Consider the following 72,089-nt stretch of genomic DNA (forward strand, 5'->3'; position numbering starts at 1 on the left):
ATAGGAACAATGTTTTTTAATTATGGATTTTATAAAACTGTTAATACCATGTTGTTTTTCTTTCTTTGGGAAACATAGAACTTCTCACAAAGGAACTAGCCACAAAGTCAAATTAAATTTCCCAATGTCCAGGTGAATAAGATTTTTTTTTTTTAACTTTTAGGTGGGCATTATCATAAGAAATTCCAAAAGGACATAAATGATATAAACTTCCTACAGTTTTTCAATTGAGCAAGATATTGATTAGATACTATGTATTTGACAAGCTATATACAAACTATGTATTTGTATACATATAAGTATGCAAAACACATCCCTAAAGGAAATTTAATAAATCTTTTAAAGGTACTTACCCAATTTCTTAGCTTTCTCTATAAAATTAGCTAGAACTTTAGTTAAAACTTACAAATAATGATGAAATCTTCTAATTCCAGTTCGTAGATTAAGAGGTAAAGCTACTTGCCTTTACTGCATGTCTGAATAACTTGTCAGCATGACTTTCATTGAATTTTATACTATAATTGAAGTTTGTCAGAATACAAAAATTAGGACAAGCAATATTTTTATTTAGGGTGTTGTGTATTTCCTTATTCTCATAGTCCATTTAAATCCTCATTGTGGGGGTGCCTGGGTGGCTCAGATGGTTGAACGTCTGCCTTCGGCTCAGATCATGATCTCCAGGTCCTAGGATTGAGCCCCACGGTGGGCTCCGGGCTCAGCCAGGAGTCTGCTTCTCCCTCTCCCCCTACTTATGCTCCCCTTCTGTCTCTCTCTCTCTCTCTCAAATGAATAAATAAAATATTTTAAATTTTTAAATAAATCCTCATTGTGGAAAAGATTTCAAAAGAGCAGACTCAACCTTTGGATACTTTTATAGCCATGGTAAATTCTAGATTTTTTCTTGATACTTTAATCAGAATATAACTTATAATTTTGAAATAGAGTGAAGTTATTTTTTAACAAATATCTTACCCTCACCCATCTTTTACTTATGGGCACTGTTTTATGTTAGTTCATAGAGTTTTGAATCTTTATGCTAATCACTAATAAGAAGAATCTGTTGAGACTATAAAGCTTTACTGGTCTTTTATTTGTATTTATAGGATTTATTCTTGCTATGGATTTTGGAATTTATTATAACTAAGGTATAATTCTGTTCATTGCTGGAGATCTTATAAGAAGAGGTTCATATCTGAACCTTCTTCGTATCTTACGTGGTACCTATCATGGCACACTGCACATTGTAGGTGCTTAATTAAAATGTATTGTTAGTAATAATAATAATATGATTTTCTCCTAAGGAGCATGCTGATACATAGTTTATAAGTATCGTGAACTGAATTTGTATACTGTTAATACTTTTAAATCATTTATATAATATTACAATCTTAATGCTCCAGTTTTTAACTCTTCCATTTTTGTTACAATTAAAATAAGTTAAGTCTGGTTCAGTAAGCCTGCCTTTATCTAATTATGCAAAAATAAAATTTCACTCAACTACCTATAAACACATTTTATTCTTTTTCATTAAAAACAATGGTGACAGGGGCACCTGGGTGGCTCAGTTGGTTGAATGTCCGACTCTTGATCTCAGCTCAGGTCTAGATTTCATGGCTGTGAGCTTGACCCTGCATTGGGCTCCATGCTGGGCAGGGAGCCTACTTAAGAAATAAATAAATAAATAAAAATAAAAAAAAAACAAAACAAAAATTAAGATTAAAAAATTAAAAACAAAAACAATGGTGAAAAACTGGCACATCATTGACACTCCTTTTTCTTCTCTGGAATTTTTTTCATGGCATTTATATCATGGTGGCTGATTTTATAGTGTAGGTAGTTTGGCTGTTTCAAGTAGGAAAGGGGCATATAAAGGCAACTGAAACTAGGAATCAAATGAATGCAACTAAAAAAAGTTTCTCCAGGTTTCTTTCCTTTTAATCTAAAATGAAACTACACAAAAGCATATGTTTCCTGTATATGCCACGAGGGAGTTCACTCTAATCATTCACACAAGTTCTTAGAGCATCCGCCCATATTGGTTTGTTAAAGAGTTCTTACATTTGATTTCATCGGTGAACCCATACTAGCATTCCAGAAGATCATACAGTGTATGCAATGTTGCTTTGTAAACTGCAAATGTGTGTAATAGTGCTTCTCTAGAGTACACTGGGACCTGACTTCGTTCCTCATTCAGTGTTCATCATTTAGACACCACCATCATTTTGTCTACGAAAAAGTTGTCTCAGTTAGCCTCTCAAGTGGCCATATATCTGTATATGCCTTTAATTTTACACTGACCCTTTCTATTTTCTGTAAATTTTCATTTCCTCCTAAATATGAATGATGAAACAGAATATTTAAGGTAAACAGCAGCTTATATCTATTACATTTTTTTCCACTGGTTTACCATTGCTTAGTTTCACTATGCCTCAGTTGCCATGGATTCCAACAACTGATATTTTGGAAATTGAAGTCTAGACCTGAATTTGTACAGCTACAATATTGTTTTGTGACCCTTACATATAACACAACTTCCAGTCCAGTTATATATATTTATATTTTGCAAGTCCTTCCATTTGTAACTTCTGGTGCAGTGTCACGATCACATTTACATTATGTGTCAAAGTGTGAACACTAAGTTTTCAGAGTGTTAAAAAATAAAGTAACATGACATTACTGTTGATGTTTAAAATATGCTATTGTTTTATTTAAACTCCAGTACATGGTCATAAATGTATGAAGACAAAAATTCTGTGTAAACCATAAATATGAGATAAAGATATTTAAAAAGTTAAGCATTTCAGTGAATTGTATGTGCTTGTTTCATGTAGTTCTTCATAATAAGAAATAGTATTTAAAAATGAATATCACCACATACCAAAGTAATCTAGAAATAATCAAATAGCAATCAGACAATTTGGAAGTCAAATTATTCTAAAGTGCTTCTAAGGTTCACCCACTCATGTCTCTGACATTTCTTGTCCTGTTACTAAGTCTGACAAAAAGGAAAGATCCCAGGAATAGGGAAGAAAAAGATCTCTCTCTTCCTTTCCTTCTTTCTTTCTTTCCTTTCTTTCTTTCTTTGACATTAAACTTCAGAGCCTCAGTTTCTTCTGTCTGTAATTTGAGAATAGATGTCCAGTCATCACAGAAATCGGATGATTAAAAGCTAAGTAAAAACTGTGGAGATAAACATAATACAATATTAAAATACATGGAAAGAGAAATTTTATCTTAATATGAAACTAGTTACAGTGAAAACATGGTGGGCAATGATCACTGCATTTATCTTGCCCTACAATGAGGTTTAATTTAGATATTTTGCATATATACTCAAAGCCTCATTTGTAGAGTAACGTGATCTAGGGATTAGGACACAGAAATAGAAGGGAAAAATGCAAGTCCATTTTCCATACAGGTACTCACTATTATACTCAGTGGGGGAATTTTTGAAGCTCTATATCCATATTTTTCTAATTGCAAAATGGTTGCCACCAAATTAAAGGATGTCTGAGAATGAAAAATGTTTGCTCTTACCTCTGTGGAGAGAAACACCATAAAAATATAGCTAAATATTTAAAACATCACCAATAATACAGTATTTAAGTTGAAAGTTTCACAAAGTAAAGGGACAAGGTTGACATCCATTTCAGCTTTTCCTCTTTCCTTGAATTTTTGATTTATATAACTCAAAGGTTAATCTTCGTGAAGCACAGGAAAAAGATAGTTATCCAAGTGACATTTTTAGACATTCTGCAGGTATGATATATTAAAGCGTGCATTTAGGAGTCCAAGGAATATTAGAAAATACCACACGTAGACAGTTTTAACATTGCTGACCTCTTTTCATAGGTATAAAATGGTCAACTTGGAAAACCACCATTATAGTCAGAACTTGACTGAAAGAGACAGGAATTTTCAAGTTAGTTCTTCTAAACCCAAAGTTATTGGGCACTCATCCTGTAACTGATAACCATTTTCCAAATTGTAAATAAGTACATAGGGATGGAAAGAATCTAGTGAGGTGAGGGGGAAAAAAGTTGATTAAGATGTCTTCAAGGAGTCTAAAGTCTTGTGAGGCAGACATATTTAGACATGTAAATAGTGCAAGGCAGAATAAAGTAATTGCCATTTAGAGGTTCAAAGTGCTTTGAGAGCCCATAGGAAGAAGTAATTAATTCTGATTTGTACTGTGGGGAAAGCTCCATGGAAAAGAGCTTTTGAAAAGGGCCTTGAAAGAGATGTAGTTATTTGGTGGGTAGAGAAAGAGAGGACATTCCATGCTGAGTCAGGAACATCAGCAAAGAGGCACAAGTTTCCTTCCAGAACTGTAATAGCCAGGCAGAAAATCTGTAGCTCTATGTTTTAATTGGCAATTTCTGTAATAATAAAGTAGAAATAGGAAAACTGATTTTTGTATTTTCTTTTCCCTTATATATTCTTACCAAACAACTTATCTAGGATTTTAGGGGTTCTGGAAAAATTCTTGAGAATGCTTACTGCAAAATAGTTTGCCTTGTATTTGAATGCTTGCATGTTTCAAATTTAAATAATATTTACAGCAATTTAATTTCTAATCAATTGTGATATGTATTGAAAGAATGTACATAGCTTCATTTCTTATAAATAAGAATTTTCATGTTTCATTTGTTAGAAGGAACACATTTATGTAAAGCAGACCTTATTTTCCTATGAAATCTGAGATGCATTTCACCAGATTGCTAGAGTTGAAATGTTTGGAAAGGAAGCAGTAAAATAGACATCAACATTTTTGTGTGCATATTTAATTGAGATATAAAATTAAAGTCAAGACCAAACTTCCAGCATTTTGTAACAGTGTTCTGAACCATGAAGTCCAGAACTTTCATTCTCTTTAGTTATCCTACAGTAGAAGAAAGGGAAAAGAGAAAGCCAGTTCTGTTTTAATCTTTACAATCATTTTAAAGAATGTTTATACCAAATAAAAATTGCAATCATTATTTTAAATATTATATTAATGTTTGGAAAACAAGGAGCCAATGCTTCATTCATTTATTTTATTAATGGTTAGTTATTTTAAATGGAAAACACTGTGTTAAAATAGAGTTGGTATCTGAATAATATATTTGTCCCATGGAATAAAGGACCTCATTATTTTAAAATGTTTCTTCTTATAGCTACTACTAAAGCTACTTCTACCTACATTTTATTGGTCATTATTTTTAAAGAGGAATCATAAAGTAAATTCATTTATTTTTATTTTTCTTGTTTTACCTACAAATTTTCAGTGTATATTCTTAATATTACAATAAGCAAGGTTAATGTAATTACCGAGAACCATAAAAACATACCTATTATCCTTTATGCCTGCACAAAAGCCCATCTCTGGGCCCAGGCTGGAGTTTTAAAAGCCTGGCCTGGCAATGGGGATTGGATCCTGTACCTGACACACTGAGGGAAAACTAAGAAATCAGATTCCTGGGCCAGTCAGAACGAAACAACAAGCAGACAGGAGGCTAATGGCTCTGCTGGAGGCATCATCATATCTGTTAGCCCAGAAGGGAAAGCGGAACTCCCAAACAAGAATGAAGAGGTATTATCATCAGAAGACACAGCCTGGAGAATTTGCCTGAACCACTAGGACCCAACTGAGCACTTTTGGTAGTTGACCTAGGAATCTTTTCCTGGTCAAGGGTGGGAAGAGGTATGTCATGCACACCAGCTTGGATATTAATTTCTCCAGATTTTTCACACCAATGCCTTGAACTGACCAAAAAAAGAAAAAAAGAAAGAAAAGAAAAAAAAAAAGAGGAAAAAAACGAGTATCCTTTCTCTCTATGAGACTCATGATTCTTCACTGCCTTTTACTTCAAAATTCTGCTAAACATAAGAAGAATCTTAAGAATCAAAAGAATCCTGGTACAAATAGGATATTGATGCCTGCTTACGTTTGCTTGGGGGAGAAATAACTTGTGATAATTGACACAAGAAAGGTCCTTTGAAAATGCAAGAGAATGGGCCAAGATGAAAATTCAATCTTAAGAAAGGGCATATTTTCTTTATAAATATTGGGAAGGAGACAACAGGGGCATTTGAGGCTTGTCCCCATTTTTGGTCACTGTATATCAAACTACCTCCCCAAGGCAACAAGGATTTGTTATTCACACTTCTGTAGGTTAGCAGGGCTCACTTGCCTAGTTCTACTCCATATAAGTTGGCTAAGATCACTTATGCTACGACATCAAATTACAGAACCAAATTATAGCATATTAATGAAGTTTTAATATGCTTTCGGGTACTTTATTATTTCATGGAGAAGTTAACTCTTGATCTTAGCCAAAAGGTTGAGAAGCGATTTGTGGAGAAGTTAAAAAATATTTTATTTTAGGAATTTGGTTCCTCAATTTATGAGTGTTTATCAGAAAGCTAGATTGTTCTTATAGATTAAAATTATTTGTATGTCTCAGATCTCACAACCAAAGGATATTCTGTCAGTAACTTTGACTTTAACTTGGTTAAACTTATGGTTTTCAGTTGAATACTAGGATTGTTCAGATATCTGTGACCAGTACGTAAACCCTGAGAAGAAAGTTTCATTTTATCCATAGGCTATGTAATGCCCTTGGTGAAAAGTAAGTATTATAATCATTATCTCAATGATATTATTTTTCATTGAGAATTTGGGTTTCTTTGGTTGACTCCCTAAGACAGCAGTTCCCTAACTGTAACCTAAGAAACACATGCATTCAATTAAGAAAGTATTCCTTAATCAAATATACGTGTGGCAAATTCTGCACAGTATGACCTTTTCTAAAATTGTTATAAAGTATGTTATCATATGAAAGACATACAGAAAAAAACACTTCAGTAAAGCAATCTGATTAACTTTCTTTAACCTGGGTTTTCTCATACCTAAGCATGAAACAATTTCTTATAACATGCGTCTTGCTACCCAGACCACCAATTTGGAAAATGCTGTTTTGTGACATGCAGTGTGTACAATACTAGCTTGCTTTTTAAAGTAGAATCCCAATCTTAATCCAGGATCCAAAAATAAAGCTTAAAACGGTAAAAATAGATTTTTAAGAGAAATTTATTTGACTTACTTTTTTTTATCTCCATTAAGGTTTATAGTAAGTGTAATCCATCAGTCTATTCTTTGCAATCTCCTTTTTTCTACTTTTATTCTTACAGCAAAAGCATCAACTTTATGGGGATGAAGTATCAAATTATGTGAACAAGAGAAAAATCTTTGTTGTAGCATGTCTTCTAAAAAGTACTTTCTCAATAAAATTATAACTCACTTTTCTTATAATTGCACAAAATATTTTTAGGAGTATACTATGTAGGAGACATCCTGACTTCATATTTTTATTTTTCACAATATACATAGTTGAGGAAATGAAATCTATCATAGATAGAACCATGTGAAATTGCTAAGATTCAATTTCTTTTGATCTGCAAAAATGGAAATTTTATACTTTTCAAAGTAAGCATTAGAATCCACACTTATTCAAAGATATTTCAATGGTTTTATTCAATTTCCTTTTGTTTTTTATTTGATTTCTTCATTCTATGTTATAAAAATAAAGCATAGCTGAATATCTGTACTACTTTCGACTAAGAAGTTACCTATGCATATACTTTAGATATGATGAACCTGAAAGAATGTCATTCTGATTTCCTGCAACTCGTTGACACAACCTGGTAGCAACTGGCTCACTGTTCCCAGCTTCCACCATCCTGTGGTTGGTCTACCGTGGACAAACTTAACCAGAGTTTTGAAAATGTACAAATTTTTCTTCTATCAGTGGGGACTCTAATATATCCTTTATGTGTATTATTGATTTGCTTCATTTTATTATTTTACTAGTTAATATTAATTGAATAACTATTTATCCTGCAAAATTATCAAAGATACTCATTCGAAAGTGATTTGCAGGTAAAGATTGCTTGTATTTACAATATAATTATGAATGATCTTTCAGTAGGCCCTTTGGTTTATTTTGTTCCTTAGAATTACAGTGAAATCTGAGCCTCTTTTTAAGTCAGGTTGCCAAGATGCCACATAACTAAATCATAACTAATTTTTCTGTGTCCCACAGAGAATTCCAGTTCATCATTGTGTTCCTTTCTCCTGCTGAGGTCAAATGAAAGAAATAGTCATGTGATAACTCTCGTTGTATTTCTGTAAAAAACATCCATTTTGAGCATTGAACAATATTTTATTCAATGCTCCTTATTTTAAAAGAAAAATAAACTTGGAAAATTTACTTTCAGAACTGTGGAACAAGAATAAACTGGTTTCTTTTGATGAGTCAATATGCCTGCTTCAAGATAAAAAGAGATCTGTTGTTTGTGATATTTTCCTTTTTGCTTGGGCCACTTGGAACCCCAGAGTCATGTTTGCTTTTAATTAAAATACCTTCAACATGATTTTTGAAATATCTTCTTTTTTTCTTTGATGCTTGGTTTTAACTCCTATGTTAAGATTCTTGGTGTGTGTGTGTGTTTTGTTTAAGTTTTAAGTCCAGTTTACATATTTCCAATAGGTTGAATATAAATAAATTCATGAAATGTATCAGATGAAACAAGCCTGCAAAATCATTGTTATATTTTCAGACAGAGAAAAATAATAATGCCTATGAGGGCAAATGGATTTGAAAATACACATTTATAGTAGTTTGGCAGAAAAATAAATGATGGAAATGAGGGCATTTGGAGAGGTTTTTCAGATTATGAAGTCACATAAAATTACCGGTCTCAGGAAAATTACCAGAAATCAGTGCGAATCTATGCAGCTGCTAGCATTCCCAATTGAGGTTTTTATCAAAAGGTCTCTTTCTGGGATTCGGTAAATAGTATGTCACCGCCGTGGATAGACAGATCCTACCCAATATTAACCCTGCTAGCATTGTGTCTTCAGGGTTCAGTGCTGACCATCACTTCGGGTTATGCTAAGTGTTCACATGCCAAATCGGGTAATGCCCATTTTCACTGATAACCAACCATTGCAAACATCCCAGTCTTTTGTCAGCACAGCGGGTCCAGAGCCATCCATCAGAGCTCGTACTTCTGTCATATGCACTTAACTTCAGCATCAGCCAGCAGCTCAAAGTCTTTGTTACTGAACACTGTCATTGCTACTGTTAGGGTGGGGAAAAGTCAAAGCTAGAAGGTGTGTGTGCATGTGGGTGTGTGTGTGTGTGTGTGTGTGTGTGTGTGTGTGTTCAATGGTCTTCTTGGGCAGTTATTAAGAAAATTTTTTCTCTGTAAGATTACTGACCCCGATGTGGAGGACAGAAAACTTTTAGGGTACGGACTTTACCATACTGCTTCCTGAAATTTTATGAAGTCTTTTGATTTGGAAGTCAGGGTTGGAGTTAGTTAATCACAATTGCTGCATTGCTTGTTTTAAATTCCAAAATGGAACAATGTGCCTTCACCAGGACAATATTCATACCATATGCTTCTTAATGTTTTGATTCTCCAGGGTACAGTTGAGCAATCTGAACATCAGATAATGTGTTCTATCCTCCCCAGCACCTAGGTCATATTCTGGGAATAAATTAGGCTTAAAGAAGTTCATTGACTCTTTCAGCCCACTGGGGTACCATTTAAGGAAATCACACGTCGAGGACAAGGGGTGTTGCTGTCTTCCCAGTATCTGAAATAAAGATTTATTTCAAGCCTTGGCAGAGGAGTGGACCAGCTAATTGTCACAGTTTTAGTCTTTGGCTACAACACGCATAGACATACTTTCAGAGAAGGTGATCATACCCAGTGTGTATCAAGATGTGGTGAAGGGCAAGGGACGAATGGTTCAGACATCATGAATCAATAATGAGATCAATTCATATATTACAGCATATCACACATTTGGCTTGTTAAAATTTCTTGGTTTTATTATTTTTTTGAAGAGACAAAGTTTTAGCAAAGAGGTTATTACTTCAGATGGGCTCTAACATATACAAGGAGATGAAGTAATCGTAAGTGAAAACACATTCAATAGTTTAGGTCTATTTGAAAGAGAATATCTTTTATGAGAGAGAAAACTGCAAAGACAGAAAGAATGCCTTGAACATATATCTAATAAAAATATCTTTTCTTCAAAGGGCTCAAAGCATTTTAATAAGTTAACTTGCCCTTATAACTTCTTTGTCAGAATGTTGAAACCATAAAACAAACAGAAACTAAACCATCCTTATGTTTATTGTCTGAGAGGGGGGAAATGTCTCCGCTAGATAGAAGGATAATCTTTGAAAGATTCACTGCTATGCAACTTTCCCTCTTTCAATCCCTGATTCTGGCTTTTCACATATGAAAAAATAAATAAATGTACACATCCCTTCATTACCTAAGCTCGTGGTTCAGAATATTTTCTTTGCCCATCTAGCATGAGTTTCAGAAAACCACTTAGCGTGAAGACTACCATGTCATTGGTTAAACCTGTTACTGAGAATCAGAAAATAATTTATCATTTTAGTTGTCTCTTAAAAGTTGATCACTAGGATGGTATCTGTTTTTGCCCTTGATAATATCCTAATTATTCTGGGGGGTAAAGAGAATACTGTGTGTAGAAGCATTTTCCAATTTCTTGCACTGTATGGAGAACCCCAATGGAAAAACAAATGAGGCAAATGTTACAATGGCAAAGCAACAAGCTCAAATGACACAGCACAGATCGCATATTGAACTACAGAGGGAGCGAGTCCATAGGGTGGAATAAGCCAGGCGTCGCAGGGAGGGGAAACTGGGAGTCAAACCAGAAGGAAATGATAGTAATTTGCCAAAAAGAGTATTAACTGAGTATCAATGAGAAAAATTTACTGTACCAGGTAAAAGGCACTCATTAAAAGAAGGTATAAACATAGAACTTCACACATACAAACATGTTCTCAAAAGCAGAATATAATTTAATGTATTGGTATCACTCTACTAAGCATAGACCCGACTGGTTTCCCAACACGCTGATCTAAAATCCCACGGATCAGTAAAGAACTCAGACATTCTTACATCAAGAACTGATTGATTTACCTCAGTCTAAACCACCATTATTTCTCCCCATGATATGCTTTCTTCTGGTATTTCTGCCTTTACCCTTGAGTCCTCTGATAACATTCTCAACACAGCAGCTGAAGCGATACTATGAAAATGTTAAGAGCTGTGTCACCCTGCAGCTCCGAGCACTTCAATGGCTTTCTATCCAACTCAGAGCAAAAGCTAAATTCCTCACAGCCCGATTGGAACTGCCCTCCTCAGCTCCCATCACCTTTCTGAACAACTCTCTTACTAACTCTCCTCTTGCCTACCCTTCCCTGGCCACACTGGGCTGCTTGCTGCGCCTCAAACACACTATCTGGTCCATTAGCGCAGCTGTAGCAAAAATACCACGGAGCCGGCGGCTGAAATCCGACGTTTACATCTCACAGCTCTGGAGGCGGGGAAGCCCAAGACCAGAGCGCCGGTAGATTCCTTGTCTGGTGAGACCTCACTTCCTAGATTCATAGATGGCACTTGCTCACCGTGTCCTCACGCTGCCGAAGGGGGGAAGGGAGCTCACCTGGGTCTCTTTTATAAGAGCACTAACCCCATTCATGAGATCTCTGTCCTCATGACCTAATCACCTGTCACTGGCCCCACCTCCTAATACCACCGCATTGGGGTTTAGGTTTTAACACACGTGTTTTAGGGGGTCACATCCAGCCTGCAGCTCATACCAATATTCCCCCCTTAGGGAATTCGTGCTCGCTCTCCCCTTTATCTGCCACAATCTTCCCCCAGCAACTGAGAGCCAGTTCTTTTTCACCTCTTTCAAGTGTTTGCCTGAATGTTCAACTTCCTGATGGATTCTGCCTTCGTCAACCTATTTAAATTTACAATCCATTTATCACACCCGCCTCTGTCTCTTTATTCCTGATTTCGTCTACCATGCTCCTTATTCTCCATTTCACTTATCCCTTTCTAGAATTCCATCGTATTACATAATTTAGTTGTGTCTATTTTATGTTCCCCATCATTACTATGCAAGTTTCACAGGGCAAAAAAAAAAAAAATTTTTTTTTCTGGCTGTAACAGGGGGATGGTTGTAAACTACTGATATATTCCAATTATCTCGAAGCATTCCAGGCTCTTAGTTAGCCAGGTTATATAAGAGAAAAAAAAATGTTGCGAGAAAGAAGGCAGGGGTTATATTCTAGTCATGTTTATATTCCCTCAGGTCAGCATTTGATACATAATAGGTATTCAATATAAATCTGCTGAACTAAACTAAATCTCTAAAGATTTGTTTTTCTTTAATTGTAAGTAGCAGTGAATGACGAGAAAAGAAAATGTAACTAATATTCCAGGAATGAATGGCAGTTGAAATTTTTTTGCCCTAAACTGTGGGGAATTTTGTTGCCTATAGCCCTTTAAACACTGTTATTCCTAGGTATTTTTGTTTGCTTGTTTTTTTCTATAATCAAACCAGTAATCCAATTTACAAGCAAATAAGGGAGAAATGCTGTAAGCCCAGAATTTTGAAAGAATGTATGCTTGTTTCATTTGATTGTTTGTGTTACTCTTTGTCCCCATGGAACCGAACTCCTCAGAATTTTATCTGTGATTCTACTTGCCATTTTGTTTTGTCAGATCTGGAATTTGGCCATGAATAATTTCTTTTTGAGTCATTCTATAAATAGTAGAATCTGTGTAAGAAAATTCTTCTCTCTACATTATACTAAGAGTTACATTAGAATGTGTCAATCCTGTAGAAAATATACTATAAGCTTGTTTGGAATTGAGAAACTATAATAGCATACCTATATTTTATGAAATTAAAATTACTAGTTGTTAATAAGAAAGTAGATAATAAATAGCGTGGGAATGCTGTGGGTTTGACGGATGACTGTGTGGTGTGTGTGTGTATGTGTGCATGTGTGTGAGTGTCTGTGTGTGGGTGCACACCCTTGTTTTGATGCAAGTGTAGTGGCAGCAGTGATGATGTCCTTCTTTTAATTTTTCAGAAAGATACAAAGGGTTGGTAACATAAGTAAAGTAAAGGCAGGTACTAATCACAAATGGGGCTTCAGGCAGGAGTAGTTCCGAAGTCCTAGAGATTGAATGAAAAAGTTGAAACAGGTTGAATTTATAGAATGCTCCTTTAAATAGGATCTCCTATAAGTTATATTAAATGCTAAATTTAGGTCTGGTTTTCTATTTTGTGTTTGAATTCATTGCTACACTCTTTTAGAAGGAAAACAAAGCATATTTTTATGAACACATCTGTCTAGTTTCACTATATCTCTCTGTGTGGAAAATTCACTCTCTGTCTTTTCTAAAATACTTCCCTGAAATTTTCTGTTAATTTCATTGGATTTAAAAACCATTTGTTCTGCAGAGAATTATTTTTGCTTCTTTCAGGGAGTGAATCAAACCAGAAAAATGCTATACTGCATTCAGATCTAGACATCTTATGTCATTGAAGCACCTTTGTATGTCTGAAAGAATTGTGTCCCCTGAAGTTCTGTATCGAGAACCCAAATGTAAAAGCAATGAGAAAATAAATCTCAACTGCTAATACACATGCATTGTAAACAAAGAGCAATGTGAGTTTCTCATTCTCATCCTAACGTGGAATCTTGCTCTATTAATTTACTTAAGACTTCGGGTCAGGTGAAAAAACATCTATATGTATGCCATGTGCTTAACACTTTTCTTACTCATTTAAGCAATAGTTTTGAAAGGTAGCATAATCTGGTTCTTTCCTGATGTCCCATCATAGATATGAAGATATTAAATGATCTTACCCAGCCTCAGAGTAGCAAGTTCAAATCAAGAGTCAGAGATTATTTTTTCCCTTTAATAATTCTACATTTTACAATTAGTAATAGTATCCTATGATAATGCTTTTGTAGATAGACTTGATTAATATCAGGATGTTACAGAAGTCATGACATTATGCAATTTATAAAAAGAGATTCTCCATTAATATATAACGGGTATTAATATTTGCTAATCTGACTGCATGACTCTATCCATCTCTCCTCCCTTCAAGCAACAACAAAACAAAACAAAACAAAACAAAACAAACAAAAGACTCCATCGTGTTGGAAACTCTTGTTGTGAATAACCTTTCTTATCCTTTGATGTCTTTTGTCAACAGAACTAAAAGCAGTCCATTGCTTCTATAGTAATTTCCTCATTATTGCTGGGTCCTATACACTCATAATTTTTAAGGAATTGTCTACCTTGATATAACTTTCATTGCCGAATTCTTCTTTTAATCTTTTCAAATGTTCTTGTCTGGTCACTTTTCTCACTGCAGTAATTTTTTAAATATCTGAACTCACAGAGATTAGTTCTGAAAATTGGAAAAGCTCTAGTGATTCTATGATGGGGTTCATAGATGCCACAGTTTGATATATGAATTATGCTATAACTCTAAAAATCATAACATTTACAATTCTGAAATAGTTAGCAAGTCTGTGATTTATTCCAAAATATAATGCTGGTTTAAAGTCTTGCTTTCATGATCTTGGGATTGTGATGGGTTGATGCGATAGTCTCGTGATTCATGAGGATGGCTCATTCATTATTTTTGAGTGGGATAAAGAGAGTAGCGCTTATTTATAACGCCCTTAATTGTTTGAAGCCAGAGATGGAGACATAAAATTCTACAACTTAGTTTGCCCTATTCTTGCTTATGTTGTATCACAAGGACAAAGATTCATTAAAGAGACCTTTAAAATGTGTTAATCTAGGTACTTTAATGAAATTTGTTTGCAGGGCAACCTGTCCCACTTATTTATGCTCAGTAGTATTCATACATAATGGTAATGTGACTGTTCATCTCTAAACCATTAAGGAAAGAAATATGAGAAAAGGGTGCATGATGATTAATTTGGGGTGGACTGCTAAGAAGTTTTTTTGCCTTTTAAAGCAAACTATGCTTATCTTACTTAGCCTTTTAAAAAAACATTAAAATTTGAATTAAAATATGCAGTAGACCAGGAACACTGTAAAATTGAAAAGGTAAGTAGTATTTATCACCGTGAATAAAGTATGTGAAATAGATTTAACACGTAGTTCCTAAGAAGTTAAAGGTTTCAGTCTTCTATAAACATTATATCTAAAAATAAATTTCCTTTAAGAATATTTTATCTATTTTTCAACTGTCTTTATATTCTCAACTCTATTTCTCTCCTTTCTCAGAGAAAGAAATATCCCAGATCTTTTTTCATTAATCATCCCACTTTTGCTTTTGATCTCACATTGTCTTTTGAATTTTCACCTTTTCCCTTGTTTTTTTTTTTTTTTACTCACTTCTCTACTCTAGCTACTTCTGCAAATACTAAATACATGTTCAAACAACACTTCCTCTATGAAACACACCACTACAACATGGCTATGAATCAAAACACAGTGGCTTAAAATCCATGAAGATTTGTCTTTTGCTCATTAATTTGAAATTTGGACAGGGATCAGCGTGTGTAGCTCACCTGTAATCCTTTCAGTATCAGTTGTGATGGTTCAAAGGTTGGAAGCTGGTATCATCTGAAAGCTTGCTCATTTACATGTCAGGAGGCAGATGTGGGCTGTCAGTAGGGAATTCAACTAAAACTGTCAGCCAGAATACCTTTCCATGTGGCCTGGGTTTCCTTACAACACAATGGCTAGATTCCAAGGGAAGCATCCCAAGAGAAAGGGATCCAGGTAGAAACTGTATCACTTTAATGACCTTGCCTCCAAAATCATGCAACATCACTTCTACTGCTTTCTATTAATAGAGGCAGCCAAAAAGCCCTGTCCAATTTAAATGGAAGGGTAAATAGATTTACCTCTTGATGGAGTACTGGCAATGTTCTGAAAGAGCATGTGGGACCAGAAGCAAAGCTGTGGGCATTTTTAGAAAGTGCAATCTTCCACAGTCTTCCTACAAGAATTCACAACCCCACGTGCAGTATGCACTGTCACCCTCCTCCAAAAACACTCTAAAATCCCATTTCAGAATCAGTCTCATTCTTAAGTATCAGGCTTGCCTCCTCTAAGACAAATGCAGATACAGATGAGGCCTTTCAGGTACACTTCTTCAGGTATGGTTCTTTAAGTACAGTTTCCAGTCGAAAGACCTGAGAACTAGGGATATCTCCTCCCCCCCCCCACCCAACATATAATGTGAGAGAGACATTGATAACTACTACATACACCTTCTTCAAAAAAGTACAAGTGGGAGGCCTACAACGGTCACTAATCCACAGAAATTCTGAAAGCCAGCTGGATCACATGTTGCTAGTTTCTGGATCAAGGCTCACTGTTACTGCCTGGAGACGATCCATCACAGCTCTTGGCTCTGTTCTTGGACTCTTGGTTAGGCTTTCCAGGAAATCCTTCATTATCCATAGAAAAGTGGCAGAGGCTTGCCACTAAGTAGTTTCCTTGACTTGTTTCCTGCCAATAGTAATATGGGGATTCAAAGTCCTCCTCATTTGGTTTGTCTTTTTTAGTTCAAGCCAGCAGTGTTTCTGCTAGTGAAGTTCTCTAAAGCTTTGTGGATTTCCTATGATTGCTACTGCAGTTTAGCCCAATAGACAAAAGGCACAACCAGAAATCTCATTGAGATAAGCCCTTCTCTGTCTTAGGCTTTCTATAAGGACGTTGAGGGACATTGCCCTTACGATTCTGAGATGTTCACTTGCTACTTAATGAGTATAATAAGATCCTTATGATCCTTAGAGGGCCTTTTGTCTGACTAAAAAGTTCATTGATACATTGCCATAAATCTTTCTGAGGTCATAACAAACGAACTTACAGTGTGATCCTTGATTTGATCTTTGTTCTGAAACTCTCTGTATTTGAGAACAATGTATATCTGGGTATGAGAAACAGTCTTATGTCTTTAACTCACTAAGTCTGGGGTCCTTCATCTACTTTCTAAATTTTGTTTCAAAACCGAACAATTCCTTTTTCATCTATGTTTCTCTTTTATCATTTTATTATAGGCAACAAGAATAAGTCAAGTGGACTTTCAGTATTTTGCTTAGAAATCTCCTTAGATAAATCACCTAATGTATCAGGCATGTTTTCTATTTTCCATGTTATCACAGGCAATAAGGTGGCTAAAATTTTCTATTACTACATAACAGAATCCCCTTACTTCTATGTACATATAACATTTTTGACACTTAAGCTTAATCCTTACCGACAGTCTCCTCAGGGCCAATCAAGTTTTGTTTGTTGTTGTTGTTGTTTTGTTTTGTTAGCAAAGTCTTTTAACAAAAGGCTTTTCTCAGAGTTCTTCCAACTTCTACCTACTGCCTGGTCTCAAGGCCAGTTTTAGGTTTTGTGCTAGCAGCATATTAGTCCTGGCACCAAAATTTATTTCAATAATTCTGGCTACATAATAAATTACCTCTCCCAAAACATAAATATATATATATTTATAGCTGCAATTACTGTAGGTTCCACAGAGATAGATCACATCTCCACCTTTCAAAGGCTCAGAGCTGAAGTCATCTAAAAACTGTTTGATTACATGTTTAGAAGTCAATTTTGTACATCACCTAAGATTTGTTACTGGGGGCTATTGGCCAAACCATCTATATCTGGTTACATCTGGAAGTGACTTGGATAACCTCACAAATGGTGGCTGGATCAAGCATCCTGAGACAGATGGCTAACCAGAAGCTCTATCTCCTTTATGACCTAACCTTTGAAGATACTCATGATTATTTCTTCCACATTCCATTCATTATGGCAGTCACATAGGCTGACCCAATTTCACTAACAGGAAATGGAGTCTACCTCTTTATGGGGGAGTAGCAAAGTTCTGAAAGAGAATGTGGAACAAGAATTATTGCTCTCCAGTTTTTGAAAATACAATCCTATAATCTTCAACATACTGTCACAATTTCTTTACCTTAAAGTTATATCTCAAATAACTATAATCTTGCTACCTATTTTTTTAAAGATTTTATTTATTTATTTTAGAGAGAAAGAGAGTGCACATTAGCAAAGTGAGGGGCAGAGGGAGAGGGACAGAAACTCCAGCAGACTCCACACTCAGCGTGGAGCCTGACATGGGGCTTGATCCCACAACCCTCAGATAGTGACCTGAGCAGAAATCAAGAGTCAGATGCTTAATGAACTGAGCCACCCAGATGCCCCTCTTGCTACCTATTCTTATCTTTAAAAACAAGCAGGGGCGCCTGGGTGGCACAGCGGTTAAGCGTCTGCCTTCGGCTCAGGGTGTGATCCTGGTGTTCTGGGATCGAGCCCCACGTCAGGCTCCTCCACTGTGAGCCTGCTTCTTCCTCTCCCACTCCCCCTGCTTGTGTTCCCTTTCTCGTTGGCTGTCTCTATCTCTGTCAAATAAATAAATAAAATCTTTAAAAAAATAAAATAAATAAATAAATAAAAACAAGCAAAGAAGCACACTCTGCTAAGGAGTCCAATAATCTCCAATCATCTATAGATCTTAACCATTTTCAATCTTCAAATCATTTGATTCATAAGTGGGTTTGTTTGTTTGTTCATTTTTTTTTACAATATTGGTAACCACTCAATTCATGAAATACATTCTCCATTGTCCTCTGGCTCTATACTGAGTATCACCTTTGATCACTTCCTTTGAGCATTCTTTCTTAATCACTGATGGCTTTTTTCTTTTTTAGCCTGGTCTTTAAAAGTGAGTTTTTCCCAAAACTTGAACATCAGCTCCTTTTTCTACATTTTCCTCTAAGCAGTCTTGTAAAACCAAGTCTCCAAACTATATTTCCACTTGTTACTTCTCTGTTAAGTTGGAGATTCAAATTTTCAACTGTTGACTGGACATTTCAATATGAGAACTTCACAGCTACTCTATATTCACCATTTATAAAATCTAGGCCCCTTATTTGTTCTAATAAAATGGAATCCTGTTCTCATGTTCCCTACCTTGGGTAAAGCTTTTACTCTTACCAAACCCAACAAATAGCAAAGTTGGTCTTCAAACTTCTGCCTCCAGTAGTAACAAACACAGAACACTGTCACTTTCTGTCTTATGGCTCACATATCCAGCAGGAGGACAGGGCCCTGTACCATCTGGTTGAACCTCCACCCAAGTAAATCTCCCTACATCTAGGTTGCATGAATCATCCAAACCACCTCAGAGCCTAAAAATGCACTTACACTCACATACCTTTGCTCACACTGTTATTCCTATTTTGAATTATTCCTTTTTATCATCAGTCTGGAAAACATGAATACATCCTCCATTATTGCATAAATATTCATTCTGAAAAAAAACTTTTGATTTCTCACTGACCCCTTAACAAAAATAACAACAGCTTGGTCCTCTGTGCTCATAAATTGTTTAAGTGTCACTCTTCCCCACAAAACTGTGAGCTTCCTGTGGACAGGAACTCTTGATTGTTAAGCTCAGTTCCCTTTACGTATATAATTACAGATCATCAACTTACATCTAATTAACTTTTGAACAACTCACACAACTACCTTAGCGTTGCCTTGCTACCTTGAATTCATACTTTGGAATATTTTCTTTTTTTTTTTTTTTTTAAAGATTTTATTTATTTATTTGACAGAGACAGCCAGCGAGAGAGGGAACACAGCAGGGGGAGTGTGAGAGGAAGAAGCAGGCTCCCAGCGGAGGAGCCCGATGTGGGACTCGATCCCGGAACACCAGGATCACGCCCTGAGCCGAAGGCAGACGCTTTAACGACTGCGCTACCCAGGCGCCTCTGGAATATTTTCTAATGAACGAAATTTGAAGTCTACATAATGGAAATTTTCGACCCCTGCCATTTGTGCTTTGGTAGCATTTGCATTGTGTCTATTTGTCACTGTTCGTGCAGAGATATGGGTACTTCATTGCTGTGGTTTTCAAAGTGTGTTCCATGGAGTCCCTCCTTGGAAGAGCCTAAGGAGCTTCTCTGAGCAGAGGACTGATTATGCAGATTCCAAACGTGGCCTTTCTTGCTCAACATACCCACGACCCCATCATAACAACTTTACAGATTACATTTGGACACATTTTCATTTTAAAAAAAGTTTTTATTACTGAAATATTTTGAAACATTGTTTATGAATTTTTGCCTTTATTCTTTCTGTTTCCTTAAAGCCAAACTGGGGGGGGGGAATCATAATACTAAAAGGAATTGTTGGCATCATAATTTATGGATAAGTTAATTTAGACTTTAAAAAGTGCGGGAAAGAGAATAGACCCTTGACCTCAATTGGATGCCCTGGAACTTAAAGTGGTTGACTACGTGTGCAACAATGACGAAAGAGAGCAGAACTTAAGAATATAAAATAAGTTGTGGAGATACGTCTGAAAAACAAAGTGTGACTAGATATTTTATAACATTTGTATCTCTATGGAAAGGAAATCTGTACTTACGAATGTCATATATTGTTTGACTTTTGCATCTCTGACTTTAGATTAACCTTTTGGAAATATATTTTGTAAAAGTATAGAAGACTTCCTCCATTCATAAGTGACTGATTAATTGAATTGAAACAAGGTGAAACTTATTTGTTTCAAGATTAGGTGTCTGCCATCTATAATAAGACATTAGCGTCACTTATAAGATCCATGGAGTTTAAGGCATCTTCGGAGAGGGGTCTATATTTCATGGTGTCCTAATTCCTCCTAAACTCTGCAAACTAGACTGACCAAATTAACCTCCACATTTTCTGTTCTTTTTTCACTTAAACTTTGTTATTTGTGTACGTCTCTCACCTTATTCTCTTAAAAGGGAACTGGATCTGGACAACCCAACCTGAAAAAATGTCAGTGTTAATACACCATTTAAAATAATTATTTATTGTGAGTCTTCCAGAGCCCAGGGATCTCTAACTATTGTTCATGACACTGAGCCCCTCCATGAGTGCATACACATGTATCTGGAGATGGTTTACAGTCAAATGGCAGAGAAAGAATTGACACTAAGCCACAGGCTCTAGTCACCCAGTTTTTGTTAGACATTCTCATGGTACGTGCCTTATGTGCTGGTTTGTAAGCTATTGTGTTTCAAGCTTCTGACCCACTCATCTTCTATACTTTGTTTCAGGGGATGGGACTCAGCAAACCATATTTCTCTTTTACCAACTGGCTCTCTGTTACGTTATTAATCATGGGTGCTAGGGGGAACCTACAGGAGAAAAGGAGAGTTGGGAATCATTCTTTCTTGTTCTCTTTCAGCTCCTCTCAGTGACACCCCATGAAGCTTTTTCATTCTGACAACAACAGGTGGTTCCAGTAGCAGTAACTGATTCTAGTCTGCAGTTGTTCCAACACTCCCAGAAAAAACCTCAACAGGTCACCAAGAGACAGTAGTAGAAGTTGGCTGACACCCCCTCCTCAAATGGAGTACCAGCCTAATACAGTCCTTCCTCCTAGCTCAGAGATTCCCACACCATAGAAGAAGCACATCCTTCTCAAAGGACTGAGTTATGGCTTGGGGGGGAGGCGTCCCTTCTCCAAGACTCAAGTTGCAATAATACCAACCTCTTTCTTTTGTCCCCCTGTCCCCAGGGAAAACTGGGGCTTGGGGTCACCACCTCTGTGATAACTTACTGCACATAACCTCTGCCTTTTCACTTCTTCATTACCTGGTTAACTATGCTTTATATTAAATTTTCCTGTTGAAATCCTGGTGTGGTTCCTGGAATCTGAAATGAATACTAACTGACATATTCCATCTCTTAAAAAATAAAGTCATATGGCAATTAACCATCTTTTATGATTATATCATGTCAATCTGCTTCACCTTCCTTCTCACAGAAGATAAGGAAGAATCAATTAAAAACTGTAAAGTGTTTTAGAATGCAGCAAAAAAAGCCCTATTTAATTATATATATTATATTTTAAGAATACAAAAGGTGACAAGATATTAAGGCTAAGAATAAAACTAAACAAACAAAAGTGCCATAAGTTTTGTCATATTCTGTTCTTGCTTTCATTACTTTTGCATTGTTCTTATGAATTGGAGTGGTATAAGTGATGTAGGAGTTCACCAGAGAATCAATGTCTGGTTATGTTATTTTAAAAAATACTTATAAGAAGGAGTGCCTGGGTGGCGTAGTTGGTTAAGCATCTGACTCTTGGTTTCAGCTCAGGTCTGATGTCAGGGTTATGAGGTTGAGCCCGGCACCAGGTTCCAAGCTCAGCATGAAGTCTGCTTGGGTTTCTCTCTTCCTCTCATTCTGCCTCTCCCTCCCATTCTCTCTCTCTCTCTCAAATAAATAAATAAAATCTTTGAAAAAAATACTTTTTTTTTTAAAGATTTTATTTATTTATTCGACAGAGATAGAGACAGCCAGCGAGAGAGGGAACACAAGCAGGGGAAGTGGGAGAGGAAGAAGCAGACTCATAGTGGAGGAGCCTGATGTGGGGCTCGATCCCATAACGCCGGGATCACGCCCTGAGCCAAAGGCAGACTCTTAACTGCTGTACCACCCAGGCGCCCCTGAAAAAAATACTTTTATAACAATATAGTTTGGTATATAAATTACCTCTTTTGTCACAAATAACACAAAAAACACACATAAAATACACAAATCTTACTTAACGTTGGCTGGCCTATAATATTTTCAAGAAGATACCAAAAATTATCTCCTTAATAGTCTTATTTATAATAATAAAACATTATGGTCTTAAATTAGATTTATGGATCATATGTTTAATGTAGTAATTTTCTAGAAAGCAAGGAGGTAATGTATTTATTTTAACCTTGTATGATATACTCGTCAATATTAAATTAATTTATCCAAATTTATCCAAATTAAGTTGGATAAAATAAAATACTGTACTGTTTTGATGTTATTTTTATTTTCCTCTAAGTTTATCAGTAATGGTTTTTTTTAACACACTTATATATCTATATATTCTTGTGGTAATTCTATGTTTAATTTTTTTAAGAATCACCGTATTGTTTTCCACGGTGGCTATACCATCTTACATTCCTAAAAACAATACACAAAGCTTCCAATTTCTCAACATCTTCCCCAACAATGCTTATTTTCTGTTTTTTTAATGAAGTGTTTCATATTGATTCCAGTATAGTTAACATACAGTGTTATATTAGTTCCAGGTGTACAATACAGTGACTCAGCACTTCCATAGACAACACCCAGCGCTCATCACAAGTGCCCTCCTTAATCCCCATCACCTATTTCACCCATCCCCCACCCACCTCCCCTCTGGTAACCATCGGTGTGTTCTCTATAGTTAAGAGTCTGTTTCTTGGTTTGTCTCTCTCTCTCTCCTTTTGGGGGGTTTTGTTTTTGTTTTGTTTTGTTTTTTGCTTGTTTGTTTTATTCCTTAAATTTCACATATGAGTAAGATCATACGGTATTTCTCTTTCTCTGACTGGCTTATTTTGCTTAACATTATACTCTCTAGCTTCATCCATATTGTCACAAATGGCAAGATATATTTAACTGTGCAAATGACTTTTTAAAATGCTTAGCTGTAGTTCATAAAACTAAGTTATTGTCCTCAAAAAGTCTCATTTTCTACCCAATTCTTGTCTCTTTGACTTTTTTCTAAGGAGGTCAAACTCTTCCTAGGGCAATATAGGAAATTTGTCCAATGATGTGTGGAGTGACTTGTACTTTTGAATGTCTTAGAGTACTTGGGAAAAAGAAAGAGATGACTTCCATTTTGTATAATGCTTCCAGAAACTTGGTTCACTTATTTCCATTTGTTTGTCAGAGCTAAGTCAAACCTAAAAGCGCCCACTCACTTTTTCTTTTTTTTTTTTTAAATCGGGAAAAAGGAAGACGAGCCAACAAATATTTGTTAGACTGAGACATTAAAGGAAAAGATGGTTCTATTACTAATAGGAAACTTAGGGCCATAACTATTTAACTATCTGACAAATAGCAGCCACTCAAATAATAATTAAATAAATGTTTTGAGTTTTCTTTGTAGAATAAACTTTTAATGTTGGCAGGAGCTTGAATCACTTATGAATTTCCTGAGAAAAATGTATAGATTACCCTTGGATTTGCCTGAATGCAGAAAGAATGACCGTTTTCTTAATTCAGAATTTGAAACAAACTAGAGAAACTTCATCCTAATGAATGAAATTTTGTAGACAAAAATTGTAAGAATATAAAGAAGGGTGCCTTGCTGCCTCAGTCAATGGAGTGTGTGACTCTTGATCTCGGGGTTGTGAGGTTAAGCCCCACTTTGGGTGTAGAGATCACTTAAAAATAAAATCTTAATTAAAAAAAAGGAAAGGAAAGGTAGATATTTAAAAGTGGAAAAAGTAGGATTTGAAAGCAAAGTTATTGTTTGAAAAGTTGGAAGAATCTAAAACAGGAGGTAGGTTTTGACTTATCTATTGCAAAATTTAACAAGTAGATCTCTGTTTTTGAGGGGTATACATTGCAGGAGAGCATTTACAGTATTTGTGAAACATGGCAATGAGCTACAATCCAGGACTGTGTGGTAGCAGACAAGAAAGAAGTAGAAGCAGTTTTTCTGGTACTTTTCTCATACTTTGGTAATCTGGGGTGTCTCTGCAGAATGCAGCCGGATTGGGGGAATCACCAAATGAAGGTACCCCGGTGATTCTCGCAATTGCCACAGTTAACCGAGTTAACCTCAACAAAAAAGTTGGAGCCCTGTCTCTGACTTTTATTATTTATCTCTCCTAAAAACTTAAAGAACTTGGGTTAGGAGATTGAAAATATACTGAGACAAACATAGAAGTGAGAGGTTTGTTTTGCAGAGGAAATTGCCTAAAGAAATAGTTTGAGTCTCTTTTGCCTTATTTTGTTTTGGTTTTAGTTTCTTTTTGTACATTTCAACCATATAAAAGATTTACAGACATGCATTTCAGATTGGGAGGAAAACTCATAAGATTATTTTCTTAATCCCCTCACCAGGCAGGTAAGATACCATTTACCAGTTTTACAGAATAGGTAACAAAGCTCTCAGAGAAGGTAAAAGAATTGTCCTCAGTCACGTGTGACATGGAGTCAAGAATAGACAAATAGAAGTCTCCTGTCTCTCATTTCTATCATATTTCCAGTATTTTCAGCTTCTGATTTCTTAAAATATAAACCATTAAATATATCTAGTGTATGTACCCCAAATTTACTTTGACTATTACTTAAAGTAACAAATGATGAAGAAAGGAGTCTGAGGTATTATATTCTTTTGCATGTGATTTTAAGGTTAAAAATAAAAAAAATATAAGGTCAAAAAGTTTTTATCTGTGAGTTCTAGAAATGCCCTCATTTGACTGTGATTGACAATTTTTGACAATGATTGACAGACTCTGATGAGCAATGAAAAAAATGACAGCCTTAAGCATTTTGAACAAGTTACATTTTAAAAGAATTAAGTTGTTACTCGGTTAATAGTGGTCATGGAGAACCGCTTTTCACACTGCTGTATGATCATTCCTTGTGAAACACTGATCATCATTCCCACAGGCTCTTCCTGGGATTCTAATAAAACAGAGTTCTCTTTCAGGTAAGATTTTTATTTTACTATGAATGAAGCCCAAATTAACCCTTGCAGTCTGTCTCGATGCCTTAAGACGTTGATCATTCACTATAGAACACTAAGCTTTGTTTAATGACCTAACATGAGCTCTTTGGATGCGCACAGAGTACTTTTTCACAAATTCATGCAAAGTGACAGGACAATCAAACCAAAATCGTTTCTGGGTATCACTCTTCCTCTAGACTCAGATTCATGTTAGTATAATTCTGACTAGTTTTCCAACAAGTTAGCAAATCCTTTGGTCTTGGTGCATAAAGTTAAATGTACCCATTTTTAGTTCTTAAAGAAAATTAAAGCTCCAGCAATGCGCCTCATTCATCCAGGATCTCATCTAGGGGAAAAAAAAAAAGATGATTTTTGACATGTGTAATATAGATAACAGTCAATCCAGGTATCCTTTCAGCAAATCTCCCAATAAAAGTTAATTTTGTCTCCTAAGCAAACATTATTTCCTAAATTTCTCCATTTTTGTCAATGGTATTATAACTTTAAATAATTATCAGCCAATATTCATTTTGTCTTCTCACTGTCTTTCTTGGTACAGTTCCAATTTATTTCTACATATTATTAATTTTCTTTTTATAGTATTTCTTGTGTTCTTCATTTTCTTTTAATTTCCAAAGTCATCACCTTTTCTGTTGTTCACATCATTAAGCCTAGACATTACAATGGCTTCCATTAAGTCCAAAAACAAATTCTCAAAAGGGCAGAATAAGGAAATCATGCTTAACATCAGTAACATGTATGAAAAAGCAAAGGAGTATTGATTGGCAATACACTTAATGTTAATCAACAGCCCTTCATGTTGGGTTGCAGTGTTAGAAAGATAAGCATTAAAATACAGAGTTTAGGACAATATGGTATAATGGGTTTTAGAATTTCATGATCCGGATTTGAATCTTGATAGTCTGACCTTAACTAATGGCCAGATTTCTTCATCTGTAAAATGGAGATAATGATTAACTACCACTTATTATGTTTACTCTGTGCCGGGCAATAAGTGCTTTCTTTATATGTCTTATTTCATTTAACCTTCATAGTAACCCTGCTAAATGAATAGCATTATTATCCTCATTTTACAGAGAAAAATAATGAGTCCCAGGATGGCAAATTAATTTTTTCCAATATCACACAGCTAGTATGTGAATTCCGGCCCCTGGTCTCAGACATCAGAGCCTGTGCTTTAACCACTGAGATTTGAGTGAGATTATGTGCGTTCACAACTGACATTGCGGTCCTTCACTTAGTAGGTGTTTAGCAAATGGTGGTTTCACTCCCAGGTAATTTGATTGTGTTTGTTAGAACATACTTTAGGTTCTAGATTGCTTTCTAGCTACCATATGAAGACTGTATTGTCAACTAAAGTGAGTTGTATCATTTGAAGAATGAGTAGGCTCTTGAAATGCACCATAAGTAGCAATAGTGAAGTGTTGGGCATGTTCAGTCTGAAGAAAAATTACCCTGACTGCACGTGATACTTGTTTTCAAGGCATCATTTTGTCTATGACCCTAACAGAGTGGAACTTGATGGGTAAAGGATTATGTATAAGAAGAGATGTCTTAAATCAGTGGGGAAGCTCTTTCTAGCAATCACAGTTGCCCCAGGGTAGATGGAAGACTGCCTTGGGTAAAAATAATCAGAATCCAAAAAGCATACTACACCTGGCCTTGGTTATATTCAGAATCTTTGGCTAGAACCACTTTTTTTTTTTTAACGATTTTATTTATTTGAGACAGAGAGAGTGCACGCAAGCCTGCATGAGCAGGGGTGGGCAGAGGCAGAGGGAAAGGAAGAAGCAGACTCCCTGCTGAGCAGTCTCAGGGCTGGATTCCAGGACCCTGAGATCATGACCTGAGCAAAAGCAGACGTTTAACCGACTGAGCCACCCAGGCACCCTTAGAACCATCGTTTTATGAGACTTCTGGTTGAACCCTTGAGATCAATAGTGTCACCATCCTTTGTCAAGCTCTACCTCAGTCCCAAATGTGAAACCCTTTGGTCACTTGTTTTGGGTATGCGTCATCATCCTCTCAGCTCTGCAGTTTTGATGCTCTATCCCTCTCCTAATGTCTTCCCACTGCTACGTCTCTTGTCAACACTTCCCATTTTGTTCTCTAGAAACCCTGACCCATTATCAAACCACCTGATGGCATCATCCTCTTCATTCACTGCCCTATTTGCTTGCATGTCTTATCAAAAATCTGACACTCCCTTGAATCAAATTCTTTCCCTGTTTTATCTTCCTGTTCCAGAGACCAATTTTCCCACATTCTTGTGTCACAGGGTCAAGACTTGGGTTTACCTTCTTGATCTCTGGGGCCATTCCAAACAATTACTCTTTAATTTCCCAGAGAACACTTCTCTGAGGCTCCTGTCATCTATCTCTACAGCACTCTATCCATTCTTGTTGTTGTCTTTTAGAATACCCTCCACATTTTTTGAGAAGTTTGGTGTTTTTCTCACAGGTGACCAGAGTGATTTTAATATATACATTGTTGACTAATCCAACTGTCTAACCCTTCTGTTCCTTGCTCTTCATTTTTCCATCTTCCTTCTCCTCTGCTGCATTTTAGAAATGTATTTCCAATGTTATATTATAGATATTTCTCGCACCTATTGTGTAGCCTGGTACACACCAAAAATATATTTGGTTAATACTTCACCCCTTTGTATTAACTTACTCAAATTTGCTGTTGGAATTTAAACTTAATCATTTCACCTCATTCATCCAATTAAAATCTCCTATCCTTTTCTCTTACTCTTTAAAACCTTTGTCTCTTATACTCCCTCTTACACCCTCTTATACTGGACAGTTTCCATCTCTCATCTCCTTCCAACTTTATATTCCAATTTCCCTGTATAGTTTAGACTCTATGGCCCATCTTTTCAGTGGTTTAGCTGCTTTTATTGTTTTGTCATTTTATTCTCTTGTTTTTTCACCTCATTCTGGAATGACTCAGCTTCTAAAGATGCTCAAGCCCTTCCCATCTTAAAACAATGGCACCTTTGAACACGCATTCTCCTGTAGCTACCATTTATTGGTTCCCTCTATGAGTAAAAGTCTTGAAACTTTTAGAAAAAGGACTCTACAGATGCTCTTTCCACTTCCTTACGTTCCGTCCATTCCTCATCCACTTAATCTGGTTTCTGGTGTCACCGCTTCACTGAATCTACTTTCATTAATATCTACATTGCCCTCAGTACTGCCAGATCCATTGAAACATTTGCTGTTTTATCCTGCTTCGTCTCTCTCCGGCAATTGCTCTCTGTGACACTCATTCCTTCCTGAAATCCTCTTTCCTCTGAGCTTTTGTGATCCTTCTCTCAAGGAATCCCTTCTTCTGTTCCATTTCTTCTATTCTATCATCTTCCTGTACTTTTGTTTTCCCACTCAGATTTAATATATCACATATTCTCTCTAAAGGACTTTAATCAAACTCAGAAATTCAACTACCACACATGCCTTGATGACTCTCAGCTTCCAGGCAAGAAATGTCAGCATCAGAACACCATCCTTCTATATCAAACTGCCTTGTAAATATCTCCAAATGTCTGAAACTCCTACCACTGCCGAAACTCAGCTTTTGTCCTCTCCTTTCCCACAGCCTCCCCTGTTTTTCCTCTGCCTTGCTGCAGTAGCCTCTTGTTCTGTACAGTCTGGACCCTTTAATCTATTCTTCTCACTGTTGTCAGTGTGACCTTTCTAAAATGCCATTTTGATCATGTCACAGGCTGACTTTCAAACCTTAAGTGGTTCTCAAGACTGCCATGCTACAGTTCACAGTTCATGGCTTAACATCCAAAGCCCTTCACACTGAGGCCCAGACTTGTTTCTGGCCTGATCTTCGATCATTGCCAAGGCTTGTTTTCACCACTTCCGCACATGCTGTGTTTTTCCTATAGTGCGTGAGGTGATCTCATATCTCTCTACCCTCTCACCTATTATTACCTCTTCATAGAGTACACTTCTATTATGTTCATCCAGATAATTTCCAGGAAGTCTTTCCTGACTAGTGACTGCCTTAAGCCTTGTTGAGATATTCCTTCCATATCTCCTTTTGCATCCCCTCTATCCTGACAGTTATTAATTCACCCACCAATGTTTATTGAGAACCACATATTATATTTTAGTTTAAAATTTGCTCTTTCTTCTCATCAGACTGTGAGGTCCCTAAGAGGAGAGACTACATCCAGTTTTAGGTTGGAGTCTCAGGACCTAGGATAGGTACGTGGATAGATAGATGGCATGCACTAAATATACGTTGAATAAGTAAGTCCCAATCATAAGAGTCACTGAAAGAAGCATTCCATATTAATGGAATATATTGGGGAACCCATAGCTAATTACTAGGATCTCTGGTGCTAGAGCCAGGCTGTACATATGAGTCATAGGTTGAGCACTCACTAGCTCTGTGTCTTCAGGGCTCCATTTCTGTAAAATGGAGATAATTGTAGTCTTACTTTATAGAATTATTGGAAGATTCCATGAATCCATCCATATAAAGCACTTAGAACAGGTCTGGCCATGATAAGAATTCGATAAAAATCAACCACAGTTGTCACTGCAGGTGCAGCACCCACAAAATGGTCCCTTCGTTTTTGCACAGTAGGTTTCAGAACCAGCCATCTTGTTGAATTTGATCTTCAATCTTCCTTCAAACTCTGAGGCTCTATGTATCTATGATAATCAAGTCATGCATTTCATGTAATATTTGAGTAATTTGGGTTATTGTAATACATTTTTGTAATTTGTAAATTGTAAATAAAATAAAAAAGCATTCATTGTAAAGCATTATATTTTTTGGTAAAACAGTAGCAAAATTGAGAGTAAGCTAGATCTGTTATGTGCCAAAGGTACAGACATTAATTTAATGTTTAGACAGGCCCCATTCCTGATTACTTTCTTTTATCACCAGGAAAATTGTAAACCATTTTTTTCAAAGCCTGAGAGCAGGTGGAAAATTCAGGCAGGTCTCTAAAACCTAGGTATGACTCTAGAAGCAGAGAGAGTTTTGATGTTATAACTTGATGCCTTAGATAGTTGAATAAACATTCCCACACTTGTATGGATAGAGCTAAAATTTAAGGCCAGACTCAGATCAACCCAACAAATGTTTATTGAGAATTTAGCCCCAGCCTATCAGGCATAAAGACAATGAGATATAGTCCCAGCCTTTGGGGAACTCTAAAGGCAGGTAAGGATAGACAATAAAACCATTATAATACTGTAGGAAGTGAGTTATAACACAGGTGACAGAGACTAACAGAGGTTACTATTGTGACGCAGAGAATTGAAGATAAACCATGCATTCAGGGAGTAAAATGACATGTGATTTGAACCAAGAATGAGCAGTAGACGCTTGCCAGGTAAGAAAGAGTGAGGTGAGTGGAACAAGGTAAAAACACAGAAACATACTACATGTGGAGAGTTCAGTGAGTGTAACATAACTGGAAAATAAACTACTAGTGGAAAAGTAATGGGACATAAGACAAGGAAAAGAGTGTCTTGAATTCCATGTCAATGTATAATAGCACTCCAGGGAAAACTGGATTGAAACCAGGAATCAGGGCAATCATGGTCAGAGGAGTTTGACCACCAGGCACCAAGGACAAATCACCAGTCACAAGGAACCACCTTCAAGCCCAGGCACACCAATCTCAGGAAAGTCAGCTATTTTCAGTCCTACAAGCTAGTGGAGAAACACTTAAATATTCAGACTATGTTCTCGCTGGTTTTAAGACCCAGCAAAAATGAGACCGCTGGTGGCTAGTGTCATTAACCATCACCAACACGTCCCCTTAGAGTGTCACATTTAATGTAAGTTTTCCTTAGTGAGGATTCCTGCTTACTGTTTTAAGGATTAAAATATTCTGCATTTGGATACTCAAATGTATTAGATGAAGATAATATACTCTGTGATATGTGCTGAGGAATTGTGATAAACTAAAAGATGCCAATTTTAGCTTACTTAGGTTGGAGAATAAATCATCTGAATAATTTTTTACTTTGTTTTTTGAACTAATAGTTGTTAGGTGATAGGAAGTAAACAGCAGAACAAACTGGCAAAAAAGATAGTAATTATGCCTCAAGTTTGTCATTACTTTTTTACTGCTTCATGTTAAACTAGTCTTCCATTCTCATTACTTGGCATTTCTATTCCCACGAAGCTATTTTACTTGTCAGTCCCTACATTCCACTTGCTTGCTCCCCACAGCTGCACCTGTTTGCCTGGTTGAGGATCTCTTTTCTGCTAATTCCCCAAGGAAACCTCTTTTCCAGATCTCCTTTGAAATCTCCTCACTTGACGGGATTGTCCACTGATTGTCAATTTGCTCTCAGATGCCTTCCCTCCCACTGTCTGCTTTGCTTTGTATTTCAGGGAATCATTGCCAGATTCTCTTGACCTCTGATTTTTAAGTCAAGTCAATGGGAGACCCTAGTACAAGGCTGAAAGGTGAGATGAGAGGAGAAGACAGGATATCGACCGCCATCTTTCTCCTTACTGTAGCACGTCTGGCGGCAGTAAGGTCTCATCTCCACACTGGACTCAGCTTCCTGGGATTGAGTCTCCCTCTGTGGTCTCTGCTCCCACTGGACGGTCCTGGCCTCTGCTCCTTCCAGCTTTCTGCAGTCGAGGTCTAAATTGTCTCCCTGTTCGGTTTCTCAGCTCCTCTTCTGCCTGGGAATCCTATTCCCTATGGTAAGTTCCTCCTGCTAGGAAGTTGTGTAGTCCTTCCTGTCTTCCAGGCTGGATTCTTACTAATACAGGAAACCTTTTGATATTTCTGGTATACATATACCATACTGAGTGAATTTGTCTATAAATCTTTCATTTGAATAAATGTAGATATTTCGTTATACCTACTCAGGTTTTTAGCCACTTGAAGAAGGAATTACTAATTTCTAATTCATCAGTTCAACCCTTTCCTAAATAAAATGTTCTTTCCGCATTTAGTGTGTTTTAAATAGTGACTAAAGTTATTGTCCACTTTACCTGTGCTTTCTAAGAATGTAGTTCTCTTTACCATACTGGTTGTCTGTGCTAAACCTACCATCCAAAAACATTCCATTAGTTGTAATAAACCAACTCAAATGTGCCACAGAAACACCAAAAAACTTGCAATATACTGACTGGTGATGAGAAGGACTTGAATAGGATGTGGAGCATGAAAATGCAATAGTTAATATTACAAAATCTGAATTTTCAAGTATCATAATCTGTAAAAGTTATTATTTTTGCTCTGCTTATAGAAATTTCTGTTTTCGGATTTATTAGTTCATTTAACAACAATTTTTGGGTTTTCAGTGAACACCTACTATGTATCAGGCACCATTTGATATTGGGGATATGGCAAAGTACAAAGGAGGCAACAATCCTTATCCTCATGGAACTTAAATATGTAAGTATATATCATCTAAATGTGTAAGTAGATGTTCTTTATATATTCTTCAATATATAACAAATCAGTAAGAAAGAGATGACCTAATATCTTTATTATAAAAACAAATTAGTAAGAAAAAAGATGAGCTAATAAAACATAAGCTTAGGATTAAACCGATAATTCATAGAAGAACATAAACGGTAAGCATATGTGAAAAAATTAAACTCTTCAGTATTACATATGAGTTTTTAAAAATGAGATACAAATCTCCACTTTTGAATGAACAAAACTTCAATATACATATAAAACCTCACCTATGTGTAAGTTTTTTACTCTATTGAAAAAAATATTTCATTCTAAGAGCTTTATGAAAGAAAATTTGACAATATGTTGAAAAACTTAAAAATATTCATATTTGTTGACACAGCAATTCTTAGACTAAGAGTTTTTTTTTTTTTTTTAAGATTTTATTTATTTATTCGACAGAGGTAGAGACAGCGAGAGAGGGAACACAAGCAGGGGGAGTGGGAGAGGAAGAAGCAGGCTCATAGCGGAGGAGCCTGATGTGGGGCTCGATCCCATAATGCCGGGATCACGCCCTGAGCCGAAGGCAGACTCTTAACCGCTGTGCCACCCAGGAGCCCCTAGACTAAGAGTTTGACATCAGATTTTGAAGATGAATTTAAAAAAAAATGTTTTAAGATTTTATTTATTTGTTTCAGAGAGAGACAGACAGAGAGACAGCGCAAGCATGAGTAGGGTGGAGGGACGGAGAGAGAAGCACAATCCCTGCTGAGCAGGGAGCCCAATGCGGGCCTTGATCCCAGGACCTGGGATCATGACCTGAGCTGAAGGCAGATGTTTAACGGACTGAGCCGCCCAGGTGCCCCTTGAAGATGAATTTTAAAGGTCATAATAATAATACTAGAAGTAGCTAAAATCAATTGAATGAATAAGTTGTGCCAAGCATTAAACTAAGAATTTTAAGTAAATTACCTTGTTTAGTACTAACTTAACCCAAATGGCATTATTAGCTCATTTACAGATGAGAAAATTGGACTTAAAAAGGTTTAATTTTAAAAAAAGGAGTTAAAAAACATTCATCTAACCGTGGACACAGAACTCATAGTGGGTTCCTGGAGTTTGTGCCTTGCAATCTGTCACTAGTACCTACACTCTTCATTGCCCACCATCCTAATTTGCCTCTCTATGAAAGAATATGCAAGAATGTCCCCTGAAACATTGTTTGTGATAACAAAAGAAAGCAGAGAGGAAACTATAGACATACTCAACAATAGTAGATGGGTTAAGTCAATTATGACTTATCCATACTATGGAACAGTAGTCAGCTTTTAAAAGGCTTTTTATTTTATTTGTTGACAGGATATATTGTGATATTTAAAAAGAAGTGTGCTCGAAAATATGCATTTAGTGGGATTTCATCATGAGAACAATGAGATTTTAACCTTTTTTGGTTGTTTACCTGTTTTTACTTATTTTTCCACAATGAAAATAACTTGATTTAAGGATAATGGCAGTATTATAATTCATATTAATAATATATTGTTATATATTTTAACAGATAGACCTATCTTGGCTTTAAAGTCAAGATTCTTCAGCAGAGATTGAGCAATAATACTCCCTTATACAGAAGTCTGTGTTAGTAAAGCTTTCTGCCTGGCTGTGTTACATTTTTAACATGAATCAATTTAATATAAATATCATATATTTTCAAGGGTCTGAAGGAGAAGTACTTTCTTAAGCATACCTATATAGTTTGCTTGCAAAAATTCTTAAAATAACTTTTACCCATTAAAACCTTAAGAGGATTACACAAGCTAAATTAGTGCCTGGACTGCAAAAAGCCATAATGAACTTAATATTATTGCTTTCCAAAATATAGACCAATTCTTAATAGACTATTTTACAATAGGAAGTGCCTTTGGGGGTCAGTATAACAAAATTAAGATCAGTTTATAAAGCCTTAAAAAAGGCCTGGTGGCAGCATTAAAATGTCCAGTGTAATAATTATTCCTGAGTTCATTTGCTCAAACACCATTTTCCTTGTCGGGCTTGGTTCAAAATAAAACGGACCCACAGATCCGGACTTTTCCAGGAATTGCATGTATTTGTATTGTGCTATTTCTCTAATATATAAAGTCTACTTGAATTTATCTGGGTCAAAGTCAAATTTGTAGTTGTTGGAGCTGAGTTGTTGCAATGCTGATTGTTCAAGCTTTGTCTTCATTTATTTAATCTGAAATTAGTTATGGAGACATTAAACATAACCACCCTGCTCCAAGCTCCAGTGAGCAGGACGTTACTCAGCAGCTTATTCTTCTTTATAGCTTTCTTCCTGTGGCCCAGGTTGAGGCCCTTGCTGGTCAATGTGTGGTCTGATGGTCCATGTCTTTGCACCTTTTGGGGGCTTGGTTTCTGGTTGGTCTCCATTCTCAGACATAACATCCTTCATACTTTCCCCTTAATATTCAGGGCTTTGAGCAGATGCTACTTTTATCATATGGCTCAGCTTTTCTCTAGTTTAGTGCAGCGATTAGCTGAACATGTTAGAGAAGTAATGGTATCATATAGGTATATATGTATGTATATATATATATACACACAGCATTGAAAATGTGAAATTGAAATAAGATTCGGATTTGATAATGAGGTCCTTTAAAGATATACTTTTGTTGTTTTTTTCCTGTAGTATTTTTTACTAGTCATATACAATGAATTCTCCAGTGCTCTATTTTTCAAAAAAGCCATATTACATTAAAAAGACATTGTATCAATAAATATAATGTTTAAAATTAAATATGAAAATATTCATGACCATGCATTTTATAAACGGAGTCACTTAATATTCATAGACAAAAAAATCTTGAGGCTGTATGGGTGGCTCCATAAGTCATTGTCATGGCAGTGCTCAACCAAGATTTGGAATTGGTTTCTAGGAGGATAAGACTTTCTAAAAGAAAGCCTAAAAGGACGTTTGTCCCTCAAGGGAGATAAGAAAGGCCCCTGATTTGTATGAAAACCACTGCAAGAGTTGACTTAGATTATGTGAAGGTCTGAGGATGTGTTGAAGTTACGGATCAGAACTGATTTCAGCTTTCAATATTAAACATCTTTTCTGTGGGCCTTCGAAGTGAAGACCTTCCCTAGTCCTGAAGTCTGCCCATTGATATACTTGAGTAGAAGAAACAACCACTTTCAAGAACAGACTTTTCATAATTTCTGACCGAGTTTGTTCCTTCTATGGCTTCTATGTTGACTACTCATTTTCCAACTTTAAAAAAAAAAATCTGTGATAATATTTCTCTTCATTCGTGTGTGGTTAGTCCTCCAAAGAGAAAATTGTTCCCACTGTTAAAACGTATATTCAGAGAGAAGTTGTCAACTATATATTAAAATGGTCAAAGTTAGGGTCAACTTTCAATGTTAAAACAAAAATATAGCTATAAAAGAAAAGCATACATTTTAATATTGTCAGTAGAGCCCAGTATATAGAAAAATGCTTAAATTTCATCTTGGGTTGTTTCTCACATGTCAATTCGTGGTTGAAGGATACATTGTACATAAAGAGTCCATGCTAAGTGAAGCACCTAATTAACATACCAATAGTAACTCACTTAATATTAGTCAAAGGAGTAGCTTCCCAAAGGAAGAATTGTACTATACTTGAAATCATTGAAATTGACATTGGACAGCGCATCAGAGGACAAACAATAGGGAATATACCTTCATCGGCAGAAAGAAGAGATGGAGAGGAGGTGTAAGAGAAAGAAAGATTAAAACTACCAAGAGGTGTGTGATATGGTATTTATTTTTCTGATTCTATGAAAATAAAATTTAAATGATACACAATTTTATGCTTTTGTACTTTTATTGTTACCTAGTATTACCTAATTTTTGGTTAAAAGAAATACGTGAGGCAGATAACCTGTGGGAGAAATTTGTTGTGGTCTGGCAGTTTAATCTGCTTCAAGGTTTTGAGATCTTCTAACTGAGACAGGTACATAAAATTTAACTATATATGTAAATATTATAAATAATGTTTTATCAAATTTACTGTTATTAAAGATTCCCTTAAGATTTAAAGGTTTAATCACTTTGTACCACTCCTCCACCATTATGGTGTGCCCCATGTGAATTACTTATTTCTAGGCATATATTTCTATTCTTAGAAGCTTTATTGAAGTCCCCTAGTAAAAAAAAAAAAAACATATTAGAATGTTAGTGGTAAACCTCAGTTGCATAAATAATGGTGATCCTGTGTAATGAATAATTTAGTCATACTTTAAAAATAATTCATCAGGAACACATGTGAGTAGGAAACAGGATGAAGTGCTAGCAAGTGAATGTTATCCAGCTACTACTATATGCAGAATGTTGCATTTTATCTCATCATTTTGTGAACTATGCATCCTTGTCCTTTTAGGCTCCATCAAAAATCAAGGGTTTTAGAAAACCATAGCATTATCATCCCACTCAATTTGAATGGCTTATGTTTGAACAAATATAGTTAAATCAGTGGTCTGTCTCCAGCAACTAAATCTGGAGCCTGGGTACAGTTCCAGGCCAACCCCTGATCTGCAAGTTAACCAATATCTCCCTAGTTTAAATCTGGCACTACTTTGAGTTCATGTATCTGTCCTCCTCTAGTTTGGTATCTAACTCACTGGTTCTCATCCCACTTCCCCATCCCTGGGTTACATTTGGCTATGCCTAGAAACATTTTTAGTTGTGACACTGGGTGGGAGAGTGTCCAGTGGGTAGAGGCCAGTGATGCTGCTCTCCATCCTACATTGCACAGGACAGCTCCCACAACAAACATCTTCTCACCCAAAATGCCAGTAGTGCCTACGATGAAAAAGCCTATTACTAACTCAAGGGTCCTCATCCTTTCCCTAAAGAAAGACAAAACCCTGGATGATTTTAGGTGTTTTAAGCTATGAGAAAACCTTGTAAGGGAACCAAAAAGTGGCAAAAATGTCTGCCATTCTAGATCGGAGATTTACAAATAGAGTCTAAAAAGGACATGGCAGGTGCTCTAAGTGAGTTAGGCAGTAAGAGTCATGTTTACCACGCTCTGTCCATTTTAGGGAGCAGCCACTGTCTGGCTCCAGGAATTTGTAGTCAAGCAGGAGCAAACCCCTAACGCTGTCAGAGCTGTTAATTTTTAAAGAAGTTTTAGAAATCTAGATTGTTTTTTACATGAAATCTCCTAAATTTTAAATGTTTCTAATTGCATTTTTAACAGATTAAGAAGGCCAAACAAAATTCCCTTGGGGATCAAATTTAGTCTTTTAGCTATCAGTTTGTTTGTTTTTTATTGAAGTATGGTTGACATACAACGTTATATTAGTTTCATGTATGAAACAAAGTGATTCAACAATTCAATACATTATGCAATGCTCATGATGATAAGTGCAGTTATCGCTTGTCACCATATAACATTATTACAATATTATTGACTATATTTCCTATGCTGTACTTTTCTTTTTTTTTTTTTAAAGATTTTATTTATTTATTTGACAGAGATAGAGACAGCCAGCGCGAGAGGGAACACAAGCAGGGGGAGTGGGAGAGGAAGAAGCAGGCTCATAGCGGAGGAGCCTGATGTGGGGCTCGATCCCACAACGCCAGGATCACGCCCTGAGCCAAAGGCAGACGCTCAACCGCTGTGCCACCCAGGCGCCCCCCTATGCTGTACTTTTCATCCCCATGACTTATTTATTTTATAACTGGACATTTAATCCCCTTCACCTATTTCACCTATCCTTCTATCCCCCTCCCCTCTGTCAACCAGCAGTTTGTTCTCTGTACTTTCAAGTCTGTTTCTGTTTTGTTCACTTGCTTGTTCGTTCATTCATTTGCTTTTTTAGATTCCACAAATAAGTGAAATCATATGGTATTTGTCGTTCTCTGTCTGGCTTATTTCACTTAGCATCATACCTTCTAGGTCCATCTATGCTATTGCCAATGACAAAATTGTATTCTTTTAATGGCTGAGTAACATTCCATTATAGAGAGATAGAGAGAGAGAGAGAGAGATAGATAGATAGATAGATAGATAGATATCCTATATATATATATATATATACATATATATATATGTATATATATATATCACCTTCTTTATCCATTCATCTACCAATGGACGCTTAGGTTACTTACCTACTCTGACCATTGTAAATGATTCTGCAATAAACATGGGAGAACTCATACAACTAAACACCAAAAAAAACAAATAATCTGGTTTTTAAAAATGGACAGATGAAGTAAACAGTCATTTTTTTTTTTAATGATGGCCACAGATGGCCAGTAGGCACAGGAAAAGATGCTCAACATCATCAATCAACAGGGAAATGCAAATCAAAACCACAGTGAGATATCACCTCACACCAGTCAGAATGGCTAGTATCAAAAAGACAAGACATAACAAATGTTGGCGAGGATATGGAGAAAAGAGAATCCTCATGCACCATTGGGGAGAATGTAAATTGGTTTAGCCACTGCAGAAAACGGTATAGAGATCTCTCAAAAAATTAAAAATAAGAATTACCATACAATCCAGTCATTCCACGCCTGGTATTTTTCCAAAGAAAATGAAAATCCTAATTTGAAAAACTATTTGGCCATTAGGGGTTTTTGTTTATTTGTTTGTTTGTTTTGTTTATTTTTGTTTTTTGTTATTTTGTTTTTAACACTCTTCCAAGTTGTGATTGTCATGGGCATATTCATTCATTCATTCATTTGCTTGTTCCATTCACAGACACCTATTACATTGATGGTGTGGAGGATAACTAGAATTACACAGGAACACATGGAATTCTTGAACCCAGGAACAGCACAGTGAAAATGTAAAATATTAAATTTAATGGCTTAGAGCCTTTCCATTGAACAATTTATATCTTCCATCTCTTTTGCTTTATCCTCAATTAGTTTTTTTTTTAATTTATGCCATTCCTCATTTTATCACAGCTAAATGACTTAAGGATTTAGGAAATTAAATATTTAAAAAGTACTTTAAAGAGTACAACCAAAATCTGGCAGAATGAGAATGTCATCTTTAGAACCAGTGTCACTTGCATAGACCCTGGTATCCTGATTTGTGTGCATGAGGCTCTGTTGTAAGAAACTCATACCTAATAATTCATTTAATCCTTGAGAGATTATTTTCATTTGAAAGATGAGGAGACTGAGTCACACATAGGTTAAGGGACCTGATCATTGTCGTGCAGCTGGGAAGTGTTGAAGCCAGAATCAGGATCCTGGCTGTCGTGCCAAAACATTTGCTCTTCACCATTATGCCATAAAAACCAAAAGAATAAATGTGTTGATTTAAAGTTGGGGTGGGAGGTCAGAAACAGAAGAAAAAATAACTTCTTCTGTGCTCTATGCTTTCCAACTAGTCTCTGTAGAATTTAATCCTTGCTCTTTCTTCAGGCTCTAACAAGCATACAAACACATAGACAGACACACCAGACACACACACACACACACACACACACACACACAACCATCCATACAAAGTCAGATATCAGACCCTAAGAAAGTTTACATTCCGGATGACCCAGAGCCATAGCGCTGGGTCTGGTCGTAAAGGGATCACTCACTCTTCTCTGCTGGGGCTTATTAACACTGGTCTCTCCCCTCAGTCTGTGTGGTGAGAATTAGGTTAAGTAATTTTTGTCCTCCACACGCTCTTCCACATAATTAACCCAATTTATACACAATCTTATCTTTTAAATCTAACATAATCATCAATGGCAATTGTTATTTAGCTCAAATCCAGACTAGTGCATTTCTTGTATATTTGCAGATTTTCAACAACTAAATTTCTCTACTTCCAAGTTTCAATTAAAAAAATAAAAATTAAAGCTTGAAAAGAAGAGTAAGATTCTTGTGTAGGATTTATTTTTACCTAATTTAGAAAACCCTACTTAAATATGTAACATATTCTATTACGGTAATAGAAACAAGACTTATTTGTGAATCAAGGTTTATTCTCAGGCAATGCAAGGAAAGAATTTTCTTTAAAAAAAAAAAAAAGGCAAAAACCTGTTTCCATACAGTAAAGTGGACTCATTGCTTAGTCATCTACAGTGTTAAGAAACTAATAATTGTTTTTTATGCTTTTCAAGCCTCTTAATTTAGTAAACCTATAATTGAAAAGTGAAATTTCGCAATAAAATAATATAACTCAGTTCATGTTGCTATGGGAAAGTAAAGGGTTTCCTCCTACTTTAGTTTATTAATTTTCAAATAATGCTTAAGGGCTTGTTATGATAGTTCTTTACAAGGTAGTAAATATATAGTTATCCAGACTGTCTGGGTTGAAAACTAATTACCATTAGAAAGTGAAGCATTTAGGCTTGTTATTTCTGCAAATCAAACAACTCCAAATACAGTTTTCATATTAAATTCAGTGTGCAATGATCCAGGGATACCCTCGCAACGCAAACCATAATCTGAAACATCCCTCTTCCTTATTATTGCAGGTAACTAAGCCAACTGGAACTTTCAAATGTGGCATCAAAAAGGGAAGTTGGGGAGACTGGTAGTGAAAGCAGCCACAATCTGAAAGAACAAAAGAAATAAAAAATGAAGCTATTCAAATAGTTAAATTTTCTTTGAATGCAACTCTTCAGAAAGGAAGGACAGGAAGAAAATACATTATCTGAAGGAAAATAGCAAGCAGTGTACAAACTGGGAAGTGTGTCCAGGACTAAGTGAATGGGGTTTTTTAATATTCTTATTGATACCAATGGCTTTACATCCTTTTTCAGTGATATTTTTAACAGAACCACACGTTTTTAAATTTGTATTAACATAAGGTGGTAAGCATAGGAAACGAAAAGGGGGGTACAAGAACATGAGAAATCTCACATTTTTTTTCATACTTTTAAATGATCATATCACAGTAGATCTTAAAAATGATTTCCAGACAAGCTCTTTAAAAAGACAAAAGCAGGCTTCATTGCAGTCGAATCGTTCCAAGGCTTAGAAATAAAGTTTAAAAATACATGTAGAGACAAAACACTGAAACTGCATAGCAAAATAGTGTTACTATCTATTAACATCTATTTAATAAATTAGGTGGCTATCAGGACAGACATGTCAAGTGAGAGTGAGAAAATTATAGAAAAGGTTTGTGTTGGTGGGTTTGATTCTGGATATGGGGAGGTTAAAGGGGGAAAATGTTATGTTGGAAAATTGAGATCTTTAATAACTGCAAAAGCTGGCTGTGCTGCTTCGGAAATGTGAGAAACAGTCGCGTTTGCTCCATATTGTGTAATATTAAATACAAATGCAATTGCATGTGCACTAACTTCTTGTTTGTAGATGCAAAGGGATGTGGCAGTCAGCTGCAATCCTGTGAAATTCTTTAACATTCTAAGATTATAGTTTATGCAACTGATTATGTTCTTCAAAAGTTATGGGCAGATATAATTTTTATATTAAAACTCTTTTTCATGCTGGAGAGAAAACATCTTAAAAGAAATTCCCTGTACAATGCTTCCACAAACTTATTTATCTCATTTTAATATTTATTCTGTATTTTATAAACTGGTTCACAAAGAAACACACTTTCTGATAATGAATTCTTATGTATCAAAAAGTAAATTCCTTTAGGGCTAAATCAAATTTGGTTTTGCTTACTTCTGTCCCATATGTTAAATATTTTCTCGGGGCACCTGGGGAGCTCAGTCAGTTAAGCATGGGACTCCTGATTTTGGCGCAGGCCCTCATCTCAGGGTCATAAAATAAGCCCAGTGGGCTCTGTGTGGGACATGGAGCCCGCTAAAGATTCTCTCTCTCCCTCTCCTTCTGCCTCTCCCCTCCTCTAAAATAAACAAATAAACATTTTTTACTACTATTCAGTGATGGCAATGATAAGAGAGCAGGAAATAAAGTAAAAGAATAAGACCTGTGGCTCTCCAAAAGTGAAATGAAATTCTCATTAACTAGGGCAACTTCTTGATATTGTTGGCATAAAGTGGTGGAGGAATGCAAGGGAGACTGGTTCCCTGCCCCCCGCCCCCCCACAGTACAGTATGTATCTTTTCGCTCTGACTTCATCACTGCTGGCTCAGTCAGTGGAGCAGGCAACTTTGATCTTGGGATTGTGAGTTCAGGCCCCAAGTTTGGGGTGTGGAGCCTACTTAAAAAAATAATAAAATTAAAAAAAAAAAGGAAAGTGACATTACTACTTAAGAGATGAATAATACAAATCTGTGACATCTTTCCATTTTTCCATTCAGTACAGAAAACCCCAGTAATGACAGCCATTGATATTACTGAGCACTTCTGTGTCACCATTTAGAACTAAACCTACACCTCTATTCTATCCCCCAGTCTTGATTAATTTTTCTCCATAAGACTACTGCCATTTTGTAACACCATATATTTTACTTATTTATTATCTTTCTTATCTTTCCTTCTCCACTAGAATGTAAGTTCCAAAGAATACCCCTAATGAGACATTGAAATAAGTAGCCCCAGACCACATCTTTTCATGTGAGACCATTATTTTCCTACAACACTTTAGTAGGAATATTTTGTTTCTTACAGAGCTGGGAGAAAGGCAAGAGCAAAGCTAATGTAAAACCCTAAAATAGGAGTCAGTGGGGAATGGAAGAAAAGCAGAAAGGGAGTCAATATGGTTGAATTTTAGAGAATGAGTGTTAGAAGAGGTAGGAGAGGCTAGACTGACTTTGAGGCTCACGTTATGAGGAGCCATCCATCTGTGGGGAGTGGGGGATGGGGGTTAAGCATGGGAGAGACTGATTCAGGTTTTGAACAGATCTCTCTGACTACATTGAGAAGATAGACTTCAACCAAGGTGTGATTATATAATAGAATTTTGAAGATAAGTTCAGAACCATGCAGGAGATGATGATAGTGACAGCAGAAATAGAAAAGCAGACATATTTGGAATATATGTAATGGTGGTAGAATCAACATGATTTTCTAATAGATCTCATTAAGGTAAGTTCCATGAAGGTGTGAATGTCTCTCTCATTCACTGTGAATCCCTGGTACCTACAAAGGAGGCTGACACATGAGAGATGTTCTATTTGTAAATTGAATGAATGAATAAAGGAGGGAGGGAGGGGAATAGGAAGAAGAAGGAGGAGGAGGAGAAATAATAACGGTATTTTTGCTTAAAATAGGGAATTAAGTACTCTTTCCATTTCATGAAACCAGAGAGGGACATAGAATTCTTTGTGTTTTTGGGTAGAAAATGAAAGAAAGTTGTCAGTTTTTCTTTTTTTGTAAGAATTATCCAATAATCTAGATTATGTCCTTCTTACTAATGTTTGATGTCCCTTGACCACCAATGAAATGGTGGTGATAGTGTAACAGAATATTTAGTTTTTGTGTTTTGTTTTGAATGGTTTAGTTGGCAAAATTAAAAGATGGCAACCCTATGTTAGTCCACAGATTATATATATAATATATATAGTAAATATATATATATATTTACTATTACATAAATATATTTTATATATTGTTTTGAGGTGGGATATTACTTGACTGAAATTCAAGTGCCTGCAAACTATTGTTCTAAATGAACCTTTAAAAAATCATCTCTTAGCATCCTAATTAAAACCAAAAATAGAAGAGGGAGCTTGGGGAATTTCGGAATTTCATTATATATATATATAAAATGAAGGTGTGTGTATGTGTGTGTTTGTGTGAGTCTAACTAGTGCAACCTGTATTTAAATTAAGTATGTTCTATTCTGTCCAAGCAGAGGTGGGGTAAGCATAAGCTTTCTCAAATGCTGAAAAAATTATTCCCCCATTTATAGGAAAAGTAATGCAACTGGAATATTTATATTGATGAAACATTTTTTGGATTGAAAATATACTTTGCCTTCTATCTTTTAGGTATTGATTTCAGAAACACAAAAGTGTTTTTAGCCTTTGTAATTTCTCCTAAATTTGGCTAAGTTTAATTACTTTCCATAATAAACTTCCTAACTGTGAGACTGGTTTTTAAGTCACTACTGTAGTCACAGCAATGACCTCAATAATCAGAGTATCTCTCTTGTGGATACTTCTAAATAAAGCTGATGCAATTTTCCAGTCTAATTTATATAAAAGGAACTGATCTAGGCCAAATAATATTCTTCTGTGTTTGTATTGAGAGAAAATATGGACACCCTCTTAACATTCAAGAACAATTCTTATTCTACAGATTATGACATTTTATTTATAGAGTATCAGAAATTCATAACATATTTTCTTTAGCTATTGGCTTGCAAAATAAGATCATATAATGTGAAATGAATTTTTTTACATAATCAAGTAGGTGAATAACTGTTACGTATCCTTACAGATTATTCCTTGAGAATCAATTATATTCAAAAGTTGTACAATATGTATTTTATATCTTTATAGGAATGTGCAGTAATTATTGTTATGTAGTTGGCTAAAATGGAAATTGTGCAATTCACTTCACAACACATGTAGTTGTCTTGTTAAGGATAAACTTGGATTACCCCAATTTCTAACAGAAATGTGCACATATATTATGAAAAGCATGTCAATATTACTTGTGCCTTCCAGATTTGTCTAAAAATATCATGTCCCTCTGATAATGGCACGTTAAGAAAGGAAAACTGTAAGTGTTGATGTATTATTGTTACGAGTCCTTTCAAATGTAATTTAGCTGGTTTTCCCCAAAAATAAAACAGTATGGTAGCATGTTCTCTCTCTTGATTAAAACACATTGCATCTTAGATATAAAGTATAATATTCATGCAAAGTTGCAGGTAGTATAATGAAGGTTTTCAAAAATCTAAATTATACAATTTCCAATTTAAGCTCCAATAAGTTGTCAGGTCAGACTCAGTAATTGCTCCTTTAATGACTGTAAATTGTTAAAATTTTATGCTTTTAGTTTTTAAAGAAAAGCTCATGATCCCTGTCCTTAAGAAGCAAAAACACTCAATAAAAACGAAAGGGAAAAAAAGGGAAGTAAACACTTGTAAGCAGTAATGAAATAGTGTTTGGGGGTCACATCACTAGACCAGTCTGCCTGCTGGGCTACTTGTTAGATACGTGGTGGTGACTTTGGGCTAGTTGCTCAGCTTTTTTTGCCCATGTTTTCTCATTTGTAGAGTGGGGAGGATAATGATACCTCTCTCAAAGTGTTGTAAGCCCTAAATTAGTTAATATTTGCAAAATTCTTATTAAGTGCCTAGTAAATTCTAAAAATGTGCATTGTCTAATATATATAACAGTCTTATACCAAAATAGAACTGTATCATACAAAATAATAGGAACCATGGCTTCCTTTTACCAAGAAGGGAGTTTTGAAATAATGAGAAGCTGTTGAAACATGACAATTCTATAAAAAGAGAGGTACCGAAAAACCCAAAAACCAAAAACCAAACACATGCACACACAAAATCAAGGCATGGCTTAAATTAGTCAGTCTCTTCCCTATTGTGAAAATTAGCATCAGGGACTCTGCTGAAGCACTTTCATTATGATTATGTCAAAGAACAGGTAAAATCTATGCAATATTTATTGGTTTTCTGTGTTATGATGAAAACAATGATTTGAGTTGAGGTGTAATTGAAATATATTTTACTGTTGATATAAAATATTATGGACAGTTATCAAGAAATTAAGGGATGCTTTAGTAATAGTTTCACGCAATGCTACAAAACCAAAAATCTTCTAGAAAAAAACTTTTTTTTAAATAGCAGACCAGTCCCTAACAGTTGTGGACCTGTACAAGAGTATGACTGGACACATGACATATGTTTAAATAGTTAAAGGCTATAAATCAGTTGACAAACTATTAAGTAAAATATGTCTTCCCATCTTAACAAATAGACTTCATAACAATCAAGATGGCCAGATACAAATTTAATAGAACCCACCCCTTGGAGATCCACAGCTCACTTCCATCTCTGGCACCTCTCCTCAAATGCCTCCCTTTTCTCTTTCCACCCTTGACTATCCTCAATCCTCATCTCCCTCAAAATTTGCCCTCTGGTAATCTTTCTTGTAATCTCGACCTAAAGTAGCCCATTTGGTCCTCCAAAAGACAGATACCAGGAATAAGCATTTGCCAGCTTCAGAAAAGGTAACTTGGCTTGTTTGGGTAGGGATTTCTAGGCTTGAACCTGTACATGGTCCCCAGAGTCCCAAGGATTTCCCACCCTGTATGAAGAGATACAAAGGACTATCGCAGAAAGTTCCCCTGCCCAGGTGTACTGATGAACAGGACTGCAAACCCAGGGTATTTTCATAAACCACACATGAACTCAATCTCATTACAGTCGTAGCTGGCATATAGTAAACAATTTAACATGATAGTAAATATTTTCTACTAAAATATACTGTTTACACTGAGTGAGCTACTGCTCCTGGATTATTTATATTAATACAGTTGTTTAGATCAGTATGTATCTGGCCCATATTCTGCTTCCCCAAATTGAAAATCTAGGGAAAAACAATCATACAAACAAATGATATAACTATGCAGTGTGATAAATGATACCCAGTGAGCTCTGAGAGCACATAGCTGCCTTGAAAACAAGGCCCACTTTGTTGGGGAAAGTGATTTTTGAGCTGACATCTGAAAAGGCAGGGATGAGCCAAACAAAGACAGGAGGAAGTATAGAAAAACCAGAGTAAAGAAAACATGCAAGTTCAAGAAATTGGATATGAATGTATATTCATATGTAAATATTTATACATAGTACATACATACATACATACATGAGAAAGAAAGATATCATTATGGTTGACAGATCTTGGAAAGAGAAGGAACTAGTGGTGATCATGATGTGGTCTGCAAGAGTCAGATCACGTTGGATCTTTTTTTTTTTTTTTAAGATTTCTTTATTTGACAGAGAGAAAGAAGACACAAGCAGGGAAAGCAGCAGAGGGAGAGGGAGGAGCAGGCTCCCCGCTGAGCAGAGAGCCGGATGCAGGCCTTGATCCCAGGCCCCTGGCATTATGACCTAAGCCAAAGGCAGACGTTCAACTGACTGAGCCACCCAGGCATCCCAGATCATGTAGGATCTTGAGAATCATGTGAAGGACTGCACTTGATTCTGATAGTGATGGGGATGGGGCATTGAAGGGCTTCATCTAAGAGAGACATGATCGGGTTATTGACTTATGAAAGTCACTCTGACATCAGACTAGATAGAGAATTTATTTGAAGACTTGTGTCATCATAGAGGCAGCAGATAACAGTGTCCTATTCAAAGGATATTAAGGGGGATATTAAAGGGGTATTAAGAGGGGCACCTCGGTGGCACAGTTGTTAAGCGTCTGCCTTTGGCTCAGGGCATGATCCCGGTGTTCTGGGATCAAGCCCCACATCAGGCTCCTCTGCTAGGAGCCTGCTTCTTCCTCTCCCACTCCCCCTGCTTGTGTTCCCTCTCTTGCTGGCTGTCTCTCTCTGTCAAATAAATAAATAAAATCTTTAAAAAAATAAAAATAAAAAAAGGGGGGTATTAAGAGGAATCAAGAGACTGAAGAGGTTGGAAATCGGATCCCACTTAGCAAGTAGGATTTGCTTATTGTTTGACTGTGGAAGGTGAGGGAAATGGAGAAATGGAGGACAAATTTCTGAATTTCTGTATTGGGTATCTGGATAGTTGGTAATCTCTTGGATGAGTAAAAAGAAGAGATTTAGGTTGTGGGAAAGAGAGTGAGTGAATTGATGAGTGTATTCTCAGATGCCCTGAGTTTAAGATAATGGTGGGGCATCTAAGTAGGAAGATGTCTATGGTCAGTGGAGACACCTAGGGAAGAGAGTTAAACCATAAGAAGAAGAGATTTGAGTAATACCAGCAAATAGAGAATCAATGAAACAGTGGTAAGAATCACAAGAGTAACAGAGGTTGTTTGTGCAGTGAGAATAAAAATTAGAGGGCAGAACTCTGAGCATGGATTGGCAGAGAAAGAAAAATTGTGGAGAAATTAAATAAATACCAAAAAAAAAGCATGAAGGATGGTGAAGGGAATTCCAGAAGTGTTAAACGCAACAAAAATTTTTTTTAATTAGAAAAAAAGCTTGAGTGTCTATAGAGCACACAACTTTATATTTATACAGACACACACTCATATGCACTAGTTTTTCCCACAGACTACATACACTTATAATCATACCACTCATACTCCATATATACACCCACACACATTCACAGACACCACACATAGTTCCATAAACCCACAGGCATGGCGATACCACATATAGAAATTCTCATTCATTAAATTCAACCCCAGGTCTCTGCTAGCATGTTAATTATTAACTTAAGGAAGTCTACTGATTTAAAATGAGAAAGCTTTGGCTTGTGGTTTAAACAAGAATATGGCTCACTTTTCCATCTGTTAAATGGGCACAGTAATACCAGCATAGGGAAGTTTTGAAATTTAATTGATGTTTACCAAGTGACTTGAGAGCCTAAGATGAAAGGTGCTATGTAATGCTATTACACTTGTTGGGACTGATGGTGGTGACCTACCTTAGCATTTGAGTATTGCAATATTCTAAACCACAATGTAATCCAGGATGATAAAAATACAAGATATTATTAGATGACTTAGAAGAGGTTGGACTATCACTAAAACGTCTTGCTGGTTATTTATATTTCATCATCTTTTTTGATGTCTGCTCAGTTTTAGCCCTTATTTGTCATGCAGCTCTCTCATTCTCCACTATGTCTTAACATTTTAGAACAATTCAACTGAAAGGGACCTTGGGGATCTTCTAATTCAACCTTGATTCCAACAGATGAAGAAATTGAGCCCAAAGCTTGTATTATTTATCCCCAAATCACCCAGGTGGAATTTAAAATCAAGTCTCCTGACTCGTGTGTTTCTTCACTAGAGAATATTTTACAAACAAGACAATAATTCTGAAATTAGGATACTGTACCAGAGAAGGGATCTAAGAAAACATTACCAGTAATAGCAACATAAACAGATTAACAATAGCTATGAAGAAGATGAAGCAGCACTTCTTTTTTTAAATTAATACAAAGGATACTTTAAATTTAATATTGAAAACAGAATACCCATTACTGAAGAAACCAATACACAATGGAGACACGAGGGAAGGATGAAAGTAATTAAAATTCATGAATTACAATTGAGTTATTCAGGTTCCTTTATTGTTTGTCTTGGTGAAAGGAACAAACTTATTTGCTCTGGATATCAGAAGATTTGATTTATATTTTTCAACAAATATTTTTTGAACACAACCTGTGTTCCAGATAGTCTGCTAGGTTCTGAAGATACGGGAGGAAAAAAGACAGTTAAGATCCCTGATTTCATTTAGTTTATTGTGAGAGGAAAATAAAGTTAAAATAAAAATAATTTCAGAGCTTAATCAGTGCTATAATGGGAATAAACAGGTTTGTTTATTGGGCTTCTAATTTAGATAGAATGGTCTAGGAGAAAGATGACATTAGGCCAGAAACTGGATAGATGACAAGGAATGAGCCAAGTGGAGAATATGAGGAAGAGCATTCCAAGCACAGAGAATGGCATGAGTAGGAGAAGCTTGGTTGTAAAGAAACAGAAGGAAAGCCAGTGTGCATGACATGCAGTGAATAGGTGAGAGAATCGCATGAGGGTCAAGATGGCAGGATCGCACTATGTTGTCTATGTAAATAAGGTCAGGGAGTTCAGACCCTAGTGTTAGAAGAAGCTATAGAAATGTTTTAATTATGGCAGTGAATGGCTTAATATAAGTTTTCAAAAGATTGTTTTGATTATTTTATTGGGAATGGGTTGCAGAAAGAGCAAGGGATGAAATGAGGAAGAATTGGCAAGAGTCATTGTGGTTGTCCAGGTGAAAGGTGATGGCCAACTTGGACTGAGGGAGAGACAATGGAGATGGAGAGAAATGAACAGGGCTGTGATATAGTGATGACAAGGCAGATGTGACAGATAAGGAGAAGACAGGAGTAAGTCTAACTTTTGGGTTTGGGGGTTGAAAATGGGGACATAGTAGTGCCATTAACAGGAATGGATTGAAGAGTTCAAGGGAGATGAGAAAGTGTAAAGTATAGGCAAATATTTCAAGAGATTTTTCAATATAGGAGAATAGAGGCCTGTGACAGTAGATGACAGAGATGTTGGAGCAAGGATGTGTGTGTGTGTGTGTGTGTGTGTGTGTGTGCGTGTGTGCTTAAGATTAGAGAACTAGATTAAGTGCTTGTACTGAAGGTGATGGTTTAATAGAGATAGATGCCTTCAATGATGAGAGACAATAGCATGAAGTATAATCCTGAATATCGAATTTTTACCATTTGACAATTGCTCATCCTAGGTGATGCAAACATCTGGGGAAGGTGATACCACACAATAGGTATGGGGGGTTTCTAAGTGACTGAATTTTCCTCTTGCTCCCAGGGATAGTAATCTGAGAACACAAGGCCATATGGAGAAAGTGGGTGTATTAATCAGGCTTCAGTGCCTGAAAAGGAAGTTAGCCTAAGTATATCAAGCAGAAAGGGATTTAATATAGGGAACTGGATGCTCATAAAATCATTGAGGGGGAAGAGAGGCTGAAGGAGCAAAAGTCAGGCTGCTAGACTATTGGCTTAAAAGTCATGCCACTATTTCTGTGATCCAATCAGAAACCACTGCTGCCCCCCAACCATGAAGCTGGGTATGTGTCAGTAGAGCGTCTAGCCATTGCTGAGACTCATGTCTTTCAGTCACAGTTACCCCACCCGCCACCCCCACACCTCACTGCCAAGGAGAAATGCCATCTAGTTTTTCTCTCAAATCTCACATGAGTGAGATTAGAAGAGCCTAATCCACATCCGAACCCTTGATAGCGGAGGAGTTTGGTAAATGTTTGTTTTCATTTTCAAACCTATCTTCCAAATAGAAGGATAGGAAAATGGAGATGCAGAAAAAGTCAAATATCCAGAACACTAGATCAATATAACAAGCATCATTGAGATAATACAACTTCTAAATACTGGAGGCACTAAAAGCTTTTCAGAAGACCTAGGCTCTCATCACTGAATTAGTAGATTTATGATTTAGATGTCCTATTTAACCTAAAATTAAGAATATCATCTTCCAAGGTAATTCCTTTTTTAGACAACATACCCTAAATTTTTAAATGACATATGAAGCATAAAAATGCATGTTTCTTGTAAAAGCAATTTATATATGACTGAGAAATACAGAGCAAATGTGAAATCATACTCCCACTCATCTCTCAGAAATAATCATTGTTTAATTAACTTATACTTTCCTCCCTGTGTATACATATATACCCAGTTTGATTTTGTTTTCTATTTTTGTTAAATAAGGCAATACTATAACTATTCTGAGATATTCTTTTTTTTCCAATTAACACAACACCCTGGAGATCTCTTCACGTTAACACATATGGATCTACCACCATCCTTTTACTATATTCAATCTCATGGGTCATGATTATTTAGGTTGGGTTATTAAGATATGCATGTTATTTCCTAATTTCCACTAATAATCACAGAAACCTGGCAAATCTTACAAATACTTCCCACATCCAGGATACACCTCAACCACCTACATTTCTATTTTCACTTCCACAGTCCAAGTCACCGTGTCTTCATCTAGCCTGTCTCCCACTTCCACTTGGGCTGATTTTCCTTACCACACAGAAGACACGAGTATCTGATTTTTGTCACTCCCTACCTCAAGTGCTCTGTGACCCCTTGTGCTTATCACATACTTCAGACCTGTAGAATCTGCACTCAAATTTCTCATTAGTCTCAATCATTTCAACCATTCCCCTTGTTCCTTGCTTTTCAGTGAAAAGACAGGCCTTCTCACTCTTCCACCGATGAGCTGAGTTTCTTTCCCCATTTCCGGGCCTCCCTACATGTGTCCACCTAAAGAATGTTATTTTCACCACTCTTCACTGAGTTTTTCTGGCTAAGTACCCGTCAAAGTCTGGTCTTCCCTAAGATCTCACTTCCACAGAGAATCTTCCCCTGACATGTCCGTCTGTCCATCTGTGCTACAAATCCATGTAATGTAATAGTTTCTCAAAACACTCATCATGGTACTTACCATGTTTGGTAATTATTTGTGATTTTTTATTAAGTTTTCTTACTCAATAGACATGTCTCTTTGTTTTATTCACTGCTTTATCCCAACACTTGGCAAATGGTCTCGTATCTAGTAGATGCTCCATAAATACTTATTGAATAATTAGATTTCTAATTCTTTCTCCCATCTTACTCTGCCATACATCTCCCATATAGAATCTGCAAATGAGAGAGAGAGAGAGAGAGAGAGAGAATGAGAGTGAGTGAGACACACAGAGAGAAGGAGAATGAGAGAGGAAGATCAAACAATTAAAATGCTAGATAATTTTTAGGGCACTGAGATTATACTGTATGACAGTATAAAGATAGACACATGACACTGAACATTTATCAAAACCCATAAAATTATACAACACAGAGTGAACCCTAAAGTAAACTATAGACTTCAGTTAATGGTAATGTCTTAATACTCATTCTTCAATTGTAACGAATGTACTACAGCAACACAAGATGGTAATCATAGAAGAAACTGGGGACGGGGTGGGAGCTCTTTGCGCTTCCTGTTCAATTTTCCTGTAAACCTAAAACCACTCTAAAAATAATACCTATTAATTTTTTAAATGCTAGAGAGAGAAACTGGTCCTAAAAATAGCTGTTTATGGTTCAGTTGTAGGGGAAAATCCTTCTCCCTCTGCATGCCCAATACTCACCACAGCCGTCATCTCCTTCCCAATTGTTTTTTCTACCAATTTACCTGTGACTAATACATGCAGTGGAATTTCAGGCATCTTTAAATTCACACACAGGCAATTTTTAGTAAAATGGATTGTGTTCCACAAATTATTTGAAATTCAATTGTAAGGAATTCTGAATATATCTGTTTTTCCATATAGTTAGTGTCATCGTTTGAGGCGAGGTTGGCAAATTAGGCAGGTTTGTGGGTGGATAAGGAGAAAGAAAGAAGGAAAAGAAGCACCACTAATAATTCTGAATACCTGCTATGTGTCAAACCCATCCAGTCTCATGTATTTGAATCTACCCAGTAGTATTTGGAGAGAGTTAGTGTTATTGGGTTTTTGTAGTGGAGGAAACAGATGTAGAGAGGTTGAAAATTTGTCCAGAGTCACATAATGTGGAAATGGCAGAGTAGTGTTTCAGAGAAGGCAGTAAAAGTATTTAGATTGAGATAGGAAACAAAAGCAAACTATATTTACTTGCCCAGCATATTTGAAAGCTAAACATTTATCATTTCAGTACAGCATATATTCATACTACAGGTTTTTAAATTCCCAGAGAACAGATTTTATCATTATTTGATATGATACATTTGAAGATTGAAATGAAAAAATCATTGGTAAACGTTTTCTATCTCAGCTGATATTTCTTCTCTCTTTCTTCTTTTCTTTCAGATAGTTGGTAAAAGTTAGCTACTATCACACAACGAGTATTTCTCCACGTACGTAAATGCGTATCCCGAGTATCTGTTTCACAGGCTCGATATCTACCCAGTATTACAAAAAGCCCAGGCCAGACTATGGTGAATTTATTCTACGTGACAAGATAAATCACAGATGATCAATATGCCAGTTTGTAAAACAGAAACTCTTACCAAAAACAATCATCCTTCCATTGAATCATTTTGGAGGGTCTTATGCAATGATGCATTGTGTTTTTGAAATGTAATATGCTTTTCTGTTTGGATTTCCTTGTACCGCCCTCCATGCAATCCTCCCAGAGGCATCCGAGTGTATATGGAAGTGGGAGTGGGAACAGGGGTTGGGAGGAGATCATGTTTAAATAGGTATAGCAGGAATGCTAAAATAGCTAGTATTCCATTTCTGATATTCAGCGTAGAATCTTACAGCAACACAAGAACTTTGAGAGTCAAATTTTGTTTAGAGGAAACAAATTTTCTAAATTCTTTAATGCTCATGAACATATTAGGATGAAACCAACAGGAATCATGTCATAGACTTTCTTCCAAAGTGCAGAGAGGACACCTCTTCTTGCTGTATCTAAATGCAGAGAATTCTCCTACAGAGAATGTGGTTAAGACAGGGGACAGTGACTTTTACATATTTTGAGCCAAACCCTCAGGAAGAAATGCATTTTATCTCATGATTCAGTATACAAAAAGAGATATAAAATGAATATATAACCATAGCTAAATATATGTTTTAAAATGGAAATTAAAATTTCACAAAATAATATGTAAAGGTTAATATGTCCTGATATTTTCTAGTCTATACTATTTCATTTTTTAGAAAAGTAGGCTTGATGCCACAATTCACTAAGGTGTTTTGACCTAAATTTGAGCAACACTGATAGGATGAAAAAAGCCTGAAAATCACCACCTTGAAAAGGATTGTGAGAGGGCGCCTGGCTGACTCAGTCACTTAAACGTCTGCCTTCGACTCAGGTCATGATCCTGACCTTCTGGGATTGTGCCCTGCATCAGGCTCCCAGCTCTGGAGGGAGTCTGCTTCTCTCTCTCCCTCTGCTCCGCACCCCATACTCTTTCTCTTTCTCTCTCTCTCCCTCTCTCTCTCTCTCTGTCAAATAAATAAAGAAAATCTTAAAAAAAAAAAAAAAGGATTGTGAGAAAGAAAAGGGAGAAAGAAGCACAGTAAATAAAATGGATGATAATGTCAACTTTTCCTCCATCTCCTCCAGGAGCAACATTCTACAGGGAAGGGTGTTTTTAAAACATCCAGAAGAAAACATGAGGGGAATTCCAATAGCAGAGAGGCTTCTGTGTTGGGTCCCCTCCTCACCCCTGTTTGATATTCCTAACACGGAACACTTGCAGGCTGTCCAGCACCATCCTCCAAGGCTGGACGTCATAGCATGCTCCGTGGTACACCGCAGTCAGCAAAAGGGAAGATCTGTGTTCAGCTCTCCAGAGCTGCATTCGGATCACACGTAGCGTGTAATGCAACATTTTCATGTACATCCAGCAGGGACACAGATTATCAGAGATGAACTAACGGCCAGAGGGAACATTGCTGAGGCTAAAGAGGACCTCTAATACAGGACTGCAAGGGAATTGCTGAGGTTGCTGTCACATGGCTTTGAGCTAGCAGCAGCAGCAGCCACTGGGATGCGGTCAGGATGGTCACCAAGTCAAGGTTGGGGCCCGAGGTGGGCAGACATGAAATGTACCAAGAGCAGACATTAACGTACGATTATACCTAGAGGTTTTCTGTGTTTTCTGATAGAAATCTAAAATAGAAAAGTAGGCAGGGTCTGCCTCTTACACACTTTCAAAACTCCCATGAGTACACCCCTTTAAGGGGACCTAATTGGCATCCAGAATGCTTGTAGCGAGAGAATCTGGGTAGTAAAGTTTCTATCTTTCCATTATAGAAAGTGAGGGAAATGAAAGCCCTGGGCCCCCAGAATATAGTCAAAAAATTAACAATACTAAAAATATTGATAATGATAAAAAAAACTCAAAAGTATAAGAGTTTAAAAGTCCATCAAAAGAGAAGTTATTGAACCAATCATGGTACATCTAATGAAAAAATACATTCATGCTATCAAAAAATAATGGTGATTCATGTGTGTAAGAATCATGTATTCAATTTATTCATCTAACAAATATTTATTGAGTTCTGCTCTATGCAATGCATTATCAGTTGAAATGGCTTAGGATAAAGTGTACTATATGGCCCTATATGCAATTTAAAAATCAGGATACATGTATGGATATGTCAGGCTGTGCTTTCCATGGATTATCTCATGTAATAACCCAGACAACTTAACCATTATCCCTACTTTACAGATGAGATAGTTGAGGTATAAAGACATTAAATAATTAGTCCAGTGTTAATTAACTTGTCTCATGGAGAGCAAAGCCAGGATTTAAATACAGACACTTTGACTACAGAATGGGAAATTATAATAATTTAGTCTAATGTCATAACTAATCTATACTGTTTTGAGTTATTCAAAGAACATCTCACAGACATTCTTTTGGATTTTCAATGTTCTGGTATAATTCTGTAGATGACTATTTTGAAATTTTGCTTTGTTCTCTTTATTAACAAGGACATATTTTTTCAGTATTTTAAAATAAGCAGTTTCAAAGAAAGTATCAAGATACAAGAAATGAATTGTTAAATTGCAGGTAACTTTACTCACATTTACCTTATAAAATTATTTGTTTAAAAAATTGTGCTGATATGGAGCATCTGGGTGGCTCAGTTGATTAAGTGTCTGAGTCTTAGATTCAGCTCAGGTCCTGATCTCATGGCATGTGGGATCCAGCCCCACATCGGGCTCTGTGCTCAGCAGAGTCTACTTGGATAGTCTCTCCCTCTGCCCTTTCCCCCGCTCTCTGTTTCTCTCTCCCTCTCTCTCAAATAAGTAAATAAATCTTTTAAAAAAATGGTGCTAATATGATTTATAAATAAATATACCATTTCCATCATAAAGAGTTAGCTAAAAAATTGTGTGAATGTAACCTCTGAGTAAAAATTGCTCCTTCAATCGTTAATTTAAAAATTATTTATGGCAACTGTTCTGTGTCGGGTTTTATGCTAGACGCTAAAAACACAGATATGGGTAATATGCGCCCTTTTCATAGAGGAGCTCAAGATCAAATGCAGGTGCTAAATGTGCAAACAAATAATAAATAATAAATAAATAAATAAATCTAAGATTTATTTTATATGCTAGGAAAGTGATTTGGGTTGGAAATAATTTAAAGAATTGTGTCAAATATAACATAATCAAAAATGTGTGTCAAGAGTTTTCTTAAAAATATGAAAGGATAGGACAAATTTCATTATCAGAGACTCATCAGAAGCAGGTAGAAGGGAAATGAGGCTCCGGGAGATGGTGAAGGGAGAGGTGGTAGCAGGTTGAAGTTGATAGGGATGGTTGGCTGCCCAGCCTTAAGGAGGGGGTGCTCTAGCATGGGCTGTAACTCTTTGATCCAGGCGGAGGTAGCAATCGGCTAAGGGGAACTGGATCAAGGAGATGTGGAGAACCAGGTAATCAGGATCAGAGGAAATGAGGAAGAGGTCTTTTCTTCCTTGGGGTGTTTCTAATTTCCTCTTGTCTCCATTTCTGCATATCTGTTCTCTGCTTCTCTGAGCCTAAATCTATTTCTCCCTCTTGCAATTCTTAAGCTCTTCTCAAATAGCTACAATATCTGAACTTAAGTATGCTTACATTCGTTTGAAAAAAATATATATAGTTATATTCATCTGGTATTTCTATTATTTAAATGAGTAAATGCACTATATATTGCCATGTCCTTGAGAAAAATTCTCATTTTTTTTACTTCTATGTAGTTCTTAAATATTTTTTCTTAAATATCTACTTTTATTTATTTCTTGATTTAAAAATGAAAACAAAAAGACTTTTTACTCCTGATATCCACTAATCTTAAATTAGGCGATGTAAAGTCAACTATGCCATAATTTTCTTTTTAAATATGAATATTTTAACTCATGAGATTTTCCTTCCTGGAATATCCCATATTCCACTAAAGGAAGTATTTTAAACTAGTGTCCTCAGGTAAGCTATCAGTAGAACCCAATTATTCTCTGCCCACCTTTTCTTGTTTCTCTTAACCTGCAACAACTTAATCCTTGCCTTGCGTGATCACTCAATAATTATTTTATGGGAGGCTGAAAAGATTGCATGGGGCCCTTCTGCCTACAAGTCTGGCCCTGATACTAACCTGGGGTGTGGGGTGAAGGAGGGGGTGAACTGAATCTGCTCTTGGTGACTCAGGGGTTTAGTGTCAGATGTGTGAAACTATATTTAAACATAAGTGTTGGAAAGAGGTATTTCTGAATCCATCCGAAGCATGTGAAATATAACTCATTCTTTTCAGCAAATCACAGAAGATGAAAGGTGTCCCTATAGTATCGAAGAACATTTTCACTTTTAGAAGGGTAGTTCTCAGACCAACATGTCTCCAAATATCACTTTGTGCCCTGAATGGGTCAGAATTACTGCAATCATCATCAGCTTTCTTCTTATTTTCCAACATTGCTTCCCATCAGAAACTTGACCCCATGAAATTTAGGTTTTTATGTCATATAAAATGGGATGCATAGGTAATGACTTGAAAAATTATGTAGTGTTCAAAAATAGGAAATCCAGAGGCCCCTGGTAGCTCGTCTGACTCTTGATTTCAACTCAGGTCTCTCAGGAGCCCCACATTGGGCTCCATGCTGGGCGAGGAGCCCACTTAAAAAAAATAGGAAATCCAGAAAATAAAGGCATCAAAGTAAAAAAAAATCACAGCTCTGTATACATAAATGGAAAAAATGCTCAATTAGAACAAAATGGCATCTCTGGTTGCTAAAACTGGGTTACTTCTTAAGTACAAGAGCTATGTTAATGATTATGACAAATAATCTAGTTAGATAACATCGTTGGGGTTTAGAAAAACCAACATAACTCTCACTACATAGGGATAAAAATATCTTGGATCCACATTACTTGGTGGAGGATATTTTCAAGCAACTGTTTGGTGGTGGGCTTTTAGGAAACAGAACAGCAAAATGGTGGGTAGAAGATAAATAAGAGAAGTAAGGAAATTGTAGAAAAGTGGGTAAAAGATGAGACATATTTCATTAGAGCCAAAATATGAAGATGGTAGATAATGCAATAAAAGTTTATAATGCAAAGTTCACATGTTTTAAATAAAAGTGAATTTACTTGAATAGCTTTAGGATATCAGCAAGTTATTAAAAGAACAACAAATACAGGTCAATTTTACCCTCCAACTCTCCCGAATTTCTAGACTTGGATAAGTAGATGGTCTGGAACCAAACTTAATATTACCTATTTAAAGGACTCTAACTTAACATTAGGAGCTCCCAGACTCTATAATTAACATTCAGAAACCATTAGCATAAGTAGTTCTGAATTGGTTTATAGGATTTGAATATCTATGATACTGTCTATACTGTTCTGGTACTATAAATTTTTGTCTGAGACGTAATTGCCTGACTCCCCAAAATTCTAACTTATAATTAATGTATGTGTAAAATTTTGTATGGTGTAAGTGAATATAGTGAGAAAGGCCATGTTTGGAGTGGACATTTATTCACAATGAAAATCCACAACTAAAGTGAAAAATCACCTAGCTTCATGTAAGTATAAGATAGAAAAAAAATCACCTAAAAAAAGTGTAAAATTAAGTGGTGACTAGAACGCCAAGGCAGATAAAGAATAAAGCAAAATCTTCATCTCAAAACCCAAGGGTTTTTTTCCATGTAAATTTGACTGTGTTCAAAGTTTTCAGCATCATAAGCATAAAAGGAATGAATGCAGATATTTTCAATTTTTATCTACAACAGCTCAATTTAAAAGAAATTGAATCAGCTGGAGAGTTAAACTTTTCTTTGTGAAACACCACAAGGAAACTGAGCAAGTATAGAAGAAAAACCAGTGATATGGCTTAATTATGAAAACTTAGAGAAGAATCGTGGCAAGTACAAATTGATTATAGACTTCATTCTTATTTGTTGTGACATTTGGGGAACAAAGATTTAGAAATGAATGTCAGGGAAATGTTCACATGCGATCCTATTCCTGTGGTCCTATTTTTATTAGTTTCACTGGGGATTTACGTATATTCTTAAAATTATTTTACAGCTCATTGACGATTTTAAAACAGCTCTCTGGGAACACAGCCTGCTTAGAACGAATGTAAACTAATGAAACAGGAACGCATAAGGTGGGAATTTTGTTCACTGGGATAGCGCCCTCAGAATTGCGACCGCCTCACCGAATAGCCTGGGGCTACTCACAACCAGGGTGTGGGTTTCCTCACCAGGGGAATGGGATGATGATATTTATCTATCTGGTAGAAGTGTTAGGAGAACTAATTAATGTTTAGAGATGGCTTTGAGATTCTTGGATGAAAGGTACTCAGTAAGGCAAAGTGTTATTATGATTATTTTAATAGTTATGATTACTGAGATATTAAATGTGTAATATTCTACCACCCTGCAAATTCTAGTCTGGGTGGGCACTGTGGATTGCATATCAAATGGTTTAAAATAAATAACTTTCATGATTGTTTTAATTTGACTTATAATAAAATGCGGGTGGGCAGGACAGGTGTCTTTTTCTTTCTATTTTTTGACATAAATTTAGCTTTTGTTTTTAAATTCTAATGGTGATGTCCTATTTACTTATTTATTATTATTATTATTTTTGGTAATGTCTTATTTATTTATTTACTTTATTGATTTGAGAGAGAGAGCAGAGTGAGTGAGAGGGAACACGAGTGGGGGGGAGGGGCAGAGGGAGAAAAAGAAGCAGACTCCCTGCTAGCAGGGAGTCCCATGCTGGCTGGGCTCAATCCCAGGATCCTGGGATCATGACCTGAGCTGAAGGCAGATGCTTAACCGACTGAGCCATCCAGGTGCCCTGGTGATGTCCTATTTAATACATAAAAGGTAGTCCTAAATGGTAACCGTTGTCCTGGAAAGTCATGAAGACGCTTAGCACTAAGCGCCACATACTACTAGAATAGGGAGTGTACTCGGAGCTAACTACTCCTGAAAGAAAAAAGCTTATTGCTTGAGGGCCAATATTAAAGAAGGGGTTTGAAGGGCTTAGTAGCCTAAATTCTCAGGAAGCTTTCCCCACTGCATCCAGCTTTTAACCAAGACTGCTTCGCATGATGGAGAGAAAGCCAGGCAGATTTAACAGAGCAACATGCTGGGAAGTTACAGGTTGCAGGAGCTGAAAGTGAGAACTTCAAAGGAAGATCTTTAACTACAGTAGAGATAAAGTGGCACAGACTAATCAGAGTGAGTCAGAAGCTTACTTATATATTTGTGTAGATCTAAAAATCCAGTAATGACGAGAGAACATAAAGAAATACAGAGAAATGGTGCCAACATAAAATATTTCAAATCAAGAGTGCTCTCAATGGTTGAGTGAAGTATGGTAATTTGAAATCATTTGAGTTTCTTGAACCCTGCATTTATGGTACATGTTCCTTTCTCATGAATCTATATTATGTAATCGTATATAGAGAGGAAGGCAAAATAAGTATATGCAGAAAAATACCTACAAATCAGAATGATTTTACCTTTGTGGTTTGTGAATCTGAGCCTGATTAGAAACAGAAAGCTGTTTCCTCTAATCTAATTGTGTCTCATCTGTGCCCTATAAACCAGGTGAAAAAAACTAGGCATTTTTAGAAATAAGAATAATAATATTAAGTGCCAATTAACTAACATATTTGAACTAGTGGAAAATAATCATTGCTGGCAAGAAAGTTAAGAAGTTTAGTCTCCACGTGGAAAACTGAGATAATTTGTCATAGATAAGGGGCCTATTATAAAAGAAATACAATAGGAGATCTCAATAGTTTATTTAAGTTTAAAAAAAAAATGAAGTGAGCTCAATTTCCACTGCATCAGGAGGATCTGTGCTGTGAACTTTGCAAGTGAGTTTCATTACATTATGTTTTGGGAAAGTGATCAAGCTTATGAATTTTCTTCCCACTTATGTCCTTAAGCTTTACCAGTTTACAGGATATTTTGAAGAAGTTGAAGCAGAAAATGGAGACCCAGCTTGCTTTAATGCAAGCAGATGGCCAGATCACAGAAACGCTTTGAGGACATCTACTGAGCTCCTTTTTGGGTTTTTTTGCTTTGTTTTGTTTTGTTTTTAGTGAAAGCTAAACATTTTTTTTATAAAAATGAAAACATTCAGGAGTAAAACTGCAACTTACTTCCTACAGTTGTTATGAGGGTAGAATGAGATGATACACTTAAAACATTTAGCAGGGTACCCGCATGAAGAAAGAATTCAATAAATGTAAGGTATTATTATGATATGAAAATGGGACATGATATGTTGGTGGAATGAGGTCTGAGGGCTTCTACTCAATTTAAAGGGCATATTCCAGCAGTCCCAACTGCGTAGGGCAAAATGTGATGCTTCACAAAACAGGAAAATCTCCATTCTAGGAGAATTCCCAGCCGAGGCTAGAGACTTATGTGGCAGTGCTTTAACACAGAATTCACACCTTAAATGAGTAAATAGATTGTCTCCAGTTGATATTTTCCCTTATCTGGTGATTCATTGTTGCCAAAGGACCATATTCTGTTTAAAGATGTAGATATTGATATCTTAACTTCTTTTAAATTAAGTTGCTTTGCAGTTACGTCGATTGGACAGGGACATTAATTTCTGTGCATTAAAGAACACAGTACAACATTTTTTAAAAAGAGAGGGAGGGGGGCACCTGGGTGGCACAGCGGTTAAGCGTCTGCCTTTGGCTCAGGGCGTGATCCCGGTTATGGAATCGAGCCCCACATCAGGCTCCTCCGCTATGAGCCTGCTTCTTCCCCTCCCACTTCCCCTGCTTGTGTTCCCTTTCTCACTGGATGTCTCTATCTCTGTCAAATAAATAAAATCTTTAAAAATAAATAAATAAATAAAATAAAAATAAAAAGAGAGAGAGGGAAGGAGGGAGAGAATAATGTTCTGACCCATACACACGTTGCTCCTCCTGGCCTCTCCTAACCTCCCACCCACTTTCTGTTTGTCCCACTGGTCACCTCACATAGACTCTCACTTTTGGGGGGAAGATGGAAGCATTTATAATTGAATTTGTACATCAAATTGGGTGCTGTCAATGGTTGTTGTGGTAAAATGTACGTACCATACAATTCACCATTTTTCAGTATACGCTTCAGTGGCATTAAGTACATTCACAATGTTGTGCAACAATTTCCACTTCCCGCTTTCAGAACTTCTTGATCTTTCCAAACAGAAACCTTGTACCCATTAAACAGTGACCCCCTTCTCGCTTCCCCTTGGTCTCTGGTAACCTCTACTTTCTTTTCTGTCTCCATGAACTTGCCTATTCTAGATACCTCTTGTAAGAGGAATCATACAGTATTTGTCCTTTTTACTGCCTTTTTCATGCCAAGATTTTTTTTTAAGTAAAAGAAGACTGGCCTAATATTTCTGGCCACGTGGAGAAAGTCTTGGCACAGCTTAAATTTACCTTGTCCGTTAGAGTTCCTTGTCTTCCACAAAATTGCCTACAGACACTTTCCATATGGAATCAAAAAAGAATTGTGCCCTAATGGAATACACCTTAAAGTAAACAAGAAAAACTTAGACTTCTAAATTTAGTGTTAGTGATGTGACCAAAGTATATTAATGACTGATACTAAGCTTCTAATCGTGAACTCCTAAATGGGTAAATTTGCCTGAACAGCTTTGAAAGTGCTATCTGTGCTGCTCCTTTAATGCATACTTCTGAAAAGTTAATAAGCTATTTTGAATCATTATCTATTTTTTGACAAAAATATCGTATAGCCTATCTTCATAAGGATTTGTTATCATTTGACCAACTTTTACAAAGCATGAATATCCTTGCTCTAATTCTTATCTTTAGTCATGGTCAGATTTTTCTCATGATTTATACCCTTTGTTGGTTTGCTTTCATTCCCTTCTGCTTTTTTCTTTAATGTTGCTGTGAGTTGGGTGTGTGTGTGCACGCGCTCACATCTAGAAAGCACAAACAACATGGTGGGTTTATTAGCCCCAGTGATTGAAAGTCCAGAGATAGGGTAGGCTCCATGGTTGCTGGATTTAGTAACGGCTCCTTCTTTTGGTGCTGCTGTCTAGGATATCTGCTTCATTGCAAGTCACCTTTCCAACAGGACTGCAGACTGTCTTCCAAAAGCAATCGGGACCACAGTCCCCCCCAGTGCTCCCCGCAGAGAAAGTGAGAGCTTATACTTCTGCCTCGGCATTCCAAATAAGAATGCCAAGATTCTTTATACCCCTAAGTCCATGTAGTACTCCGAAGCGCCTGGGTTAGTATACTGAGGCAAATTCTGGGAAGCAGGAAGAGGGGCAGGAGGGAATATGCCTGCAGATCTACCACAGTATGACTCATTCTCAGATCCTGTAAATAAAGTGCAGACATATTTTTTAATTATAAAAAATTATAGGGGCACCTTGGTGGCTCAGTTGGTTGAGCATCTGACTCTTAATTTTAGCCCAGGTCATGATCTCAGGGTCCTGGGAACTAGCCCGGAGTTGGGCTCCATGCTCACCAGGGAGTCTGCTTGAGGATTCTCTCTCTCCGGCTCTCTCTGCCCCTTCCCCTGCTTCCTTGCAGGTTCTCCCTCTCTCTCTCAAATAAAATAAATCTTAAAAAAAAAAGAAAAACAACTAAGTAAGATATTCTGAGAGCAGTAAGTACAGGAGAAGCAGAAATTTGAGATAGAAGCCAAGCACTGACACCTGCTTCAGTGTGAGGCATTTACAAATTCAGATCAACTTTTGCTTCACATTTGAGCACTTTGCAGCCTTCTTCCTCTTGCCCTTCCCTTTTCTTCTTGTGGAACACAGACAAGGAGGAAAAAATGTGGGGGAATCAAAAAAGTGGTGGTGTGTTTGGAGTTCAAAGGAGTGTCAGAGACTGGTGGGACTGAGGACACAGTGAGGCTCAGAGAGTGGTGGTGGGGCGAGGGTTGGCTGAGCAGACAGCTGAGGAAGCAAGGGTATTGGAATCATTAATATTTTTGTATTTATACCTATCATCTCATTTTGTGATTTTATTTGCACTACCTTTTAAATTTTGAATTTTATTCTCTTGTCTTTAATATCCATTCCTAACTCACCTGAATCAAGCAGCACTGTGATGGCTGCCAATAGCACTCCATTAGTCCCTCTACAGTCACAAAGTGTCATTCCATTGTAAGAAGAAGCCTTTTCTTCTACCCAGATTATGTATTTATTACTTTATTTATTTAAATAATTGTAATCCATGTATTAGTCTTTATTTTCATGCTGAAACTGGTCCAGATTTGGCCAGTTTGAGCCTTTTCCAGCTGGTTCCTGGCACTTTGATATGCCTCCAACTATTTAAAGCAAGAGCAGACAGAACTATAAAAACTATAAGAATGAGATCAGTCCACAAGCTGGGAGATTTTAGCACAGTTCTCTCAATAATGATAAATTATGTAGTCAAAAAAACAGTAAGATTATGAAAGTACAAACCACAAAATTAACAAGATTGACTTAAAGAAGCACATTGAATGCAGAAACCAATTAAATCTACAATTGTACAGTACACTTTTTTTTTTAAAGCACACACATAGTGTTTAATAATAGTGATTAAAGTTATATTATACAAACCACTATTCCAAGGATTCCTCAACCTTAGCATAGTTGTTGACAGTTCGGTTCAGATAATTCTTTGTTGTGAGGGGCTACCCTGTGCATTGTAGAATATTAAGCAACATTTCTGACCTCTACTTACTAGGTGCCAGTAACAACACTTTTGCTCACCTCTCTCCACCCCAGTATCTCTGCTGTTAAACCCATTGATTTCCACTGTATTAAAGACTTCCGTGTATAAAAAAAACCACTAAATTGCAGAAAAAACCTAAAGAATAATTCTGTGTTCTTAGAGTAGGGAAAATTTCTTATGCAAGACACAAAATGAGAAACCTATAAAAAAATAGGAATTTGACTACATTAAAATTAAGAATGTCTGTTCATCAAAAACTGTCACAAAGAAAATGAAAATACAAGCAACAGACAGGGGGGAATATATTTTCAACACATACTGCCAAAGAATTAGTATTCAGAATAAATAAATGAATTCTATACATCAAAAAGAGAGCACATAAATGGTAAAAATTTTAATGGGCAAAAGAACAGACACTTGACAGAAGAAAAAAAATTCAAATGTCCAACAAACAACCCTAAAATTTGTATGAAACCACAAAAGACCTCGATTAGAGAAATCTTGAAAAAGAAAAACAATACTGGAGGTATCATAATTTTAGATTTCAAGTTACATTTAGAAGTGGTAGTAATTAAAGCAGTATGGTACGGGCATAAAATAGACTCATAGATCAATAGAATAGAAGAGAAAAATCAGAAATAAATCCACAATTGTACAGTCAAATAATCTTCAACAAAGAAGGAGTGGATATGCAATGAGGAAAAGACAGTCTTTTCAACAAATGGTGTTGGGAAAACTGGACAGCCACATGAAAAAGAATGAAAGTGGACCACATTCTTTCACCATACACCAAACTAGAGTCAAAATGGATTAGAGACCTAAATGTGAGACCTGAAACCATAAAAATCTTTGAAGAAATCACAGGCAGTAATCTCGCATTCTGGATATGTCTCCTGAGGCAAGGGAGTTAAAAGCAAAAATAAACTATCGGGCCTACATCAAAATAAAAGTTCCTGCACAGCAAAGGAAACAATCAACAAAACTAAAGTCAACCTTCCAAATGAGAGAAGATTTTACAAATGACATATCCAATATAGGGTTAGTATCCAAAATACATAAAAAATTGATACAACTCAATACTCAAAAAACAAATAATCCAATTAAAAGATGGGCAGAAGACATGAACAGACACTTCTCCAAAGAAGACATGCAGATGGCCAGCAGACACATGAGAAGGTGCTCAACATCACTCTTCATCAGGGAAATGCAAATCAAAACTACGATGAGAGATCACCTAACACCTGAATGGCTCCTGGATGGAGCTGTAACAGCTAAAACCAAATACACAAGATACAACAAGCATTGGCAAGGATGTGGCGAAAAAGGAACCCTCATGCACCAGTGGTGGGAATGCAAACTGGTGCAGCCACTGTGGAAAACAGTATGGAGGTTCCTCAAAAAACTTAAAAATAGAATGGCCCTACAATCCGGTAATTGCACCATCAGGTATTTACCCAAAAAAATACCAAAACTCTAATTCAAAAGGACACATGCCCCTGTGTTTATTGCAGCATTATTTACAATAGTGAAACTATGGAAGCAGCCAAAGGTCCATCCATAGATCAATGCATAAAAAAGAAATGGTATGTCTATATATGATGGAATATTATCCAGCCATAAAAAAGAATGAAATCTTGCCATTTGCAACAACAAGGATGGTGCTAGAGAGTATAATGCTAAGTGAAATAAGTCAGCCAGAGAAAGACAAATACCCTATAACTTCACTCATATGTGGAATTTAAGAAACAAAACAAACAAGCAAAAGGAAAAAGAGAGAGAGACAAACCAAGAAACAGACTCTTAACTGTAGAGAACAAACTGATGGTTACCAGAGGGGAGGTGGGTAGAAGGATGGGGGAAATAAAGAATGGGAATTAAAGAGTACACTTTTTATGATGGAAAAAACATGATATAAACAAAAAAGAAAGAAAAAAGGACAAAATCCAGATGTCCAAAAACCATATGAGAAAATTCCCAATCTTAGTAATGAGGACGTGTAAATTAAAACTGCCATTGATTTCCATTTCATATACACCTAACTGGCAAAATTTCAAAAGTTCTAGAATATCAGCAGTTGGGAAGAATATAGAACAACTTTTGAGATTTAAAGTGATATAATAATTTGGAAAACAATTTGATCTGTCTAATAAATTTAAATATATGTATACCTTATTAGCATGCAAGTCCACTCTTAGGTACGTACCCTAGTGTCTTAGACTCCTCAGGTGACCATAACAAAATACCATATACTGGCTAGCTTGAACAACAGAATTTTGTTTCTCACAGTCCTAGAGGCTGGGAAGTCCAAGATCAAGGTGCTGGCTAGTTGGGTTTCTGATGAGGACTCTTGCCCTGACCTTCTCACTGTGCACAGCCTTTTCTCTGCATGCATGTGGGGAGAGAGAGAGAGATCTCTCTTGCTCTGCTTATAAGGCCACCAATCCAATCTGATTAAGACTCCAACTTCATAACTTCCTTTAACCTAGTTACTTTCTCCGCTATGTCTAAAAGCAGTCACATTGGTGGTTAAGACTTCAGCATGTGAATTTGGGGGAGACATGATGCAACCCATAGCACCTACAGAATGTTTTGCATGTGTCCACAAGTTAACATGTACAAGAATATTCACAGCAAACACACCTGCCTGGTAAAACTCCAGCATCAATTACAATGGCAATATGCTAATCACCAGATATGTAATGACGCCATTGTAGACCATACAAACCAGCTGAGCTGACTGAGACCAGAAGTACCATTCAGCCCTCCCACAAAGCACAAACTAAATGAAATAGTGGGGTTTTTTTAAGCCAAAAGTTCTGGGTTGTATTATAGTGCAGAAAAACGCTAACCAATATAGTACACAGGATATTCTAAATGTCTTGAATTTACACATACTTCAAATTTATCCAAATTGATTGAAATGAACAAGTGCTTATTATATGCATATGTGCTTTTTCCTAGGATTTACAAGGACAAAATCCCCCATTCTCCAGCTGGTGAGATGAAAAAAGGAGATATAAACCCATTCAAAATTTAAACTGCTCAAAGTAAAAATAGCAGTTCAAGGCAATAATTTTTAAAGTTTTATAATATAACAGTTTAACAGCTGAATAGTAGATAAACAATAAGAAGACAAAAAGGATATTCTCAGGGAAGTTATTAAAGAAGAGGTAGAATATAATTATTTAAATAATATATTCTTAAAGAAAGCGGAGAATATTACTTCATTAATTTAAAACTTGCTTGGTCATTCAGGTGGGGTTTAATGTGCATCTTAAAGGAAGCAAAGTTCAACTTGAGGATTGTTTTATGTTAAGCATCATGCTGAGTGATGGTGAGATGAGTGAGACCTGTTCCCTGTCCTTAATGAAGACAGGTGCTATCAATAAAATCTAACAAATAATAAAATGGAGACATACACAGAATAATGCAAGAGCTTAGATATGAAACAGTCCACTTTCTTGTAGGTTTAGAGAATCTTTCTTGGAAAGAATTCTTAAAGGATGAGATAGAATTAGCTAAGCAAATAAATGTTGGAAGAGACAGTCATAAGCAAGAACTCAGACATGTGCTACAACATGGTCTATTCATATTACTACTAGTAGGTCATTTATCACTCAAAGAACATTGCTTACCTTCTATATTCCAACCACTATACTAAACAGAGAATACAAGAAGGAATGAAATAGAAAAGTCTAAAGGAACTTAGTACTAGTAAAAGTAGTTACACAATAAAAAAGTAAACAACCTAGTGTAAAATTACAAGTTATGAACAATACTATGAAGAAAAGGAACAGAATTCTGTCCAGTATCTAATGAGAAGGAATGGAAGTACTTTCATCACAGGAGCAGCATGATTTAATTTACAAATTCAGCACTTTATACGTTCTAAAATAAAAATTATTCCTGGGAGTATTAAAATACAAAACAAAGGAGATAGAAAAGGTCTTCTAGGTCATGCTTGGTCCTACCTTGGAGGTGAAGAGGTGCCACTGAAGAGTTTAAGTATATGGATTGTGTGAACAGACTTCTGTTAAAGACCGTACACCCATGTTCCCAGTGTGGATCTGGCAATAATGTGAATGGATGAAGGGCAAGATCAGGAAAGAGAGTCAGCCAGGAGCCTCTGGCAAAAATCCCAGCAAGAAATGGTGAAAACTTGATTATCTTAAATACTCTGTTGCAATAGGACTATCATTGCAGAATATGGATCTAGTACATGAGGAGTTGGGTTTAGCACTTGAGCAAGTTTTAGAATGATCACTGAGGGGAAGGGGAGATAAAACTAATCAAGGGCACATAAGATAGATGAATGGCCCTCTAATGGTATAAAAGATCACATTATTTCATGGTTGTATAACAAGCATCTGGCGATTGTCAAGCACTCCTCAATCATTCACCTGAAAAAGTCTCCCCGTTCTAGAAAATTTCTCAGCCCCCCCCCAACCAAAAAAAACATGTCCCTCAAGTGTTAACTTCAATGCTAAGTTCTTTTGCCTCACTGGCTACAGGGCTTGATTTGTGAATGGATATCTATGTCAACCAGAACCAATCCTAAGGCCTGAATGATCGGTGGTAACTAACACACTCAGAATCAGGAACTATTCAAAGTCTTTTATATGAACTTATTCAATCATCATTACAATGCAATGAAGTAGATACAATTACTATCTCCTTTCTTACAGATAAGGAAATCGAGGCAGTGGGTTGTAAACTCGTCCCTGGTCACACACAGTCCACGCTTTAAATCCCAGGTGTCTCGTTTCGCATCCCACACATTCTTAATCACTAGCTGATACTGCCCTTGACAGGTTTCTTCACCCAGAAATGTATGTATGTCCCAGAGTGACCCATTCAGAGCCCATTCTTGGATTTTGGACCTCAGGGATCAAGAAAGCTAATCTCAGCGCATCTGTGGTGGTAGAGCTAGGAGCACAGAGTACGGGTGCTGCTAGGCACGGTGAATCCAGCTGTATGAAGGACTCTAGACCAAGAAACTGGGGGAAGACAACGCTGAAAAATGTGTCCTCGGAGATCAGAGATAATAAAAGGAGATGCTTGAAATCTCTGGTTGCAGTTATCACTAAGACTAACTGGAGCCTTGACCTCCTATTAACGTGCTGATGTGAACTTCTTCAACACCCTTTCTAGATAAACTGGCTTAAATTTAAAGCTTGTAACTAAGAGTCATGAATAATTAAGGCTACCAATCTGCATAGCTATGGGACAGTCTTTAGCAATGCTCAGTCATCCAGAGGGATAGCAGATTGCTGCATTAGTCCCGGTTAGGGATTCACTAGGCTGCTGTGTTAGGAAGACAGGGACACAGATAAGTTGAGCATGTGAAAGATAGGTGGGAAAGTAAGTGAGATCAAAAGGGAGTGTATTGTCGTGGAGAAGAGATCAGGCCTGGAGTGGACTGAAATTTAACCTCTCAAGCTTCACTTTGCTCATTTTTGTTTTGGGATAATAATAACTGCCTGTCTTTCTTGTGTGTTAGGAAGATTAAATGAGATAACCTATATAAAGCATTTAACACAGTGCCTGGCATATAGTCATTGCTCCATAAATGTTGTTGTCCTTGAGGTACATACCATCCCACACTATGGGAACATAGATTCACAGAGAAGGGATGTTTGAACTGATAGTAAAGGACAAAAGTAGATGGATAGGTAAAAGGAGGCAGATACTCTCTTCTCTTACACTCCCATGCCCACTGGTTCATCCCCTAATTTGCAATACAGGTGATACTAGACTCCTACACACATTCCATAGAGGCTGAAGTCACAGTCCAAAGAATGTAAATAGATGGATTCAGTGATAGACTCTAAATAATATGCAAAGTCACTAAAGACCAAAAATTAAAACCAAACCCTAACGGGCATTTAAATTTTAGGTTTTT

The 72,089-nt window shown here is 36.4% G+C and overlaps 1 long non-coding RNA gene across 2 annotated transcripts; it reads left to right on the plus strand.

Annotated features, from left to right (window-relative positions):
- Positions 1 to 25,372: 25,372 nt before the first annotated feature.
- LOC123801106 (uncharacterized) lies at positions 25,373 to 58,172 on the plus strand. 2 transcript variants are annotated; one of them, XR_006782108.2, is made up of 4 exons: positions 25,373 to 25,447; positions 31,862 to 32,182; positions 32,789 to 32,882; positions 54,327 to 58,172. It is a non-coding gene; the product is annotated as an uncharacterized LOC123801106 (long non-coding RNA). The 2 variants fall into 2 exon arrangements; XR_015725926.1 differs by lacking the exon at positions 31,862 to 32,182.
- Positions 58,173 to 72,089: the final 13,917 nt, after the last annotated feature.

This window comes from Ursus americanus, chromosome 10, assembly GCF_024610735.1.
Source record: "Ursus americanus isolate L20-20 chromosome 10, mUrsAme1.1.p, whole genome shotgun sequence".
NCBI classification, from domain to species: domain Eukaryota; kingdom Metazoa; phylum Chordata; class Mammalia; order Carnivora; family Ursidae; genus Ursus; species Ursus americanus.